This window comes from Cupressus sempervirens, chromosome 4 (genome assembly GCF_028749045.1).
Source record: "Cupressus sempervirens isolate cs-2001-9-10 chromosome 4, ASM2874904v1, whole genome shotgun sequence".
NCBI lineage: Eukaryota > Viridiplantae > Streptophyta > Pinopsida > Cupressales > Cupressaceae > Cupressus > Cupressus sempervirens.
In genome coordinates, this window is record NC_143121.1 from 410,332,603 (window position 1) to 410,404,691 (window position 72,089).

The window sequence follows — 72,089 nt, forward strand, 5'->3', positions numbered from 1 at the left end:
TAGATTTGACTGAGGATTGGGGGTTTGACATCATGTCAAATTTGTTCCCATCCCATAATTTAATTTATACCTACTCCCAAGTCAAGGCAAGTGCTTGGATGATACATACATGTATTTTATATTAGAATGCACTTTATTATTTGGTGGGAACATATATATGTGCTTTTTTTCTAGGTTTTTTTTTTTAAATCTTGACATAAACTAATTATGTTTATATGCATTTATTATTATTATTATTTATGTACTAGGTCCTATCATGATCTAAGGACATCAAATCAAGGCTGACATCATATTAATGGGGAGGTGGTTTTTAAATTATTTATTTCTATCTTATAAATTTTCAAGATATTCTTATATTATTCAAGCCTATTATTCTATTGTTCTGTATTAGCAAGAGACATTATTTCCACTTCCTCTAGACAGTTTCCAGAGAGTAAAATGAGCACCTACAACAAGTTATTTCTTATCTTCTTAACATTCTATATCATTTATTTGATTTCTTCTTCTTCTATAGCCTAGGGTAGTCATAATAGGTTATTGCAATAATACAATAAGGGTTACTAGATATGTTATGATAGTCTATATTAATGAACTTATTAATTTATTTAGAAAATATCTCAATAAAAAAGCACATATAGAAAACATGACAGAAGTCTTATATGAAAAAAATGATTATTCTTATCTTGCAAATAATGAAATTTGGTAAACCATCTGCTCAAGCTCTAACATTGTATTCACATGCAAGGATCCAATTCAATGACGCATATACACTTATTATTCAAGAGAGTTGAAATAATAATATCATTCCATGAAACTAATTCTCCTAATATGGATATTTTTCCATGATCATTAAATTCAATCTTGCAATCTGCATAGAAGTAAAGGAGCTCAATAACTTGAAGAACCAATATAACTTATCTTCCTACACACAATACATGCTTCCTCCAATAATGCTTACAATGCACAAAAGGTGGTGAAATCTTCATAGTATGACAACACAATGGAAATGCTATTCACTAAACATAGATGTTTCACCAAATCTCCTTGTCAATGAGAATCAAAACACTACTCTTACAATATATTTAAATTCCCACTACAAGATGGAGTTTGCTCATAGCCTCAACTCGAATACAACAAAGAATGTCTTCATCTCCTATGCACATGGAAAGATAATAAGAGCTCCAATTTTTCAAGACCATCCAATAAGAACCTAAAAATGAGAGATAAAATGATGAACCATGGAGGCTCAGCTCCCAAACTAGGCCTCAAGGAGACCACCCCCTATGCCAAGGGAAACAAGGCTCAACTAGGATACATTCAAACAACATCACAACAACAAGAACCAACATGAATACCATAGTTTAACAACACATTTACAATCCCCAACCAAGGCTTGCACAATGATTCATATATGGAATCATAAACATTGGATGAATGTGGGCTATTCAAGGAGGAGAATTCCATATCCTTGTGAAACAACAAATCTTGCAATTGTAATATTTCAATAAGGCTTCCAAGAAAAATACCACAACAAGGCTATCAATAACACATGACTCAACAAGGCTATCAACACTTACTCCTCTTCACATATCCTCACTTATACCTTCCATAGAACAATTGAAAGGCACATGGCTTCAATGGAGCCCATACTCCATGAAAGCTATCCCCTCCCCAAGAGAAAAATTTCTCAACTCCAATGTAAAGCCCAACTAATCCATTCACCCCAAGGCTTCTCTTCCCTCCAAAGCATAAGTGAAACCTTCACACTAAACACAACATTCAATCCACAACCACAATCCAAGAAAACAAAACCAAATGCAAATAGATTCAACATGCTCACTCACATACACAATCATTGACAACATGCACCATATGCAAACACATAGATGAGATGAGAAAAGACATGGCATGAAGCACTAACCTCCTTCCAAGCTAATGGTGAGGAATGGTGATGAAAAAATTTCCTTCCTTGGCTTCCAAGATTCTTCCTTCAAACCCTAGGTGTCTCTACAATTAGAGAGTGGGTGAACATCCACTAAGTTTGGCACAACCTCCCTAAAAGATCTCTACTTCCATCCCCACCTACCCTCTTATACCCTTGTATCTTTCTACCACTAGGAACTTATGCAAGTGGAGGGATGAGGATAGAAGTCATGTGACACTATGATTTTCCAATTGGCTTGAAAATGACTAGTTTAGAGGTTCTTCTAAGTCCCCTAGGCCAACTTATGGTTATATCTAGTCCCCCAACCTATACTACTACCATGTGGGTGACTTATTTTCACCAAAATAACACTTGGGAACCACTTTTAGGATCTCTAAGATTCCTATCAAATTTTAATTTGAATTCCATCATGAAGGTGACTCATCCTAACACTCTTCAATGTGAGTTAACTAAATTTCATACTAGGAATTAAATTTAGGTTAAGTGACTTCATGCCCAAAAATCCTATATGACATGTCATTTACACATAGACAACACAAGTGTCAAATGAAACACACACATTAATTACTTTACACATCACGATGACATGTCACTAATTAATCATGATCTTTAAACTTATAACACTCATGCACAATCACTTTATGAAATAAACACAATACAAAAAGGTTTTGAATCTTCCAAAGATTCACCTTGGCTTTACCGTGTTCACATAGGTTTGAACCTTGTTTTCCTAAATAATTTCCATGGTTCAATTTTCTTGCACACTCAACTTAAACATCAGTAGCCAAATGAAATAATATAGAAATACATATAGATAAGTGTAGAGTAATCCAAGATTACGTAATTCGCATTAACATATACAATTAACTTCAATCTAATCATTTCCATAAAATATTCAAAACATTGAAATATCAAATATGTGTATCAACAGTTATCTTTCTTATCATAACCAATTATCATTCTAAATATTATAACAACTCTTTCCAACATAACAATGAAACTCTAAGGTCCTCTTTACTAAATCATGAAAACGTATAAAATGGATCTTAGCATATATGCCCTAAGTGAAAATCACTAATATGCAAACTTGTTAAACAAATATCCTTCCAATCAAGTTAAACATTGTGACATTCCTAGTAATATCCCTTTATCACATTACAAGGTTTTTGCATGTGAATTTCTAGGGTTAATTCCTCAGACTATTAGAATGTTTCCATAATTATGTCATAATAATTTAAAACCAATTTCTGAAAGTAATCATGTGTCTTGTTGTCATTATAACCTACATTTATTGTTGTTCTCACTAGAGTGAATGTTAATTTATCTTTCCTAATTGCCTTGTGGATCATACTTTGAATTTTGTGACTAGGTTCTTAGCTAGAACATATTGAGTCTCATTTTCATGTGGCCTTATCTATTCAACCTAATGCTATTGAATGGGTATTAGACTTATAATAACCAAAATTTGCATCAGTATCTAATAGGATCATATAAATCATTATTAGTAACAAAATTGTCAATCATGACTTAATTAACTCCTAATCACATTCATTCCTTAAGATTTATAATAGGGTATGTGTATGGGCCTTACAATATACCTTTTTAAAGGATTTTACTAATCCACTTGTTAGGATGAAATAGTAGATGATCTCTGATCTACAACTTGGTTTGCTAAATGAGAGTCCTTTGAGTATACAAATCACCTTGTTGTGATTCATAAATCTTTGCTGCTCCTTATACTATTGTAGCCTTTGTAATTTTCTTTACTACTTTCCTCTACTTTTTATATCACATCATACCATCATATTGGATGTGATACAATGCATTACATATATACTAATCTAATTTACAAATTACATAGTCAGACACAATACAAGTTTACACAAAAATCACAAAGTAGTCCCGACTGCAAAAACTTGGGTTCAGAAGAATGACTCAGTGAGGTTCTGATACTTAGCATCCATTATCAATTCTTGGAATCATCATACACTTGGTAGATGTAGAAGCTCATTCCATACTAATTACTTCCAAGTAGTCTTGAACTCGATCTTCATTGGTGACTTGGTGAATACTATGAAATTCAACATATAAACTAAATCACTGGATTCACATTGCATAGCTTGATCAATTCTATCACTATGAGCTTGGTATGAGCCAAGTCACTTGGTTAACTCTAAATAGCTCAGTTAACACTAGACTCACATTAGAGTAACTACAAACTTGGTAAGCACTGCACAACTCAATTTGCACTAATAAATTCAGCATACAGTGTGATGCTCAGTTTAACCTACTGATCAACAACTTTGTAGTAACTACTTGGCACAAACTAAATATTGTCTAAGGGACTCGATAGCAACTAAAATTATTGGTTAACACTGTTAACTATTCAATATGCTTGGTAGATACTTACAATCTAAATAAGTATATGTCACTAATAACAAACATGACTAAAATGTCAACATGTTGTGCATGCTATTTTTAATAGTAGTTTATTTACTAGTAGTTGACACATTTAGAGACAAAGAGTTAAAAATTTACATGAAATATTAAATTTTTGATGATATGCTATATAGATTGAGTGGGTTTCTGAAATTGATTAATCTATTTGAATTTATTAAAAGCTGAATTGGTATGTCTAGACCTAAGAATAATTGATTCACCCCCCCTCCTCAGTTATTCTAAATTATTATAATAATATTTTCTTTAAATATTCCAAGCTTGTCAAACCCTTAATCTTTCTTTGACTTAATATTTTTCTTCATATACCCTTCAATTTCATCTTTGGTGGTCTCATATCCAAGAGGATCTACATAAAACAATATTTTCTCTACTACTTCAATGTATATGAAAAATTTATTAACCATAAAACAAATATCCTTCGTGTGTCTACTCACAACTAATGGTGGAATCCTAATCCTTTGCTTCATTTCATTCTATAATTTCTTAACAATTAGGTCCACACTACTCTCAATTTTTTCTATGGGATATTTGTTGTATAAATTAATTATATTTTCCATTGTACATTTGTCATTGTTAATCAATTTATAAATTGGCATAAATGGAATCTTGTCAACTAGTGGAAGAACATATAGGTAATTAGCAATTAAAACATAAATTGACCCTTTCTCACTTTTTAAAATCCTCTCCAAGTTTTCTACCAACTGCACTGTTAATATATCACATAAAATCACCTTGGATTCTGAACACAAAGTTTGTATGTTGAATGGAAAAAGCCTATTACCATGTCATCTTCCCTGGAACATGAACATATCCTAGTTACCATAATTTTTCTCACATATCTCACATAATCCTATTTTATCTTTCTAATCATAATTACTCTTCCATTATAAATTGACTAGGTGTTTTCAATAACAACCTTCTTCACATTATTTTCATTTAAGGGGATAGGTCCTTCATTTCTCAAAGTAGTAACCTCATATATTATATTAGCCAAAATTTCCACAATATTTTCTCCTATCCAAAACTTATCATCATGAATCCTACTTAGAATAATCTTGGTCCACTCTTCCTTATCAAATTCATAGAATAATAGATAGAGTTCACTATGCTATTATAACCTAGGTATTCAAAACCTACCTTAGATGACATATCCTAGTTGCAAAAGTTTTCAAACTCTTTTGATATATTTTCCTCACCTATTGTTTCTAATTTACATATGGTGTAATTACTAATATCTTCCAAGTACAAGGGTCATCTTCCAAGGGTTCTATGGGGGCTAAATTCAACATAGGTCTAGGTACACCTTCCATATCGTGAATAATACTTATCCATCTTAATTGAATAGAATATTGAACACAATTTCATAAGTTAACCTTTACAAGATCATCAAATAGCTCACATATCATGGAAATAGGATTTTACACTTTAAATTTTCCTTGACATCCTTTGATTCACTCATAATTTGATCCTTAACTTCACACATGATGAAATGGTACTCATAATTTTAATTTTGATTCTTAGATCCTTCGGAATTGATTTCTACATTAGTTACACAAGTATGAAATCAAAAAAAATTGTTCCTTAATTTCTCATAAACTTTTTTCCTTTCACTTTCTTACATATAACCTTAGAAAATTATGTGCACCTAACCATAGCTTCTACTCTATCTCCTATTAACTACACAAACCTTAACTCTTTTCTTAAAGGTGAAATTAACTTTTTGATATTTTTTTCCTAATGAAATAAGTTTTTGAATCTGATAGGGATAGATTAGAAACTATAACTTGCTTCAATATGTTCTTAGGTGCTTCACTTGATTGACTTTCTTACACAACATGTGAATTTTTTGGATCTTTATCTTAAACAAATGATTCATCAAGATTTCCTACAAGAGTTTCCAAATTTTCTCTCTGACCATTATTGTTTTTCTCATTTCTTCTATTGTTGTTCATATTCCTTTAAACTTTGGATTTCTCATATTGTTATAAAATCTTGTTGTACATCCCATGTTGTATAAATTTGACAAACTCTAACATTATTTCCATAGCTAGGTCCTAATTGATTAATCTATGCCATGCAATCTCTAGCAATATTCCCAAAGATTTTCTACTTATAACATAATATTTCATCTCTTATCATGTGTGTTCCAATAGGTCTACTATTCGTAGGGTTAGTACCTCTAAACATTCTATTATTACTATTAAATCTAGGCTTCTTACATTCAATAGTATTATGACCAAAACCATAACAATTATAACAATAACTAGAAATAGTTATAAAATACTTACCTATAGAACCCTTCTTCATGTGACCGAATTCATTGCATGTATCACATCTTCCTCTAAATTAGTTCCTTATTACTTTAGGTGATTCATCTTGTTCAGATTTCTTAGGTACATCTTCATATTGATTTGACTCAACCTTGTTTAGATCTTCTTTTTCATGCTTAGGTTGTTGGATCACAATATCTAATTACTTTGTAACCTCATTTTTCTTAGATGATTCTCAATATCCAAGAAAAGTATTATCACAATATATTTTTTTGCATATAGATCTTCTTGTTATGTTTTTCCCTATTGGAATAAAACTTCTTAGGATGTTTCTTAGACTATGTTAGCTCTCCTTTCACAATTGAATTATATATCTCAAGTTCTACATACTACAACTTTGAAGACTCAAGTTCAAATGTCATATTGACAATTTTTGAGTTCATATATGCATTATTTGATCTCATATATGATTCAATTTCCTTGTAATCATCCTTTAAATAGAACTTTATATTTGTAATCTTCAACTTATGCTTTCTTATCTCATTTTCTTTCCTAATCCTTGAAACTTGATTACGATCCTTGGTCTAATTTTTATACTCTTCCTTAGATCTAATATATTCTATCTTGTCCTTCACCTTCTCAATGTATTCCTTAGCATCTCCATATGTGTCTTTTAAAGTATCTCTTTTTTTTGTAAGTACATCAAGTTGTTCAATATCTTCTTCTAGGCTCTTATTTAACTTATCCTTATCCACAGAGATATTACTCAAGTTCTTGGTTCTTCAAGTAATTGTTCTCTAATACAAATTGTTAGAAATATGAAATATTGAGGGGCGGGGGGGGGGGGGGGGGGGGGGAGGGGGGAGGGTGGGGGGTGCATGTTTTGTGAATCAGTATTTCAAAAACCTTTTCCCCAATATGGATATAATTAACAAGCCCACAAATTGCATAAATGAACAAACTGATTAAGCTGAACAATAAATACAACCATATAGTAATGCAACAAATAACACCATATTTTGTTAACTAGGAAAACCCTATCCAAGAGAAAACCTTGGTGGAGATGGTTCCCACAATCCACTAATCAAAAGTATCATGTGAAATAGATTGACACTATTAGGAGTATATTACATCTTTATAGTGTTTGGTCCTTGTAAGAGGACTACACATTTTTAGAAGCATCAACCCTATTATGAGTTATTATTATAGTTACAAAATGTATGCAAGTTGATCCCACTATCCAAGCATGCAATATACATAGATATACAAAAGAGTAGATAGAACCTGTTTACAATCTATTGATACCTTCAATATCTGATATGATCTCTATAGCTCATTATGCCAACTTTGGATACTCTTTATTTACATTATTTTTATGGTGAGTTTGCATCATAAAATAGTTTTCAAGTTATCACACACTTGTACGTAGTAACTACACAACTTCACATTACAAAAACCTTCCTTTATACACTATATGCTTGCCCAGCTAGCCTTATTTTCTTTACATGTTTTCCAAAATGTAAAACTATAGATTTTCTACTTAGGATTAGCATCTATGATGTCATTCCTAATTAGCAAAGTAATTATTTTGGTAAACAAAACAATTCCTCAACATAAAATGATCAATTCCTTATATTTATCCTATTCAATCAGCTCATTAGTGCAACTGGAAAAACTATAATAACTCTTTTTGTATTGTTTATACCTTCTTATGCACATCACTCTGATATCCTAACATGTTGTACTTGATATAGCTAAGAGAATACCAATATTGCTCATGTGAACTATGAAAATCAAAATTCCAACTATACTACTAGATAAAATTTATGATACTTAAACAATTTTCTAAGTCTAATAGCCAAAACTATATCTCCATACTTTTCTCACTTCATACCAAGTATATGTTGCCATAAATTACAACCTCAAACTATCTAACCTAGCCAAATTTCCAACATGGGACCTATAGATTCCTACCCACCTTGTTTCTACATGAGCATAGATAAAATATTAGAAATATGTCTATTTAATTTTTATACAATATTTAATTTATTTTAATTATAATTTTGAATGCTTGTGATATATTTTTTTATTTTATTTCATATAGGCTGCATTTGCATCTCATGAGGGTGGAGATGTAAAGAGGAACATCCAACCCAATCATCTTTATTCACAAGTAAATGTGTTTGTGCATAAGTTAATAGTTAGAAAGAATCAAGTACATTTAATTTATTGTATATATGCACATGATACATTTGCTTCTTCTATTGCATACAAAGTTCAAGATCTTGTGTCAATCATTCACATCGTGGATTGTGGCAAGGTCCTCTTTGATATTTTTATTTATACATGTCATATACATGACTTTAGATCATATGTTTAACATATTTGATATTGATTTTTCATGAGACCATTTACATTCATACTACTTGTTTTATATATTTCATATATACACATGTTATGTGACCTTTTACATTTATAGTGCACATATTTGACATATTTGATATTTGCATGTGTTATGTGGCCATTTATATTTGTAGTTCACATGTTTGTTATTCATGGGTTATGTAAATGTTTTGTGACTATTTACATATAAAGAACACATATGTTCTAGATATTTACATTTGCATTGCATATGTTTTAGATATTTACATTGTTCAAATATGTTTTTAGATATTTTATATTTAATATGTTATGTTTAAAATATATTAATATTAAAATTTCATTGTCTAGATTTATTGTTTGATGCACATATCAAACATATATGCATACATGTTATTTATTAAGGTCATAAATTTACAATTATATAAGGTCATTAAAACATGATATAAGTTAATTATTGTATTTCTAGAATGTACATATAATTAAGGGGGTAGGGTTGTCTCAAGGGGATTCTTAAGGGAAAATAGTAAATAAAAATATCTATATTATTTTAAGAAACACATGTGCATACATATATTATATTAATGTAAGAAATTATACATAATTAATATAAGAAACACATACATATACATAAATAAAAAATACACTAAAAATGCATAACTTTTTTAGAAGTACGCATAATGTAATCTAAATTAGTTGCATGCATAAAGTAATGAAACATGGATAGATATAACAAATACATACATATATTTAATAAATTAATACAACTATTTAGAAAGTAACATGACATGTGTGTGTGTGTGTGTGTGTGTGTGTGTTTGTAAGAAATACACATATCTAGACATACACATAAAATTTTAATTTAAAGTAATCACATACATATATAAAAGAAATACATAAAGAATGAGATATTAAATTACTAGCAACATCATGTATATTGTTTAAAATCACATACACGTACATATAACAAATTCATGCAGATCAAAGTAATATAGATATATAAGTAATATATTGAAGTAATAAAATATAACTACATGATCTAAACTAAAGCTCTTAATACATATGGTCTAGATTTTCTCTATCTTTAATTTTTTTCAAAAACTTTCAATGCTCTTTAATGATAACCTCCACTTTGGGTTTTCACGTCCACTTTTTGGCATTGTATCAAAGTGAATCTTTGTGGCTATAACTAAATGGTTGTAATCTATAACTTTTTGTCCATGCATGTACTAAATAAATTGAACACCATTGTGGTCAATTTTCATTTGCTAATAATAGGTACCTAAAAAATAATATTTACTTCATTAACTATTATTAATAATCTATATGTATACATATAAATCTACATACATACATGTATAGTTTATACATGAGAAATACACATCTAGACATACAGTTAAAACTAATGTAAAGTAATGGCATACATATATAAAAGAAATACATAACAAATGAGATATAAATTATTGGAAACCTCATATATAATTTTTAAAATCATATACAAGTGTATATAACCAAGTCATGTAGATCAAAGAAATATAGATGTATAAATAATATATCAAAGTAATAAAATATAACTACTTGATATAAACTAAAGCTCCTGATATGTATGGTGTGGATCCTCTCTATCTTTAATTATCCCCAACAACTTTCCATGCTCTTCAATAGATAACCTCCACTTTGGGTTGCCACATCCTCTTTTTGGAAGTGTATCAAATTGAATCTTTGTGGCTATAATCAAGTGGTTGTAATATAGAAAATGTTGGTCATGCATGTATTCAATAAATTGAACACCATTGTGGTCAATTTTTATCTATTGATAATAGGTACCTAAAAAATAATATTTACTCCATTAACTATTCTTAATAAGCGAGATAAGGACTAAAGTTTTACAATTAATGCATGAACCAATTACTTGTGTAGATATTGTGAGGTGATAATTTATACCTTCAATAACAACATAAGCAATTGGATATGAGTGGTTATCATTATCTATAGTTGGTTCAGTCAACTTGAATTTCACTTTTGTACATATTAGTATATAGTAATCTACACCTTCCACATTTTTTGGATTTGGAACCACAACAAAGATGTCACCTATAGATGTATAAAAGAATAGCTTAAAAATGTAAGAAAATATTCTATTTTGTATAGATGCCCATAAGAAGATACCTACCTTTGGTAAACCCATTGGGTCCTAGCAAGGATCTAAAGGAATGGTTATATTTTCCCATCTTTGGAAATTGATTATTATATTGTAACCTTTCTTTACATTGTATATTCCATCTTTTGAAGTTGCCCAGATTAATTTGTCTTCCCTATTATTGTAATTGATTGGGCAGTCTCCTAGAATAGCCTCTAGTTTCACCTTTTCTTTTGGTAAGAGTCCTATAGTGTCTAGAGATTTCCATTTCTAAATTACGTATCCATTAGATAATGTGTCTTAGATGTAATCCACTACCTTAATCCCCCATTTAGAAGTTAGTAAGTTTTTAGTATTTGTAGATAAGTTTAGTTTATCTAGGGGGGGGTATCCATTCCAAGAGTCTTCCCAAAATAAGGCTTCATCTCCTCTTCCTAGATCTGAAGTTATGTAATTAGAGATTAATGGGAAACATTTTTATGCAATTCTAAGCCTTTGTCCCTTTTGGAGGATTATTTGGTCTTAGGAGTGGTGATTCATCTACTACATTCAAGAAAATACTATATAGCATTATAACCCTTTGCTATTTCTTTCTTGATACATCTGCTAGACTTGTTTAGCTCCTAGTGCTTCATTTTTCCAACTGGGTTTCTTGATTCCTAATCCACCAGCTTCTTTTGCCTACAAATATTTTCCCATCAGATTAAAGCTAATTTCTTCTTATCTTTTATTCCTTTCTAGAAGAAGTTCCTAAGCCTTATTTCTATTTTTTTGTTGATATTTTCTAGTATGTGGAGACACAACATTTGATAAGTTGTTATTGTTTAAAGAATTGCTTTGATTTTTGTTTCTCTACCAGCTTTTGTCAGCCATTTTCCTTTCCAAGCTTCTGTATGGTTGTCTATTCTTTCTAATATTTTTTTCCCAACCTTGACTCTTCTTTTCTCCTTTTTATATATAGATTCACAAATACTTTCATGGAAAAATTCCTTAAAAAATTTATAACCTAATTTATTGCAAATGTAGTCTTCCATTTCTAATGCAGTATTGAGGAAGAAGATTTCTATTTTTTCAGCATTTATTTTTTTTCCTGATGCTTTTGTGTAGTTTTTTATAATCTTCTTTATGTTTCCTACTTCTCCTTTGGAACTAATACCTGATAGGATTGTGTTATCTACAAATTGTTGGTGGGTGATGTTTAGGATATTTTATGTGACCATAATTCATTTACTTTTTATTTTAGATTGTGCCATTTTTAAGGTTCTTCCAAAGGTTTTTTCCATAATTATGAAGAGGAAGGGTGATATTGGGTCACCTTGTCTAATTCCTCTAGATATACTAAAAAAACCTTTTGGGCTACCATTGGTAAGAAGTGAGATTTTAGGAGTTGGTATACATTGAAAAATGGTGTTGATCCATTAACAAGAGAATCCAAAAGCTTCTAGAGATTTATATAAGAATCTTCAATCTACCTTACCATATGCTTTATGAATGTCTAATTTCATTAGCATACTTGCCTCCTTATTCCTTGATGTTGAATGAATAGTTTCTTGGAACATTGATATACTATCTAGAATGGATCTACCTAGAACAAACCCTATTTGTTCTTTTGAGATCAATTTGGGAAAAAAACTTTAGGTCAATCTGCTAAAGTTTTTGATAATAGCTTATATATAGTATTACATAGTGCTATTGGTCTAAAGTCTTCTAGTTCATTGGCATCATTTTTTCTGGTAGAAGGGTTAAGAAAGTATGATTAATTTCTATTAATAGTGAGCTTCTATTTCTTGATGCTTCTGTTGCTTTCCATTAATCAACCCCTATAATCTCCCAACATTTTTGAAAGAAGAAAGCTTGGAATCCATCTAGTCCTAGTGATTTATCAAAATTGATATTAAAAGGTGTTGCCTTAATTTCTACTAGTGAAAAATGTTTATTAAGAGACTTTTTATCCTCTTCTAAAATAATTTTTGGAATTTCATTTCAACATCTTATCATAAGATACTAGGTTTGAGGATTCAAAATTTTTAAGGATATTCTTAAAATAATCTACAAATACCTCATATATTTTGGTCACATATTCCTACATATTACCCTTGTTATTTTTAACTTTCATGATTTTGTTTTTTTGGTGTAAATAAGTATTCACTTATTACACTTTACTTAAGTTTACTTAGGTCAATGCATTATTTTATTGTTTATTAGTTTGACACCTAGGAGTTTGCATACTCTTATGAGTTGTCATGTTGACAACACAGGAATGAGCAACTCTAATTCAGCACATGGTGTCTACAACACTAGAGTTTGCTTAATTAATTGAGTTGTCATATTGATAACATAGTTATTCACACTCTTAATTAAGCACATGTTGTCTACAACATAATTTTATGTCCTACACCTTTGTTGGCTTATCTTCTCATCATTGCACTTACTCCTATGCTTAATGGAGGATAATCCACTTCTAGTGGACATGTGCCTTGTTGTAAGGCTTATCAATATGTTGATTCCTAGGCATTCTAGAAGCATTCTAGAGGCCTTTCTATACCTGCACTCCTAGTGTGTATGTATATCAATAGAACATTGAATGATAATAAATCAATTTTGGATATTGTTATTTTGATCATACCTTGTTGGTCTACTGTTGTACTTGTGCTTGAGGTCCTTGATCTTGGATAATTTTTCCCTAAGGAAAATTATTATTTGGTATCATAGTTATACCAAATTCTTATATGGTATCAAAGCCATAGGAGTGTCCTTTCATAGCCACTGAAGACTAATCTTGCTTCATCTAGGTTGTAGCTATTGGGAGCATCTAGAGCCAAAGTAGACCTCATCATTACATTCAGAATTTTGATTCAGTGAAATTTGACTATAAATTTGATGTAGGAGCATCCTAGGTTTCCTTGTAATCCTACACTTTTTTCTCTTCTTTCCAGTGACTATTGAGTTCTTAGTTTCTACTGAGTTCCTTTGGTTGCTGAGTGAACTATTTAGGTGACAAGTTCTTAGTTGCTATCAAGTTCCTTTGGTTGTCGAGTGAACTCTTTGGACGCTGAGTTATTCTTGGTTGTTGTCAAGTTCCTTTGGTTGCCAAGTGAATTCTATGGATGTTGAGTGCCAATTTTCATTTGCTGAGTTATTTGTGTTAGATTGTGGTGACTGATCAGGAAAGTACTGTACATACTTCATAAATAGTGGGGTTCGGGGAATCGCCCTGAAAAAAAAAAAATTTGGAAGTAGCCGACATGGTAGCCGACATGGTAGCCAACATATTATGGCCGACATATGGCCGACATGTTATAACCCTAAAGCGGTTTAATACTTGTATAAAAAGGGCTTAGGGTTGGGTATTTTTTATGTGTGGTGATACGAAATTGGTTCTTATGGCGGTATTGAGCTGTAAGGGATTACGGATTGTAATCAGGTTGTAATCACTGGATTGTAATAAGATCAGACTTGCTGTTTGGTGGACGTAGCCCAGGGATTGGGTGAACCACATTAAATCTTGGTTCCTTGTGTTCATTTCTGTGTGTTCTATTATTTTTGTTATTGGTTATATTTGCATGTAGTTTTTTATTTCTGTCTGTGGTTTATCCTAACAAGTGGTATCAGAGCCTAGTTGTTTCTCAGTTATCCTCTACAGGAAAGTCTCACAGTTAAGTGGGAGTCTCACAGTTGAGTGGGAGCAATGGCAGATGATGGTAAGCTGAGGGTTGATAGGTTTAATGGGTAGAACTTCTAGTTATGGAAGATGCAAATGGAAGACTATTTATATCAGAAGGATTTATGGAAGCCGTTGGAAGGAAAAGCCAAGAATCAGGGAACTATGTTAGAGGTTGAATGGGATCTTTTGGACAGAAAGGCACTCAGAAGCATTCAATTATGCTTGGCACCATCGATGGCATTTAATATTACAAAAGCAAAGACGACAAAAGATTTGATGAAAACCCTAGCGACACTGTATGAAAAGCCCTCCGCTTCAAATAAGGTATTTCTCATGAAGCGTTTATTTAATATGAAAATGGTAGAAGGTGGATCTGTTACAGATCATTTAAATGAGTTTAATACTATTACTAGTCAATTATCTTCTGTGGGTATCAATTTTGATGAAGAAATTAGGGCTCTCTTGATTTTGTGTTCTTTGCTTGAAAGCTGGAATGGCTTGGTAATGGCAGTGAGTAATTTTGTTCCTAGATCAAGTACCCTAAAATATGATGATGTGATCGATGTTATTTTAAGTGAGGAAACTCGTAGAAAATCCTCAGGTGGATCTACATTAGGAAGTGCTTTAAATGCACAAAGTAGGGGCAGAACGACTGAAAGAGGAAGTAACTCTAGAAATCGTGGGAAATCAAGAGGAAAGTCAAAGGGGAGGAGGTCTCAATCGAGAGGACCAAATGATTGCTGGTACTATGGGAAACCAAGGCACAAAAAGAAAGATTGTTGGACTCGAAAGAAAAATGAAGGAGATAAATCAGATGGAGACAAAGAGGCAAATGTGGTAAGTAATAAATCCGAAGAGGATGCTTTGCTTCTGTCTTTAGAGAGTGTTGATGATTCATGGGTTTTAGATTCTGGTGCTTCTTTTCATGCTACACCTCATAGAGGTTATTTCATTGATTATGTCCAAGGGGATTTTGGGCTTGTTTATTTGGGGGATAATGAACCCTGTCAGATTGTTGGAAAGGGAAAAATTAAGATTAAGTTGCAAAATGGGAATCATTGGCTACTACATGAGGTAAGACATGTTCCAAAGCTGAGTAGGAATTTAATTTCAGCAGGGAAACTCGGTGATGAGGGTTGTGTAATTACTTTTAATGATAAAAATTGGAAGGTTTCAAAAGGTTCCCTTGTATTAGCAAAAGCTATGAAAGTAGGCACCTTATATCTTTGTACAGGTCATATTGTTCCTTCTACTTTGATTGTTTCAGAGAAAAATGAATATTCAGGAACAATTACTGCAGTTGAGCAGGGAGAACAAATAGCTGCTGTAGATTTTGATACAGCGCTGTGGCACAATAGACTTGGGCACATGAGTGAGAAAGGTATGAAATTACTTCATTCAAGGAAAGTTTTACCAGGTCTAAAATGTGTGAATATGGATTTCTGTGAAAGTTGTGTGTATGGAAAACAAAAGAGAGTGAGTTTTGTAAAGATAGGGAAGGAAAACAAAAAGGAGAAATTAGAGCTTGTGCATACAGATGTATGGGGACCGGCTCAGGTATCTTCCCTTGGTGGCTCTCATTATTATGTTACATTTATTGATGACACAACTAGAAAAGTATGGGTTTATTTCCTTAGATAGAAATCTGATGTATTTCAAACTTTTAAGAAATGGAAATGCTTGGTTGAAAATGAGACTGGTAAGAAATTAAAATGTCTCAGATCTGATAATGGTGGTGAGTATTGCAGTCATGAATTTGAAGATTATTGCTCCACTAATGGTATTCGTAGATAAAAAACTATTCCAAGGACTCCACAGGAAAATGGAGTGGCTGAACGCATGAACAGGACTATAATGGAGCGCGCAAGGAGCATGAGGTTGCATGCTGGGTTGCCCTTACACATGTGGGCGGAGGCTGTCAATACTGCAGTATATTTGATTAATAGAGGTCCCTCTACTCCTTTGGGCTGTGGTATTCCAGAAGAAGCATGGACTGGTAAGAAGGTGAGTTATTCTTTTCTCAAGACCTTCGGTTGTGAAGCTTTTGCTCATATAGACTCTGAAAATAGAACCAAGCTAGAAGCAAAATCAAAGAAATGTGTCTTTGTTGGATATGGCATTAATGAATTTGGCTATAGGCTTTGGGATTTTGAAAATCATAAAATTATAAGAAGTCGGGATGTCATATTCAATGAAAAAGTGTTGTACAAAGATATGTTGCAGCAACATGAGAAGAAAGAATATGATTATGTAGTGCTGGATGATACTCCAAAAGCTGATGTTCCAGCCATTCCTCATGATGTGCAACAACTGCAACAACAAATACCACACACACCAGTGAATGTTAGACGATCAACAAGGCCAATTAGACCTCCACAAAGGTTTTCTCCCTCTTTGTATTCTATTTTACTTACTGATGCTGGTGAACCTGAAAGTTATGATGAAGCTGTGCAGGTGGATACTAAGATTCAGTGGGAGTCGTTAGCAGGTATATGAGTCATCCAGGTTTTGAGCATTGGAATGCTGTCAAGTGGATTCTCAGATATTTGAGAGGAACATCCAATAAGTGTTTACACTTTGGGGGCTCTACTACTAATTTACAGGGCTATGTTGACTCAGATTTGGCTGAGGATATTGATACCAGGCGGAGTACTACAAGTTATGTCTTTACTGTTGGTGGGGCAGCCGTGAGCTGGGTTTCTAGGCTACAGAAGATTAATGCTCTCTCCACTACAGAGGCAGAGTATGTTGCTACTACAGAGGCAGCCAAAGAGATGATATGGCTTCAGTTCTTCTTGGAAGAATTGGGCCATCCTCAGAAGGATAATTATTTGTTCACAGATAGTCAGAGTGCCATTCATCTTGCTAAGAATTCAGCTCTGCATTCTAAGACCAAACACATACAGTTGCGGTACCATTTCATTTGGTCAGTTTTGGAGGATGGACAGTTAAAGCTGGAGAAGATACATACCAATGAAAATCCAAAAAATATGTTGACAAAGGTTGTCACAAGGGAGAAGTTGAACTCCTCTTCAGCTTCAGTTGGTCTTTTAGACTAAATGTGAATAAAAGAACAGCAGAGTCCAGGGTGGTTTGATCCAGTGGGAGCCCCATGCGGTAGTTGTATTGCTACAGGATCAGTCTCCAAGTGGGAGATTGTTGTTTAGTGTGGAGCCTGATCAGTCCCCAAGTGGGAGATTGTTAGATTGTGGTGACTGATCAGGAAAGTACTGTACATACTTCATAAATAGTGGGGTTCGAGGCATCGCCCCGAAAAAAAATAAATTTTGGAAGTAGCCGACATGGTAGCCGACATATTATGGCCGACATATGGCTGACATGTTATAACCCTAAATAGGTTTAATACTTGTATAAAAAGGGCTTAGGGTTGGGTATTTTTTATGTGTGGTGATAAGAAATTGGTTCTTGCGGCGGTATTGAGCTGTAAGGGATTACGGATTGTAATCAGGTTGTAATCACTGGATTGTAATAAGATCAAACTTGTTGTTTGGTGGACATAGCCCAGGGATTGGGTGAACCACGTTAAATCTTGGTGCCTTGTGTTCATTTCTGTGTGTTCTATTATTTTTGTTATTGGTTATATTTGCATGTAGTTTTTTATTTCTGTCTGTGGTTTATCCTAACAATTTGTGTCTAGTTCTATTTTGGGCTAACTCTGGTTGCATTTAATTTCTATTAGGTAGCTAATATTTGTAAAGAGTTGACTTGTAGCCTTTCTATATTCTAGAATCTTTTGTAAGCCATTTTGGGAAGTATTTAAGGAAGTCTAATGTTAGGTTTTAGGAAGAGTGAGAGTGAGAGAGGGATAGGTAGATAGAAGCTAGAGTTGAGATTGTGAATAGAATATATACACTTGGAAGTGAGAATTTGAAGATTGTAATTTGTTTCGGTTGTAGCCTAGAAGGCCTTACAATTGGGCATGTATTTTGTTTACTTGAAGAATCAATAAAGATATATATTTTTCTCTTCTTGGTGTTGTATTTGTGTTGTGTTTTTCATTGTGTTAACTCTCCCAAGGTGGATTTGGATAGCTGGGTGTGCCCTAGGCCTAAGTTGTTCTTTTTCTCCCTGCATCAAATTTTACCTACCCTAGACCATAGTCAAATTTGACAAAAAAATTTTTGTAAATCAGCACCCAAAAGCCTAATTTGTAGAATTGGTATGATCATTTCGGATCTCTAAATTTAATATTTAGATCTACATATTTTATTATTTCAATCTCTATAATTTCCCTACATTATTTTTTGGATTTGCATATTTTGTTCAATTTTTTTTTGGCAATTAGGTCAGTAGGAGAGATTTTTTACAGGTGAAGATTGGAGCTTGCTAGTGCCAATCAAATTTTGGCATCATATTTAGAAGGTGAAAAAAAACCCATATCAACTTTTGTTTCACCAAAATCAAACATCTAAGGTGAAATCTAGAGTCAATTGATTTTTGGAGGTGTGATGGTGGCAATTCAGGAAAAATAATTGTAGAGGTGATTTTCAAACAATGATATCTCCCTCATACAAACTCCTTTTTTTGAGAAACCTTATTAGTTTTGGGGTAGAATTTTGTGATCCACACATTGGTGCATGATGTTTTATACCTCTATTCATGAATTTTTGTATAAGTTGCAAATCTCAATTTTCACAACCTCAAATGCATAGTACGGGCTCATCTGGACACATAATCAGGTTCTTTTTTTTTTTGAAAGTGAATTTTTTTAATCTATTTTCTAGATCTACAATCAGATTATAAGCTTGTGTGGATAGAAATATCACTTTTAGAAATAGGTCATTCTGTTTCATTGTATTGCTTCAAAATTATTGTACATTATAAAGTTCCAAATTTGAACTATAAAAGGAGGTTGTAAACAACAAAATAAAAAGTCCACTAAGGCCTACATTGGCAAGTGGCCTATTGGAGACAAACTACCTATAAAGTACCAAATCATACATTAGGGGGGTTGATTGATCTTTTTGTATTTTAGGGGGTTCATTAATTGATCTCATGGATTCTTGTCACACATGTCAGTTTGGTGTTAGACCAAAGTTGACAACTTGAAAATATTACAAATGGAGTGCATTGATACTTGATCATCTAAGAGAACATCAAGAATTCCTTCCTTATCTCTATTCAAAGATGTTGCCACCAAATCCTAATTGGACATATATTACTAAACTTCATCACCTTTTGTATAATAATATGAGTAAGGAATGTCTTGCTCCTCTTCAAATGGCAAGTTTTCCTCATGATATTTAGATGGCTCTTTGGGAAGCATATGGAGATCCACATGTTCCTCTATTTCTAGAGGACATTCAACAACTAGTCACTCCAATTATGATACCTACACCTCCAGATGAGATCACACCTCCTGATGCTCCTATTGATACTATTGATCTAGTTCTAGCCACAGATGCTTTTGATTTAGGGCAGCAAAAATTAACATGTCTTCCTACTTTAGCTTCATGGGAAAAATTCCTTCCAGATGTGGCAAAGCTATTTGTGGAGTCTCACATTGAAGATGTGGGAGACATTATCAATGATATTCATCTTCTCTTTGTTGAGGTGAATACTTCATCCATTGCCATAGTGATAGGTCTTGCATAGTAAGGTACACCTAGTGTTCCAGTTCTAGCATTAGTGGATGATTTCTTGACAGATATTTTAAGTTTGTTCATGGAGTCACACATAGTAGATTTGGGAGACATCTTTGATAATCTACATCTTCTCTTTGATGAAGAAGAATCTTCTTCAGTTGTCATGAGGGCTCACTTTGACCCTCCTATCCATTCTCTACATGATCAGTCTTCATAGGTTGTTATGATTGTGGATCCATATGTACAAAAATTGCAAGAGGTCTCTTTATCATTTTAGGAGACATTTTGTTCTTTGGTACATGTTCTACATTCATCCTTGCTAGATCTACAAATGTACTTTCTAGTAGTGTTGGAAGGAGTGACCATCAACATTGACATGGGGATAGTTGAGCAGGTTTTTGAGACACAATTCATCATCAAGATTCTTTCTACACATAGGTAAAGCATCTCACCTCTACCTCTTCCATTATTTTTTCCAAAGGGGAGGAATATTATTCAGTAGTCATGGATCAACTTCTACATTTGGAGCAGCTCTCACTGATCATCACTCTACATTTTGGGGGGGTGGGGGGGGTGGGGGTAGGGGGCATGAACTCTACCTTGTCTCCTTATTCTTCTCTTTTATGGGGGGCACTTTTTACTCTTATGGGGTTTTTTCCTTCTCATTCTTCTCTTTTGTATATACTTGATGTATGTCATAATGGGGGGGTCTTGATTACTCCATCCATCCATGCATCTTGTTTCTCCATCTTTTTTTTCTGGAGAGGGTTTTTCACATGAGTTTTTCCCTCTTTCTCCACTTTATGAGAGATCGCATTTTATTTTGTACATGGGTACCTAACATGGCCTAATAGTCAAGACCCATCATGCATTTTCATCCTAGCTTTTGTAAGCTTAAGTGCATTCCCCTAAGTTGAACTTATGGGTGGTGTTGGTGTAAATAAGTATTCATGTATTACACTTTACTTAAGTTTACTTAGGTAAATGTATTATTTTATTATTTATTAGTTTGACACCTAGGAGTTTGCATACTCTTATGAGTTGTCATGTTGACAACACAAGAGTAAGCAACTCTAATTCAGCACATGGTGTCTACAACACTATCCTTGAGTTTTCTTAATTAACTAAGTTGTTATATTAAAAACACAATTATTCGCCTTCTTAATTTAGCACATGGTGTCTACAACATAATTTTACATGCTACATCTTTGTAGTCTTATCCTCTCATAATAACACTTACTCCTATGCTTAATGGAGGATAATCTTCTTTTGGTGGACATGTGCCTTTTTGTAAAACTTATCAATATGTTGATTCTTAGGCATTCTAGAAGCATTCTAGAGAAAATTCCAAGCTCATATGAAAAACTTACTAAAAATAGCAAGTTTGCATAAATAGTAACCACCCTATCTAGTAGTCCTTATTAAAATAGAAAATATTGAAAATAAAATATTTTTGGGTGATGCAAGATATCCCTTATACTCAAGATGCTCCTGCATTAAAGTATAAGGTCAAGTTGATAATTGAATGTAAGTAAGAATGTGTGGAAGATAAGAAGATTCTTAGAAGAAGTGAATTCGAAGGATGAGTAGAATATCCTTGAGGAGTTGCAAAGATACATCTAATCAAAAAAGATCAATTACTAAAGCTAGAATTGAGATCTAAAATTAGAAAAGATAAGTTTGCATCAAAAATCAAGTCATATGACTCTCTAATCATTGTCTCCATAAATCAAATTTCCTAATAGAGTTGACTTAATCTTTATCTATAAATGTTCTAACAAGGTGGCATTTCTAGATTGAAGTGTCTAAAAACCTCTAACAAAGCCACTCCTAATAGGGTGATTAAATTATCTACTAGGATCACACCTAACAATGTGTTTTTTAACCTTTAACAAGGTTGGCTCCTAATAGGGCTCACTTCAAAAGAGTGAAAAATAGTAGCTAGTTACAATTTCTAGTTTTTCCCAAATTGGGTTTCCACATTAAATCTTGGTATCATTTATGTTCATGCTATTTATTTTGTGTATGAAAGTAAGTTAATTAAGGTTAGTTACACATAATATCTTAAGATTTTCATGGTCAATATTTTCTAAGTAATAGTTATAGAGCTTGTTGAGTTACAATGCATATTGATAGTGTTAATTGAGTTCCTATGTATTAACCGAGTAACAATAGTTTCAGCAGAGTTTATGTTTTGTACTGACATTTAAATGATGTGGTATTTATTTTTGTAGTAATTGATTCACCCCTCCCCTCTTAGTTACTCCTCTTATATTTCCAAAAATTGGTATCAGAGCTCTTTTGGTGCTTGTAGAGAAGGTTTTGAGGACCTAAGTGAAAGATCAAGATGTCTTACAAAAGAGAAATTCCCAAGTTGAATAGAGATAACTTTGAGGCAGAGCACGAACTTATGAAGTTTTGCTTGGTAACTATTAGTGATTCAAGTCTAAAATATTTGATCAACCCTTAGAAGGCTCCTACTGGGACATTGATTGTGGAAGAAATTGTTCAAAAGAAAAATCATAACATTATGATGATTGACATTGCATCTATTCTTAATTATGTTGAATTTGATGAAGTCAAAGGTTGTACCATGGCTCATGAGATGTGGACCAAGCTAAAAGATATCTATGGAGGTGATGATAATGTGGGAAGAGCCAAGGTAGAAAGCTTAAAAGGTTAGTTTGATATGATGAAGATAAGAGAAGATGAAAACAAGAGAATCAAAGCTAGTGTAAGTGCAATCAAAGCCTCTAGAGGAAAAATTGATGACGCAATAGTTGTAAGCAAGGTACTTAGTACCCTTCCTCCTATCTATGTAATTAGTGCTAGAGTAAACAATTAATTCATTATTATTTATTTATTCTTTTATTTAATTTTACTTAGGTTAATGCATTTAGCTAATAGTTGTAGTTGATGAGTTGTTGACAACACAGGAGTTTGTTCCTATCTAGTCATACTTATCCTCTCACCTTGATTGAAGATATTCCACCTTTTGTGGACATATGCTTAGTTTTCAACCTTATCTTCTAGCACTTTCCAACTTTTTCTACAAGCTTCCTTGAGGCCTTTATATTTGCGCACTCTCATTGTAACTCATAACTCATTTTTAATAGCAATACTTTTTTCTCAGTTTGCAATATCTTCTCTCTTAGTCCGTTTAGTATTTTCTCAAGCTCCATCTATTCCTTTTTGGTTTCCTTTCAACATTTTATTTAGATGTAGGTGATCTTCATGCACTATGAAGTTAGATTTCATCAACTTCTACATGGTATCAAATCCTTCTTGTTGTTTCTTGGCTAAAGGATTTTTCAAGCTGTAATTTGGGGAAACAAACTCTAGTTTGTTTGTGATTTTTTCTTCAATCTAGAGGAAGAGAATTTTTTTGGAGCAGTTTGGGCCTAAATAGATGCTACCATTGAGTTCAGAAGGCTTGTTATAATCAAGATTCAAACAAAATTTGTCAATTTTGGTGATAGGAGCTCTGAGAGGCAATTTTTTTTTTGCTTGATAGGTCATACAGACAGAAAAATGTATTTGTTATATATTTTTTAAAAATCTGTATGTAGATCCATGCCACTGTGGCCATGCCTGCATGTAGATTAGGTATCTCCGCTATTGGCAACACAACCATGGGGTAGCTGCTTCACATCCCCCACTGCTCGATTGACCCATCGCCCTCCTAGCAATGCCCCCAATTTCCTCCCCTCATCCACCGCCCACTTATAGCCTCACCCACTGTCTACCCTAAAGAATTTTTTCAAAAAATTTGGCACAATCTGTGGGTGACATGTGGCATAGGTGCCATGTTGGTATCTACCAAATGGCCCCTGCCACATTACTTTCCTACCATGTGGCACTACCATGTATCACACCATGTGGCTCTTTTTTTGCTGTGACAATTGCAAAGTCATCAATTTTGACCTTGTAGAAGGCTAATGTTAGCATGAAGTCAACTTGCATTAGCACCCCTACCAGCACTTTAGGTCCCTTTTTGACCTACTCACCATTTTTTGGCCATAACTTGAACATACGAAGGTGTTTTTCTGATCTGAAAGAAGCACCAAAATGGTTCTAAGATAGAGACATTGGTGTAGGTATTCTTTAGTTTTGTAGCTTGTTTTTATAGTCAAAGTCCAAAGTTTTATTTTTTACTCCAATAAGCATATCTTTTGCATCCCATATTCATTTTTTGAAAACATTATATTTTAGAAAGTTGGTTTTGTCATATTTTTATAAATGTTGTCATTTCCTTTAGATTCTACCCCATGCTCTTTGTATCATGTTTTTGGCATTTTTGCTCTATGGTGGATATCTTGGGTGTTGTAGGTCTAAGGATCATTTTCATGGCATGGGATCTTTTGTTTTGGTTTGTACTATCTTTTGTATTAGTCTTTTTCCTTTTCTGGTCATTGTAGCTATCATTTATAAGTGTCTTTATGCAAATGCACTGAGATAAAGTGTCGCTCTTGCATTTTAGATTCATGATTGTTGTTTTTAGACAGTTGTACTTGTACTATTTTATAAAGCACCATGGGGGGGTATTTATTTTCTGCTTTTGTTCCCTCCTCCTTTTTTGCCCCATGTAGAGTTGGTGATTGTATCTTTATAGGTGTTTGTACCTCTTCAACTCTCTCATCATTCTTCATTCTTTCTGTAGGAGGATTTTGGCCCACTTTCTTAGTTTCTTGTCATCTCACCCCATCTGCATTAAGGGGGGGTTATTTTATTGTTCTAATGCTTCCTTGGTTTGATGGTTTGATAGTGCGAACTATGTATTTAGTGGTTGATTCTATATACTAGGTGGTTGTAGTGGTTGACTACCTATGCATTTCAGTGAGATGGATCATCTACCATATAGACATGCTTGGTTTGTGCCTTCTTCTTCCATGGAGGTTCTTTAGATCAATTTTCTTTCTAATGATAGAATTTGTGACTTCTTCATGCTTCAATGATGCTCTTCATGATCTTCTCTTTGTTCCTATTTTCTAGGATATTCCACTAGTTGGAGGCTTCTTTAGTCCTTCATTAGGTTTTCTGACCTCTTTTTGGGGGAGAGCTTTTCTCATGTGGTTTTCTCTCTTTCCTCATTTTTAGAGGTTGTATTTCTTTGCATTGCACATAGGTACCTAGCATGGCCTTGTTGTCAAGACTCATTTTACATTTCATCTTAGCTGTTGTGAGCTTAAGTGCATTCCCCTAAGTTGTACTTAAGGGGGGTGTTAGAGTAAATAATTATTTATTAATTAATTAATTATTATTTTACTTAAGTTTACTTAGGTTAATGCATTTAGTTAATAGTTGTATTTGATGAATTTTTGACAACACAAGAGTTTGTTCCTATCTAGTCATACTTATCCTCTCACCTTGATCAAGGATATTCCACCTTTTGTGGATGTATTCTTAGTTGTCAACCTTATCTTCTACCACTTCCAACTTGTTCTACAAGCTTCCTTGAGGCCTTTATATTCATGCTCTCTCATTGTAACTCATATCTCATTTTTAGTAGCAATACTTTTTTCTTAGTGTGCAATATCTTCTCTCTTAGTATGTTTAGTGTTTTTCCAAGCTCCACCTCTTCCTTCTTTGGTTTCCCTTCGATGGGTTATTTGCATGCAGGTGATCTTGGCACACTGTGAAGTTGGATTTCATCAACTTCTACAATTAGAGTGTCATCTATTTAAGAGATGAGATGTGATTCCAATAATAAGATAGATTTGGATACTCTAGTGGGAAGATTGATTGCATTTGAGCTAGATAACTATGATAATTATGTTCCTAGTTCTAGTGATCTTGAGTTTGCATTTTTTCACTCAAGAAGAAAGATGCAAAGTATAAACAAAAATAATTTGAAAGGGAAGAGGAAGAAAATTCTAATAGTGATCTTTTATTCATTGAATCCCTACTTGCAAGAAGATATCCCAAAGGCAAAGGAAAGTAAAAAGATAAAATTCTGCCAATCTATTTTTCTTATTAAGAAATTGGTCACATTGTTTCAAGGTGTCCAAAAAAAGAAGATGTTGTCACAAAAGTTTTCACCCTTGCATAAAACTTTTACCTAAAGGAAACCTTGTGAAACATGGAAATAATCTCCAAGTTATGGGACTTGAACAATGAGACTGAGTCTTTAGAGAAGGTCATCTTCCTTTCTATCAAGGTGCACCTAACTACTTCTTGAGAGGAAAAGGGAGAAGGAATGCATGAAATAAAAATACCTAATCTAATCTAGAGGGGTTGATACACCAAAATAGTTTTTTCAATCTTATATCTTCCTAACAATGCACTATTCATCAATATAATCCCAAAATACATTGATTCAACCCTTGTTTCAATACAAAAACCACATGAAGATTAGGACCCAAATGAGATGTTACAAGGAAGGAACTTCACTTTACAGCATTCAAGCCAAAGTAGATACTATCATGCAAATTTTAAGAATCGAAGAAAATATCAACAAGGAAAGAAGGTTTTGTAGTTATAGTGACGGAAGAATGAAGTACAATAGAGAATTACATTCATTCACATTCAAAAGGAAATTATTGTAGAAAAATATAGAATAAAATGCTATATAATTAGAGAGAAGATTGACCCTAAGAAGCATTAAAAAACATACTTTTATATTTCAAGCATAACTGAGATAACTTTAACTAGAAGCCAAAGTTCAACTATTACCATAAAAGTTGAAAAGGAAAGTCACTACAATTCTGGGGAAGATTTGACCTTGGTACACCTTTAGATCCAAGAAATTATATCTTTCATACCAAATAGAGCCTTGAGAAGATAAAAATGGTCATCATTATCATTTTGACTAGGTAGATAAATTGATATTGTAGTAGAGGAAAGAAATATGTATTAAATAGGAATGGAGAACACTAAAGAGTAGTTGTAGATGACCAAAAAGATGGATTTGTCATGAAAGAGCTATTTACTTTGTTCTCAGCATGCCAAGTTAGAAAAATCAGCAAGTCAACTAAATTCAACCATCTAACTTGCCACATGGACCAATTTCTTTGAAATATTTTCCACCTCACCTAATATCCATATGTTTGTTGACCTATTGACTGCCCAATGTCATGGCTTCACAACTAATCTCTTGTATTAGCCATTTGATCTTGTGAAACCATGAAGCCTTATATTCATTCCTATCATTGCATTGTAGCTTGCTTCTTCTTTATTTCTTTAACTATTGACATTCTACACCCAAAGTGTGATTGGTTTCTTGCATTTGTGTCATGGTTTAGATCTAGTAATCTTCTAATTATGAAATGGTGTGAAGATAGTCATATCATATTTTTCACCCCCTTGCAACCAAAACTAAACAAGGGCCTTCACTCTATTACCATCCTAATCATGGATTAACCTTAACTCCAAGAAACATTGTGAACCAAAGGAAATGTCAGTTCATAAATCTGACCCACAGTAACCCTTAATCCTCTATGATGATGTGAAACACTAAAATTGACTATAGCATATTTGACTTTTGCAACAACACAACTTGAAGCCTTGAATCTCATTGATTGAAGGTATTATTTGAGATTAGCAATCCCCATTCAATAAAAATAATTTGCACTTGTGACGATGTAACCAGGAACTAGAACATTAGGCCCACCTAGACACATGTCTGATTCTTGTACCCCCACAATGCCTACATAACATTCTTCTTCAAAATCTAATTATATGCCAGTTATTGATCTAATGGTCAAGAAGATGTGGGCCCTCTAAGATGTCCCTCATATAAACTTGACCATACAAACATGTGACTAAGGATAAATCATGACCTCTCCACCTAGAAATAGATGCTAGCATAAAATGCTATGAAGTTGCACTAACTATGAATTTAACAACTTTGTTTCTTTGCAACTTCCTTGATGGTTAAGGCATGACATGTTGCAACTGTGTGATGAAAGGTGGTCACATGGTTGCAAATTGAATCTTAAAAGGATATAAAATGAAGTGTGGAAGACTCAAGACCTAGGGATAAAATGGTAAAGCTAAAGTTTTAATGTACACATATTATGCATTCAAGATTTGAACATTCAAATATTGACCCTTAGACATGCTTGTCAGACCTAAACTCAATTTTTTTGGCAAGAGGGTGAGAATGGCTAAAAACTTTGGTGACTTAGAGGGGATATTATCCTAATAACTATAGACTAGTGGAATTAAGCATCAATTGGGCTATAGATCCATAAAACAACATGGATCCTACTCCTCTATAACTACAAAATTTCAAAATTTTGGCTATCCTTAAAAGAAATAACCTGTGCTCATGCACTTCTTAGAAAATTAGAAACTACTATAATATGTACCAAAAACCCTAACCCTCTCTAGAAGTAGGGTTGAAGGTAAATCCCATTGATAGGAATTTGTAGAGTATCACCATTAGGCCTAGATAGCTAGAAAGCATTGGCCTACTCACAACTAGTGATAACATAAGGTCCACTCCACATGGCATAAAACTTGGAGTGCTTGACTAGTTTAGCTCTTTCTCCATCCCACTTGAGAATAGGATCTCCTTCTTTCAAAACCCTAGCTTTGGTCTTCTTATCAAAGCTTCTTTTGACCTCTACTAATGAGTCTCAAGTGTCTGCATAGCCTGGTGTCTCATTTCTTCTAATTCAACCAATTCTACCAACATGATAGTCATGGGATCATTCTCTTTTAGCTTCAATTAATGAGCTAGATCAAGAGAGGGGATCTCCAATGAAATATGAAGTCTAGCCTCCCTTCCATATACCAGCATGAAAGGTGAATTCCATACTACTCTCTTGGGTGTAATTTTCTCAACCCAAAGAGCAATCTTTAGCTTGGCATGCCAAATCCTCTGATTATCTTGAATTATCCTTTTCATGATTTTTATGGAGTTCTTATTGGAGGATTTGGCCAAGCCATTCCCTTGGGGATAATAATTTGAGGAAATGCTCAAATATATCCCATGTTCTAGAGCATAAGAGAATGTATGAGCTCCAATAAAATATTTTTTCATTATCAGACATGATAGTTGATGCAACACCAAACCTGGTGACAATTCCATCCAAGAGTTCAAGTACTAAAGTCTTTGTCACATCCTTCAAAGCCATTGTCTTTGTCCATCTTGTAAAGTAACCTATTATAGCTAAGATCCACTTGTTACTAGAGCTAGGAGGTGCATGTTTTGGGCCTATAAAATCTAAACCCCATTGAGTAAAGGGTTGGTCAACTTGGATAGGATGGAGAGGAAAAGTTGCTAGCCTTTTCTTTCCTATAAAGAAGGTACACTTCTCACATTTCCTCACATGTTTATAATTGTGTTGGAAGAGAGTTGGCCAATAATAATTGACTCTTGTGACCTTGATGTTTGTTTCTCTAGTTGAGAAGTGGCCATCATAAGGGCCATCATAAAACTCTTTTATCATTATATCAGTTTGATTAGGGTTAGTGCATCCCAACAAGGCTCCATTGAAATCTATTTTGAAATGAATCCCATCCGCTAGGAAAAAAGGAATAGATTGTAATCTAAATTACCTTCTTCTAATTCTACTTGATCTTTGTGGATATCCTCCTCCTAACAAGAAGTTTTCCATGTTATGCATCCAATTATTTAGATTTCCATCCCCTACTAGTTTTGCATCCTCTATAACTAGAGAAACCTCCTCTGTTGTCTCTTGGGATGAAATCATTTGTTCACATAGTCCTTCACCTCTGACCAGTTTGGTGATCTTGATATCTATGTTATACTCCATGACCTTATTGATCCATCCATCTCTCTTTTTATTAACATCCTTGTTCAATAAGAACTCCTTTACACTTACATGTAGGACAAGGAGTTGGAACTTATGTGATAATAAGTGTCTTAATTTCTTTAAGGATATTATGATCAAGAGGACTTGTTTCTCCATATAACTATACTTATCTTCATAATTATTTATCCCTTCACTAAAGAAGCCTATAGGTTGTCCTTGATTTGCATCATTAAGCTATGTCAATATAGCTAATATACTTTACTCACCTCCAAGGCTATAGAGAATGAAATCCTTATCAAAATTGAAATTGATAAGGGTAGGAGTTGATGCTATTGCTGCCTTGATCTCTTCAAAATTGGATCTCCCTTCCTTTGTCCAGGTATAAACCATATTTTTCTTTAGCATGGTCATAAGAGGCTTAACCACAGTAGCAATATTAAGGATAAATATCATTACAAAATTAATTCTAGAAAGGAAGCTTTGCAACCCTTTCTTATGAGTAGGAATTCGAAGAGAAAGGATTTCCTTTTTTATTTCTTGATCAATAATCAAACCTTCCTTAGACACAATATGTCTAAGTAACTTTCCTTGACTAGTGGTAAACACATTCTTGTTTGGATTCAATGACACACCATATTCTCTACATTTGATGAATACCTTCCCTAGATGACCAACATGATTTGCCACATCCTTGGAGTAGACTTTTATATCAGCAAGGTAGACTAGCACAAAATTCTCAATCATGCTCTTGAAAGCCATCTCCATTTCCTTTTGAAAGGTAGCACTTGCATTGATTAGTCCAAAAGGGATTTTTCTATAGACACAATTCCCCCATTTAATAGTATAGACAGTCTTGTATCTATTATATTCTTAGACTAACACTTGATCATACCCTAAAAAACCATCTAAGAAGGATAATCTTTCAGAACCACTAACCTTGGACAAGATATGTTCCATGGGAAGGGAGTGGATGGTGATCTTTAAGAGAAGCCCTATTTAGGTCTCTAAGATCTACACACAATCTAATTTTTCTATTCTTCTTCCTAATAGGAACAAGGTTGCCTACCCAAGAAGAGTTCTTGATAGGGAAGATAATGTTAGCCTCTATTAGTTTGGATAACTCTTTTCTCATCATAGGCCCAATCTTAGGGTTGAGTAGTCATTTCTTTTTCCTAACAGGCTTTGCATCATTATTTAAATCTATGGTATGTTGAAAAAAAATTGGGTCAAAACCCTTTAAATTATTATATGTCTATGCAAAAACATCACTAAATTCTTGACATAAACAGCCAAAAATTTCTTGTGCAACTTAAGAGCATACCTTTCCCAAATTGAGAACTCTTCCATTGGCAATGGCAACTGGTATGTGATTATCTTTACTTGCAACCAAGTTTGGGCCTCTTCCCCTCACTTGATCATCAAGTTTGAAGATACTCTCCAAAGTAATTAGACCCTTACTTAAGTTTTTGGAATTGAGATTCATGATTTGGTCACCATATTTTCCCTATAGCTTGGTTTGGTTCCTCTTAGAGAATTCTGCATCATTTTGTAGAGAGTTGACAATTTGCACATTAGAATTAAATACTTGCCAATTTTTTCAATTGTCTGGGACTGTAGGCCTTACAACCATTTTGATTTGTTGTTCCCTATTATCCCCAACATGCTCTGGTACATCATAAAGAGAACCTATTCCTGCAAGCCTTAGCATAATTTTTTTCTCTTCTAGGAATACTTTGGATATTGAAAGCTTGAAAGCACTTCAATTGATCCCAAATCTTGTGTTTGTATGATTTGGAAAGATTGTTCTTTGTGATATATGGACTCCTAATCTAATTTACAACAAACTCACTATCCCCATATACCCTCAAGAGCATAATGCCTCTCCTTTTTGCAAGTTGGAAACCTTGGATTAGGACTTCATACTCTACCACATTATTGGTACAGTTGAATTGGAGTCTATAAGAAAATAAGAATTTATCCAATTCAGGGGAAATGAGAATGACGCCAGCACCTAAACCATTTTGATTTCTTGGGTTATCAAAGAACATGCTCCACAATCCCCTTATAGTTTTATTTCTCTTTCATGATATTGGGAATCAGAACATTCTCCTCAAATATTTAATAGGTTCCAAGACTTGTCTCCCTAGCTTCTTGTATTGTATAAAATTGATAAGCAATGGCCCACTCATCCAAGAGATAATAAGGCACCCCTACCAAAGAAGTAGCAAGCTCATGTGCTATGTCTTGATCATCTACCTCATGAATTGTATAGTTCATATTTATAGGACTAGGAGTGTATATCTCTATACGATTAAGGGCTAGAGGCTCTAACCTTATGGAAGATTTTGTCCCATACCTTGTTCTAAAAAATATGTAGGACTAGTCAGATCTAATATAGCCACCTATTTGTGTAGTGAAATCCCTAGAGAGGCAGATAGATAAATATGGCTTGACCTCAGCTACTAATATATCTTGTGTGAGAGTACAACCAGGACATGCATGTAATGTCATTTCCACATTCTTTAGGATTCCTACAATTTTGATAGAGATACCATCTAATATATTTGATGCCAAGGAGGTTAGCTACACACCTAGGCATTACAGAGATACTAGCCCTAGAATTGATTGACAATTGGCTATCAGTGATATACAGTTATTGTCATTTATGACAACACATGATGTACATGTTTATGGGAAACCTCAAAAATAAATATACTTAGTGTTTAGTTATCAAAAAATTGTCTAGGTATAGAATTTGGTTATAGCAATGTATTTTTTTGTTTATAACATGTTGCAAATGTCATATTATGAAAAGTGAAGTTACATGGAGATAGTATACATTTTGGAGATGACACGTATAACCTCAAAAAAATTTATAGACTGTATAGAATAGAGTTAATCATGTTTTGATGATGCAAGACAACAGAATTGAAGGAAAGAATTATTTTTTTAAAAAAATAATTACTTGTCCAATTAGGGTCAACATCCAAGATGTTTACTCTAACTTGGAAAAGTGAATTATGGTCATAGCCAACCTAGTAGTATTTTATGTAAAGGCATAGTATATGTGCAAAGGACTTCTTGTGATACAAAGTGTGCTTGTGAGATTGTAAAAGAATATGAATTGAAAATTGTAATGAGAATTTTTTTTTGAAAGTGATATATGCAAAGTTTTGTATGAACTATATGGTGATCCAAGATCAAGCTAAAGATTAGAGATCAGACAAGGAAAATAATAATAGTAGATTACTTGTTTGAGCAATGAGCTTTTCTTTTTGTTAAAATTGCATGTTTGGCCACAGGGCTCTTCTCACATACATTATACTAGAACTCCTAACAGGGATTCAAAGTCTCCTAATAGGGACTTCTTATACTGAATTTTCTCATTGACTCCTAAAAGGATCCATCCTATAACAAGGAACATATATAATAGTATATTATCTAGTGGGTATCATCCCCACTAGGGTTTTCCCTTAGCCAAAGTTTCCCTAGTTAGAAAAATATGGTGTTATGAGTTATCTTTGTGCATTTTTATTATTATTGTTCAAAATTACTTTGTTTCTTTATTATGCATGGTTTAAAGTAAGTAATAATATCCAATTGGCAGCTACAGTTTGTAGATTACTAATTCACCCTCCAGTAATTCCTATTTCTAAAAATTGGTATCAAATCATAGTTACTTTGAAGAGGCTTTAAAACTTAAGTAGGATCCCTATGGATATGGAATAGTTGATGAAGAACCTTGAAGAATCTCTTGAAAAAATTGATCTCCTTACTAAAGAAAGAGATAAGCTAAAGGACAAATATGAAGACTCCAAAGTATACATTGGTTAATTGAAGGAAATGATTGAACATCTAAAATCAAAGCCTAAATCTACTATTCTTGTACTAATAATGATGACTATTTAAAGTTGAAGATAAAGTACAAGATCTTGAAGCATGAGTTGAAGATTACAAATCTAAAGTTGACTTTGAGGAATGATCCTTGCAAAGTTGAATCTAATTTGAAGATTGAAATTATAGATCTAAGAGAATGTTTGGAAAAGAAAACATCTGAGTTTGAAACATTGAAAGAAGATCATGAAGAACTCCTTAAGTACAATAGTATTTTGAAAAGTGAATTGAGATAGTGGAAACAATAGCTTGAGAAAATTTATTCTAGTAGAGAAAAGCTTGATGATTTTATATCTATATAGAGACCTTCTTATGACAAGACTAGTCTTAGTTATCTAATTCACATTTCTGCAAAGAAACCCGAGATTAGATCAAATTTGACAGAAAAAGAAAAATCTGATGATAAGATTGAATCCAATCAATCTTCTAAGAAACCTAAAGAAGTTGAGCAAAACAAAGAAGTTGAAATCTTGGATAAACCAAACAAAGTGGAACTCCTAAGGAAACCAATAATCAATTTAGAGGTAAGTTTTTTTTATGTAATGAAATAGGTCATATGAAAAGAGATTGTACTAATAAGTCATTTAATCATTTTAAGGACTTTTACTATCATAATTGTCATGGTATCAGCCATAATACAATTGACTGTAGGAAACTTAAGTATGATAAGGATGGTAGAAATAGTAGAATGTTTAGAAATACTAACCCTGCAGATAGAAGAAGATATAATGAAAAAAAATCAAGAGAAAGAAGATCTTATGAAGAAATAAGATAGATCATGTGTTATAAGTGTAACAACTTAGGACACATTGCTCAGAATTGGCATGCACCTAATGATCAGTAGAATCTAGAAGTAGAGCACCTATATGATAGTTATGCAACAACTTTGGACACATAACAAAGTATATAGAATGGACAAAATCTTTAAAGATAGAAGGAATAATGGAAGAAACTTTGGAAACATAAGTAATGATAGAAGGAACTAGGAAAGGAACTCCGGAACTAGTAGAAACAATGAAGAACAAAGAAACACTGTGAGTGAACTTCAAGAAAAAATTAATGAAGCATTCATGAAAGAAATTTATATCTCAAAATAAAAGTTAAATGATGATGAGATAGAAAGAATGAAGTTATTTGTTGAGTTTGATTCAATCAAGTTGAATTAAGCATGTTCACAGCATCAGTATTTGAGAAATTCATTTAGAGACCAAATCAAAGGTAGAAAAGTTGGGAAAAGGTGTATTCAAATGTGTTTAGATGGTACTTTAGTATGCTTGTGATATAAAGCTCATCTAAACAAATTATGATGAAATTTAGAGTTATTGGTATTACAGTAAAGACTAATTCTATAACATGAGATGAAAATAAGTTTTTGTAGAGAATTTTGTGATGTGAAGTCTTGAGGATAATTGTCATGTTAGAAGGATGCTACAGTAACCCTTGGGTGAAATTTGAAGATCAGATAGATGAGTCTGAGTAGTTATGTGATTACAAAATGTAATTGACAATTTTTTCATATTTTGTGAAGTATGTAAATAATGCAAGTTTCAAGTTTATGCATAAATGGAGTATAGAATTTATTTTACTTCATTGTGAACAAAGTCTAAGCAAAGAGCATTTAGAAGCAACTTGTCAGAGTGATTTAAAAGCAAACCCTATTTTCAGAAAGAGGTATATAATCATTTTTTTTTGCAAATTTTCTTAGTAAAAGTTCATATTGATAAGAATTATGGATATCTAAATGGTACAAAGTGTTGAAAATGATGATAGACCTAAGTTTAATATAGCTTTTGTAAAACCTAGTGATGGAAACCCTAACTTTGCATTGTCTATGACTCTAAACAACATAGTTTACCTTGACGATGTAGAAAATTATTTGAATTGTAAGTTTCAGTCAATTGGAAATGAATATATGAATAAAGATATGGAACTAGTCTTTAACCATGGCATCACTATGAATCCTAGATTTTATCACTTAAAGGAATTTGATTTATTTAAGTATCCTTTCTACCGTGAGCTAGATACAAATGAATGGACTCAAATCAAATTGAGTAGGGCACATGATGGAAAATTATGGAAGCAACATAATGTAGTAGACATTTCAGCCAACCTTATTCATGAGGTAACTGGTATTAGCAAACAAGGTAGTGTACCTATAGGTGAAAATATGGTTAAGAAGAAAGTGGAAAGTTACACTAAGGAAGTATACAATGGGAAATCTATGGTAATCAGCTCCATCAAGCAAGTTGATGTGAGATTTCTTAGTAGAATTATTGCTTATTTAGTTTGTGCAATTCTAAGATAGATGAACTTTCGATAGGATTTATTTACGTAGCTTATAAGATATGTGTTGAGAAAGAGAAAATTAATTTGAGTGAAATACTAAGAATGCAACTCTTGGAAAACCTTGAAAATATTAAAAGGACAAAGAATGGTGTGTTTAGATTCCAATCATTGATAAATCACATATTTTTTCATGTGTTGAAGAGATTCCTTTAGTTATCAGTAACAAAGATAATCAGTAGTAACAAATGCACTATGGAGAAGATTATAGAGGTATGCAAAAGGCACCCTTCAGACAAGATACTAGACAGTGGAAACTTAATAATGAAAACATTAAATGAGATAAAATAGAGATTTAGGATTTCACCAATGATTGTGGATAGATTCAAGGAGGATATATGTATTCTAGTTGATTCAAGAAATGGAACCTCAAGAGACATTTCTTGATCCCTTGAGCTATGAGTTGAGTGATGATGTTGTAGTTGGTTACATTGATTTATTGTTAAATTTTGATAGAGATAAAGAAAAGTATAGATTTGGCATGTATTATGAGATTACATACCATATTCATTAAGAAGCCTTGGAGAAGGCATCTCACAAGAAGGTTGATTCAATCATGAAGAAGGCACTATCTGAGGCTAGAATGATAGAGAGTGAATCTAAGGCTGTGAGATAGATAATGAAACAAGGTGTACTAAACATACAACCCTTATCAATTTTAGTTTCTAAGACATCTTTGAAATAGAGCATTTCATATGTGGTAGTGTCTGATGTTCATCCCAATTAACATAAGAGAAAATTAGAAAGATTAGTTGAAACAGTGACTACAAAGGCAAAGAGAGTCAAATAGATGGCCACGAGACCGAGAAAGCGATCTAAAACATTGTTTACAATTGAATCTAGTGATGATGAAGAGGTTGAGAAATAGGAAACCAAGCAAGTAGAAATGGTGATTCCACCTAAGCAAGCAGCAAGCAAAGCTTGACAAACTTGGAAGTTGAAGATTGAGAAGATTAACACAACTATTGCAAATGAGGGAAAATTTGTTCAAATTAACAAGTTTTATGATCTTTATAATAACTTTGAAAAAGATTAGATTGGTATATCTACTATAAGAAATATCATTGTAAATGATCTTAGTATGAAGGACATCAAAGGAGTAGTGAACCAAAAAGTCTATGAGAGACTCATAGAGAAGAAGACTCGTACAAGGGAAGAAGACCTTGAACTTTGAAAGTCTATGTTAAGGACCATTTGCAAGACTGATGATAAAAGATTTTTGAATAACCTTGTTCCATACTTGAGCAATAAGTTGAGGCCATTCTTATTTATGGCTGGTGAGAAGGATAATTTGAGAAAGGAAACAAAAGCAACTATTAGTTAGATGTTGTCAAAGTCATAGGTAGCATCTCCTCTAGTTCCTAGAATGTTAGAAATGTCAATAAGTGGTGACACTATGAAGATTGATCAAACCAATGTTACAATTAACATTGAATGATACTAATCCATTTTGGTGGTTCTAAACCAAATGTATCTGATATTGAAGATTTTGAGGAAAATTTGAAACAAAACAAGGAAGAGAAGAGGCTAATAGAAGTTGAAAAGAAGATAGAGGAAGCCAAGCAGCAATTGCTTGAGGAAGATAGAAAAAGAAAGGAAGATGAAGATAATAGAAGAATTGCAAAAGAAGGAAGGAAAAGAAAAACCAAGGAAGAAGAAAAGAAAGGATCAAAAGAGAAAAGAGAAAGAGATGAAAAGGAAAAGAAAGAAGAGGAAGAAAGAAGGACTAAGGATGTAGTAAAGAAATAGAGGGAGGATGAGACTACACCATCTAGTTCATCTACTCTACTCTATCTTGTAAGTTTGGCTTTTGGTGATGATGATCAAACTAATCTAATTTTATCCTTGTCTAAACTTTTATAGAAGAATGAAAAAGTGAAGATTTTACAAAGGAAACTAATGGAAATGACTAATAGATTGCATAGTATGTTGTCATTACAACATACTTAGTCAGATACTAAATAAAGAGAACAAGCAATGCTAAAGTCTTTTGATGAAGAGTTTACAAACTTGTTGAATGTTGTAGAGGTGAAGGCAATCTACCAGAACATCAAGAGCAACTTAGTCAATCTTGATACATACATAAAAGAACTTTGGAAATGTTAGCAAGAAGGGAAAACTTTGTATGTTAAGCGTACCTTATCATACAAACTAACTAAAGACTTGGCTCGTTAGATAGAGGCAAAGATGAATAAGCTAGAAGCTTTATCTAGCCTAATCTAGTGAACATCTAGAAAACTAGATGATATTGAGAGTCAAGTTGCCACTGTTCATAGTAACATCAAGAAACTAGAACTTTGGAAAGATCAGATATTGAAGAGAAAATATAATTTTAGAGAATCCATTTCTTTTAAGTTATCATTTGCTGAGAAGCAGCTAGAAGAATGTGTCAAGGCCAAGGACACATATACAAACTTTTTGTATTCAGATATCAATGTAGTTGAGATTGCATCATATGCATTATGTGCAGTTCTCACATTGGCAGAGTCTACCAAGGAGACACGGGACAAAGGTATGGACAGTTTGAAGGCTATTTTTGATGATTGTATGAAGTTTATTTTAGTATAAGGAAAGATAGTAGTTTTTGGATAGTTTTTGGAAATCTTGACAGTTTGACCTTTGTCATTGATGTCAAAGGGGAGAGATGTGAAAATTGTATTGTATATATGATAAAAGGAGAGATTGTAAAAGTATGAAGTATATTGTAAGGGGGAGCATATATGTAAAGTTGAACAAGTTGTAATAGATGTAATGTTTATATGTTATTTATGTTTGTTTTTGTCACTAAGCCAATTTTCCCTATTGTGTTTCCATCAATGTCAAAGGGGGAGATTATTGACAATTGGCTATCAATAATATGTATTTTTTTTCATTTGGAACACATGATGTACATGTTGACAAGAAACCTCAGAAATAAAGATACTTAGTGTTTGGTTATCAAAAAATTGTCTAAGTATAGAATTTGGTTTATATTAGTGTATTGTTTTGTTTATAACATGTTGCAGACATTATATTATGACAAGTAGAGTTATATAGAGATAGTATACATGTTGATGATAATGTGTATAACCTCAAAAGTTTGTATGGACTATATGAAATAGATTTAATCATGATTTGATGATGCAAGATAGTGGAATTGAAGGAAAGAATTGTTTTATTTACAAAACAATTACTTGTCCAATCAGAGCCAACATCCTAGATGTTTTCTCTAACTTGGAAAAGTGAACTGTGATCTTAGCTAACCCAGTAGTATTTTATGTAAAGGCATGGTATTTTTACAAATGATTTCTAGTGATAAGAAGTGTGCTTATGAGATTGTAAAAGAATATGAATTGTAAATTGTGATGAGAAAACTTTTGTGAAAGTGATATATGTGAATTTTTGTATGAAATATTTGGTGATATGAGATTGAGCTAAAGATTAGAGATCAAACAAGGAAGGAAATAGCATTAGATTACTTGTTTGAGTAATGAGCTCTTCTTGTAGTTGAAATTGCATGTTTGGGTAGTGTGCTCTTCTTGCATACATTATATTACAACTCCTAATAGGGTTGGAATATCCTAAAAGGGATTCAAATTTTCCTAATAGGGACTTCTTATACTGAATTTTCTCTTGACTCCTAACAGGGTCTATAATATCCCAAAATTGGCACATTGCCATGATTACCAATTCTGGTCTATTTTGGTTAGCCTTAAAGTCCTGTTTCATTAGGCAAATTCTCATTCTAATTGTCCTTACTTGACTTAAATGTCAAATGAAAAAAACTCTAAACTGCATTCATCATACTCTTTATTTAATTCCTAAAGTATTGACTCATATTAGTCACATTAAACATTGTGATATTGCTATAAAGATTTAACTATGTGATTTTTGAGTCAAACTCATTGACACATGTTTAATGAGTAGTGATTCAACATGAATCCATCTCTCATGAGAATAAATGGAATACTTAACACTCATTGGATCTAGGTGATGCTCACAAGGGTGAAGCACCAAGACTTCTCGGGAGGTCACCCATCCCAGTACTACTCTAGACTGAGCGCACTTAACTACAAAGTTTCCTCCATGTTTAAACCCAAAGCTTTCAACCCCATTTGCAAAACCTTTACCAAGTGTTGTGCCTTATGAGCCATTCATTAGAAAGCCCCTTAAGTTCATCAATTGATAATTAGGAGATAATTTCCACAGCAAGTCAAATTGTGATATTGCTATCAAGATTTAACTATGTGATTTTTGAGTCAAACTCATTGACCCATGTTACATGAGTAGTGATTCAACATGAATCCATCTCTTATGAGAATAAATGGAACACTTAACACTCATTGGATCTAGGTGATGCTCATAAGGTTGAAGCACCAGGACTTCCTGGGAGGTCACCCATCCTAGTACTACTCCAGCCTGAGCGCGCTTAACTACAGAGTTTCCTCCATGGTTAAACCAAAAGCTTGCAACACTATTTGCAAAAACTTCACCAAGTGTTGTTCCTTATGAACCATTCATTAGAAATCCCCTTAAGCTCATAAATTGATAAGTAGGAGATAATTTCCACAGCAAGTCAAATTGTGATATTACTATCAGGATTTAACTGTGTGATTTTTGAGTCAAACTCATTGACCCATGTTTCATGAGTAGTGATTCAACATGAACCCATCTCTCATTAGAATAAATGGAACACTTAACACTCATTGAATCTAGGTGATGCTCACAAGAGTGGAGCACCGGGACTTCCTAGGAGGTCACCCATCCCAGTACTACTCCAGCTTGAGTGTGCTTAACTACAGAGTTTCCTCCATGGTTAAACCAAAATTTTGCAACCCCATTTGCAAAACCTTCACCAATTGTTGTGCACTCAGGCTGGAGTAGTACTGGGATGGATGACATCCCGGGAAGTCTTGGTGCTTCACCCTTGTGAGCATCACCTAGATCCAATGAGTGTTAAGCATTGCATTTATTATCATGAGAGATGGATTAATGTTGAATCACTACTCATGAAACATTGGTCAATGAGTTTGACTCAAAAATCACATAGTTAAATCCTGATAGCAATATCACAATTTGACTTGCTATGGAAATTATCTCCTACTTATCAATTGATGAGCTTAAGGGGCTTTCTAATGAATGGTTCATAAGGCACAACACTTGGTTAAGGTTTTTCAAATGGGGTTGCAAGCTTTGGGTTTCACCATGGAGGAAACCCTGTAGTTAAGTAGGCTCAAGCTGGAGTAGTACTAGGATGGGTGACCTCTCGGGAAGTCTCAGTGCTTCACCCTTGTGAGTATCACCTAGATCCAATGAGTGTTAAGTGTTCAATTTATTCTCATGAGAGATGGATTCATGTTGAATCACTACTCATGAAACATGGGTCAATGAGTTTGACTCAAAAGTCACACAATTAAATCCTAAGAGCAATATCACAATTTGACTTGCTATGGAAATTATCTCCTACCTATGAATTGATGAACTTAAGGGGCTTTCTAATGAATGGTTCATACGGCACAACACTTGGTGAAGATTTTGAAAATGGGGTTGCAAGCTTTGGGTTTAACATGGAAGAAACTCTGTAGTTAAGTGCACTCAGGCTGGAGTAGTACTGGGATGGGTGACCTCTTGGGAAGTCCCGGTGCTTCACCCTTGTGAGCATCACCTAGATCCAATGAGTGTTAAGTGTTCCATTTATTCTCATGAGAGATGGATTCATGTTGAATCACTACTCATGAAACATGGGTCAATGATGTTGACTCAAAAATTACATAGTTAAATCCTGATAGCAATATCACAATTTGACTTGCTATGAAAATTATCTCCTACTTATCAATTGATGAGCTTAAGGGGATTTCTATTGAATGGTTCATAATGCACAACACTTGGTGAAGGCTTTGCAAATGGGGTTTCAATCTTTGGGTTTAACCATGGAGGAAACTCTGTAGTTAAGTGCGCTCAAGGTGGAGTAGTACTGGGATGGGTGACCTCCTGAGAAGTCCTAGTGCTTCACCCTTGTGAGTATCACTTAGATCCAATGAGTTTTAAGTGATCCATTTATTCTCATGAGATATGGATTCATGTTGAATCACTACTCATGAAACATGGGTCAATGAGTTTGACTCAAAATCACATAGTTAACTCCTGATAGCAATATCACAATTTGACTTGCTATGGAAGTTATCTCCTACTTATCAATTAATGAGCTTAAGGGGATTTCTAATGAATGGTTCATAAGGCAAAACACTTGGTGAAGGTTTTTCAAATGGGGTTTCAAGCTTTGGGTTTAACCATGGAGGAAACCCTATAGTTAAGCACACTTAGGATGGAGTAGTACTGGGATGGGTGACCTCCCAGAAAGTCTCGATGCTTCACCCTTTTGAGCATCGCCTAGATCTAATGAGTGTTAAGTGTTCCATTTATTCTCATGAGATATGGATTCATGTTGAATCACTACTCATGAAACATGGGTCAATGAGTTTGACTCAAAAATCACACAGTTAAATCCTAGTAGCAATATCACAATTTCACTTGCTGTGAAAATTATCTCCTAAGTCCTGGTGCTTCACCCTTGTGAGCATCACCTAGATCCAATGATTTTTTAGTGTTCCATTTATTCTCATGAGAGATGGATTCATGTTGAATCACTATGCATGAAGCATGAGTCAATGATTTTGTCTCAAAAATCACACAGTTAAATCCTGATAGCAATATCACAATTTGAGTTGCTGTGAAAATTATCTCCTGCTTATCAATTGATGAGCTTAAGGATCTTTCTAATGAATGGTTCATAAGGCACAACACTTGTTGAAGGTTTTGAAAATTGGGTTGCAAGCATTGGGTTTAACCATGGAGGAAACTTTGTAGTTAAGCGCGCTCAGGCTGGAGTAGTACTGGGATGGGTGACCTCCTGAGAAGTCCTAGTGCTTCACCCTTGTGAGTATTACCTATATCCAATGAGTGTTGAGTGTTCAGTTTATTCTCATGAGAGATGGATTCATGTTGAATCACTACTCATGAAACATGGGTCAATGAGTTTGACTCAAAAATCACACAGTTAAATCCTGATAGCAGTATCACAATTTGATTTGCTATGGAAATTATCTCCTACTTATCAATTGATAAGCTTAAGGGGCTTTCTAATGAATGGTTCATAAGGCACAACACTTGGTGAAGGTTTTTGAAATGGGGTTGCAAGCTTTGGGTTTAACCATGGAGGAAACTCTATAGTTAAGTGTGCTCAGGATGGAGTAGTATTGGGATGGGTGACCTCCCAAGAAGTCCCAGTGCTTCACCCTTGTGGGTATCACCTAGATCCAATGAGTGTTAATTTTTCCATTTATTCTCATGAGAGATCGATTCATGTTGAATCACTACTCATGAAACATGGGTCAATGAGTTTGACTCAAAAATCACATAGTTAAATCTTGATAGCAATATCACAATTTGACTTGCTGTGGAAATTATCTCCTACTTATCACATTAAACATACTTATTAAGATTTAACTTAATTTAATGTATTTATACTTTAATTAAATTAAATTATCACCTAAGGCTAATGTACTAAGGAATTAAATTTATTTAATTTAATATTGTTCTCATTTTAATTAATTGAATGTAATTATTCAATTAAATAGAAAAGGCATTTATGAGGTCATATCTCATTTTTTAAAATTGTATATCTTTCCCAAATTCTATCTCTTAGTTCAAAATGGAAATTCTTAGTTAACTACTCAAATTAGAAATGACTTAAATCACTTACTTTCACACTAAAGTGAAACTGAGTTAACTATTTCTTGTACTCAAGATCTGAGTCAGTTAACTACATTTATATTGGGTATCTTCCATTCTAACTGAATCTTGGCTTCAATCCTGGCTGTCGATCTAAATTGATCCCAACCGTTGATGGATTCTAGGAATTCTATTTAAGAGACTTCTAATTCCTCATTATAGAGGTTGAATTGAATTTGTATCGAATCTTTGTTGAATTGTGCACTCACTCACTCATTATTAGCATAAGATTTCCATTTCTTAGATTTAAATATCATATAGTTTCAATATGTAGACATATAGTTTAATTTGTTTTATAGGTTATTAGATTAATTGCATCTTTCATATAGAGTAATTTCATATCACATAGACTTAATTGCACTCAAAATCCTTTGTTCTAAAATGGTCTTCATCATCCTCTTTATTTAATTCCTAAAGTATTGACTCATATTAGTCACATTAAACATACTTATTAAGATTTAATTTAACTTAAAGTATTTATATTTTAATTAAATTAAATTATCACCTAAGGCTAATGTACTAAGGAAATAAATTTATTTAATTTAATAATGCTCTCATTTTATTAAATTGAATATCTTTCCCAAATTTTATCTCTCAGTTCAAAATGGAAATTCTTAGTTAACTACTTCTCGAATAAGAAATGACTTAAATCACTTACTCTCAAACTAAAGTGAATCTGAGTTAACTATTTCTTGCACTCATGATCTAACTTAGTTAACTGCATCTATATTGGGAATCTTCCACTTTGACTAAATCTTGGCTTTAATCCTAATCATTGATTTGAGTTGATCTCAACTGTTGATGGATTCCAAGAATTATATTTAAGAGACTCCTAATTCCTCATTACAGAGGTTGAATTGAATTGATATCGAATCTCTATTGACTTGTACACTCACTCATTTGTTATTAGCATAAGCTTTCCATTTCTTAGATTTAAATATCATATAGTTTTAATATGCATACATATAGTCTAATTTTTGTTACAAGTTATTAGATTATTTGCATCTTTCATATAGAATACTTGCATATCATATAGACTTAATTGCATTCAAAACCCTTCATTCTAGAATGATCTATTTTCCTGCATCTGAACTCTAAGAGCATAAATAGGAAAAATACTTCTAGATAGAAGGCAAAAGGTCACACTATCAAACATCTTGGATGAACTATCTCATGTTCATTCCAAGATGAATCCATAGGTCAAGACCACGTTGAAGTGTGTGTGAAGTCTAAGGCCACATTCCACATATACATTTCTAGCACCCACTGTGGGGCTAAGAAAAATAATTTTCCAGCCTCATTTATTTTATTTTCTATCATTTTTATTATTCTATTTGTATTTTTCCATATAGATTCCCAAATTTTTGAGTGAGAAATTTCATTTTTGCTTGAAGATTTGAAGGGTTATGCACGTTTCTATAAGCTTTCTCACACGAAAAAGTGCCCAATTGTGCAAGTCTTTGCGTGGTACCTCATTTTCTCATGCAGGTTGGTGAAAGATCTCACATAGTCCTACACAAGATTTTGTGCAAAATTCTGAAATAGCAAGGTTCATTTTGTTATTTTTCAACATGTTGCTTGTTATCTTTTACTGGCATGTTTTTCTCTAAAGCATTACTACTCTATTTTTCTGGTCTTTTGTAGCTTAGCAGTTATCTGCAAGATTTTTGACAAAGACTCCTTTACATAAACCATTCAAACATGAATTGACTATTTGTTAGCAGGATGATCGTCAAAGTTACATTTGTCAAAGATCAAACCCATAGAACAATGTGTTTTCTTTCCTACTTTCAAAACATAGTATAATTAGGGCTTGTGAACTTCCTAGGGTGCAAGACAAAATAATAGGGGATTATGCTCTTCACCACTTGGAGGTCATGACCAAGGGTGAATAAAAAACCTAAACACTTCTAAAAGATTACATTCTAAATAAGGCAAGTAGTTTAGTGGTTCTCTAGTACTAATCTTTTTCTATGATGAGATGATGGTATCTTTTCAAAGTGATCAAAATCTTTAGGAAGGATGAGTCTAGATTGATTAAGCTAAGTCGATAATTAACATGTTCTATGTGTTTGGGTGAGAAAAAAAGGTAGAGGAGTATGCTCTTTCCCCTTGAGGGAAATTAGAAACTTTGACCCTTGCATTTGAACCACTAGTCCAAGTTAATCCTTTACAGGGCCTACTGGAGAGATCCAACCTCCAGGAATGACCCAAGTGAGCACACTGTTTTAGCCAAAGATTCAAACTCACTATAATCAATATGATTTATAGAGTGAAAGACTCCAAAGCTGGATTAATTTCTTTCCCTTGATTCTTGATATCACTTGTCAAGGGGAAGTTATGTCTATTGCACTGGCTGGCACTAGCCCTAGTCTTTCTAAGCAAGTGTGTGCACTCTTAGATGCTAGTGTGGGTTGCTAGTCTCAACTCTGCTTATGGAGCCACTAAGAATTAATATGAATGAAAGCCAAGTAAAATCCTATAGTTAGAAGCTACTCAGTTCACCTCTGAAAGGAGGCATAATCTTTGTGCAAGGAGGGGGAAGAATCTCTCCTGTAGAACTCACCATAGACATGCTACTAGATGCTGGAAGGTTGTATACATGCTTGTCCCTTGCCACAATGGTGCTCATTTAGTGTATACTATTGAGTCCTTTGAATACACCAAAAACATAGGCACCCTCTAGGGGGTGACATGATTGTGTGAGGTGCACACATGCACATAAGCTGTGGGACAAAGGTTTTTCCTTCTCTACCATTTTTATTTCTAGGGTAAAGCATGTTTGTTATCGAGTCCTAAACATGTCCAAACCTATTAAACCAAAATGAAAGTAGAGACTCCCTTGTCCCTTTGAGTTGCTTTATCCTTAGTTGGATTGTATTTGACTACTACTTGCTTCCTATGTCCTATTGAAAACACTCTATCTTGTTTGAAACTTAACATCACTTCTGCAAGTCTCAAAATCAACCCAGCAATCTAACTATTATCTATCAAACAAACCTAAAATCTATCTAAAAATGTCCAAAACTGTTGAAAGTCTTTTCAAAATCCAACTTTGTTATCAGTCTGGTCCTAAATTTTGTGCATAGTCTTGCATTTCTTTATGCGAGAACTCCCCTTTTCGTGTGAGCCAGTCCAGCTCTTCATGCAGGAACATGAATATTCTTGTGTGAGATCTTGCTAAGTGTCTTTGTTGAACTTGTCACTTCTTCACATGACCTAGAGTACATCCTTATGCAAGTTCAAATTGTTGTTCTAAGATTTCACGTCGTCTAGTGTACTTTCTTGTGTGCCTCATAGAGTATCTTCACGTGAGACCTTGTTTTAAAAATGTCAAATCATCTTGTTTGAGCAATCTATGATACATGTCTAGTCTATTTACTACATCAAGTTGTCCCTTCTCTATCTATAAATAGTCCCAAATAGTGGCATTTAGATTAACTAAAGATTTGTGATCCATACTTTGACTAGTCTTGTCTTTTAGTCATCTTGATTCTCATTCCTTAGTTCTTGTCATACTCCACATTATGTTAGTCATAATCTTTGGCTATCCTAGCCTTCAAATTAGACTACTTGTTCCTTACCATAAAGCACTCTTATCTTGTCCTATTAAGACTAAGTTCTAGTGTAGTCCTTGTCTAGGTTCTTACTTCTTGTCCTTGTCTATGACTATCGCAACAAGGAGCAGCAATGTGTTTTATCCTCTTAGACTTAGGTGAGGTCATGCTAGGAGTCATAATTGTAGTAGAGGTTAGCCTCCTTTTGTTACATGGTCTACATCCAATTTGTCTAGTGAGGCATCTTCACAATCTCCCTCACCTATTAGGTCACCTCAAATCCAGTGAACATTCTCCATAAGCTTGTGACAAACCAAGAACCTTCTATATCAAGTGGATCCTGAGACTAGTAAATGTCCCATACCTCTAAATTAAATGTTGGACTTCCTTTTCAAAGGACTTTTTGAATCATAATGTACTAAAATTGAACACGTTCCTACAATGACTAATCGTGAACCTAAACGTGGTAGTCATAGCATACATCAAGAACCACTTAGGAATGATAGAGAGAAAGACCATGACATCGATGAGGAATAGGAAGAGGTGGAAATACTTCCTAAACACATACCAAAATGTCAAAGAGATAAGAACTTTCAAAAGGTCATGGGAATTCTATTCAACGAAGAGATAGAAAAGTACTTTCTCAAACTTGCCCAAGAGGGAGCTAAGCTACCCTCTCATTTCAATGTAGAAACCATTGTCACACCTAAAGAGGAAAAAGAGACTTCCAAACTCCAAAAGTAACTAAAAATTATGCAAGACCAACTAGCTCAGATGATGCAAGAGAAGGAAAAACCTACTAAAACATACACCTTAGATGCTCTTTGTCCATTTCTATTTGACAAGAGCATAGACATGTCTTCTTTCCCAAGAGGAGTCAAACTACCTAAATATGAAAAATACTTTGGAACCACTGATCCTCAAGATCACTTGCAGGAATTTGGTGCATTATCTATGGAATTTAAGCATAACCAAACATATCTCATGCATTTATTCCTTAGAAGTCTAGGTGGTCAAGTTTTGGAGTGGTTCGCACACTTGCCTCCCAGTATCAAGATGTTTGACGAAATTGCTAACTTGTTTGTCTAGTAGTATTCTCATAACATTCAACACCTTGTCAATATTTGAGATCTATGTAACCTTAAGTAAAAAGTTGGGGAAACTTTCCTTATATTCCTCCAAAAATGAAAAACCTTGACATCTTCATTGATAATCTCTTACCTAATTTTAGGTATATAGTCCAAGTTCAAGGTCCACATACCTTTGAAGACATGGTCACATAGGCCATTTGCATAGAGGAATTTATGGTCAAGAAGGGTGAACTCACTCTTTAGAAGGACACAAAGCAAGGCTCTATCTCCAATAAGGATAAAACTAAGTATGTAAAAAAGAACCAAGAAATTGTGCATGATGGGGTCATTGACATTGTCACTCCTAAACCTACTAAGGTAGCCTTTAATCTCATGGATGGCCTCAATGTGGCCAAAAATGTTGAGAAACCTATGCTTGACAACAAGACATCTATAAAAAAATTGAGAAACTCATGGGTCACATGCCATAAGTGAGAGTATACACCCCTAGGTGAACCTTTGGATGTGGTTTATTAAACATTGTTACAAAACAAGCATATTTCACTACTGGACAACTTTTTCCCTTATGATCTATAACCACGTTCACCATGGTGGAGTGAAACTGCATTCTACAAGTACCACTAGAATAAAGGGCACAAAACTAATAATTACATAAACTTATGCCACAAATTCCAAGACATGATTGATGCCAGTGACATTGTGGTAGATGGATAGAACAAGAAATCAAACCACAAGGCATTCAAAGAGCCCTTCTTGGCCTATGAATAGGGGGAAGTTCAAAACCAAAACCTAATAATAAGGTCAACTATGCATACTCTAATGATGAAAATGTGGTAAACATGGTTGAACCTATGGAATTTGAACACTGCATCATCATTACCATCAAGCGCAAGAAAGATAACGATAAACCTAAGACACCATTTGTCTTAAGGGGCCCTACTTCCGGCATAATAGACAACACACCTTCACAACACTATGCTAACACTATCATGTGCTCTCACACCAAGTTGGTTCTTAAAGGCCCTACACCTTCTACTATTGATCCTAAACAACATAAAGACAAAACCCTTATTGGTCCATCTAGAAAAGGTATAAAACTTGCAACTAATTCAATAGCAATTAGCTCTAGTGTTCTAAATTAGTTGAAACAAACTAATGCTCAAATCTCCATCTTTGACCTGCTTAAAATCTTGCCTGCTCATAGGTAGATTCTAAACAAACCCCTCACTAAGGAAAATGTTCCCCAAGATCTTGATCTTGAGTGATTTCAAGCCATGATAGGTCACCTGACATCACCTTATTTTATTTCCTTCTCTGCGAAGGATGATAACTCATTGAGTCACCCACACAATCAACCTCTACACATTGAGGTCATGATACATTAGACATGTGTTCATTGGTTACTCATCAATAACAATGCTAGCCTAAACATTGTCTCTACTTCTTTGCTTAGACAATTGAATTATTCTAAGGACTCTATTGATCCCTAATGCAAGATCACTATCAAAGCATATGATGAAGTTGAATGAAAATCTCTAAGTCTTTTGGTCTAACCTATTCACATTGGTCTTGTAGAAAGGAATGTCACTTGTCAAGTACTCAACATTCCCTTAGCTTATAACATTCTGCTAGGATGACCATGGATACATGAGATGCATGCTATGCCATCCACATACCACCAATGCATCAAATTCCCATTTTATGGCTTTGAGGTCACTATTCCTACCACTACTAGATATACTTGCAATGTGCTTAAAGCTACAAAAAAATTCATCCCTACTAATAGGGAATCCATTGATTATCATGACAACAAGCTAAAACAAATCAAGTAATCATTCAAACTAAAATAAACTAGCATGGAAGAGTACCATATTGAACCAGTATTGTCATTAACATCTCTTCCATAGTCTCCTCATCATTATGGGAAGCCCTCAGAGGAAACGAAGTTATTTGTGCTAACACCTCAAACCAAGTACAATGGCACTTATTTCAAGGCTATAGTTCCCCAGAGGATGAAAGTGAAAATTGAGCCATTTTTGCATGGCTTTATAGAGAAGAGACTCTAGCAGACTTAAAAGAGCAAGCTCGAGAGATCACTCCTGACAAATATGGGCTTGGTCTTAGACTCATGAAGTGTTTTAGCTACAAGGGAACTGGCCCTGTTGGGTGCAATAACAATGGCCTAATTGATCCTATCAAGGAAATATCTCAAAGAAACAATGATACAACTGGTCTAGGCTTTAAGAAGTTCCCCTTCCATTTGGGGGCTAACAAATTCATATCAGAACCTAAGAATTCATCTTGAAATGAGTCACAAGTTGAGTCAGATATCCAAGATGAACAAATTTTACAATGAGGATCCTTATTGTCATCCTATTCCTCATGATCTAGCTAAATTTTTTGCTTAGCTAGATGAATTTGGGCCAAGTGTCAGCACTATGGATGATACTAGTAATTCTTCTGAGGATAATATTGATCAACCTAAAGCTCATTTAGAAAAGGGAGAGTCTAGTAAGTCATTACGTATCAAGTACTATGTAAGAACCCAGATGATGAAGGTGAGTATGTCCATATCATTTTTGGGGAGTTCTATAGTCTCTCACCATGTAGCACTAATTCTAAGAAATATGAGTTTGACACTCTTTCAAAAGGAACTATTGATAAAGACATTAACCAAGTTCATGTCTATAAAAACCAACTCAAAGCGGGTGAAACATCTAGGGTTAGGTTGGATGGGTCTGATCCAACTAGTGTCCTAGAGTCATCAATTCCTAATGTTAGTACTCAAAGGCATTCAAACACACCTATGGACGAAGTCATAGAAGGTCTTGAATTTCTGGTCCAAGTTTTTAATGACTATACCATGAATGCAATCAAACCCATCACTACTCTTTCACTCACACATTCCAAGCTTATAGGCTGGAGCCCTAATGTATCTAGTGAAGTCCCCATGTTCCAGAATGACTATGCTCTTGCCTACTACCTGAATTTTGTTGAACCTATAACATCTTCCACTAGTGAATAGAGCATCAACATGACTAAAGCTAACATCAAATATTGCAATCATACAATTAAAAAGAAAAAATGCAAAAGGTCCAATGGTGAAAACCACATTGTGGCACTGTTAGAACCCAAACAAGTAAAAACAAAAGATATATCCAAGGGTGAAAACCTCTCTCAGGCGCTCATGGATGAGATATTTGATGCACTTTTGAGTCACTTCCAAGAGAGATCATCACTTTTGATAGAGCTAACACAGATGATCAAGTTAGGCATAGAAGAACATTCTCATATGAAACATTTTGCATAGTCACTGTCTGTTGGTGTTTGAAAATGTTACCCATTTCCAATTACCCTGATGAGAACAAGATGCATCTAGGGGCAGCTAACTCCCATTATCAACATATCCATTCAAACACCAGGCCAACTATAAGGCCATACTCCTTCTGCACTTCAGGCTCTGCAAAACCTAGGCCGGTGAACCTCTTTAGAACTGACTATGTGACCAGTGCAATAAGCATATTCAGGATCTATAAAAGCAGATGAAACCCCTAATCCTTCTATGCTTAACCAGGAGATCACAAGCATGAAATAGCTAAGGACATGACTCATGAAACTGGAAAGCTAAGTGTGGGTTAACATTGAATAGCTTTCAACATAAAAGGGAAAAGTGATTTAATATGTTGATATCAGCAAGACCCAAGTATGAGCAACAGAACTTAATGATCCTATCTCTGACCAGTGCCTTATCTATTGGGCAATTAAATGAATCATAACCATACATCTCCTGGAAACCTCAAACGTATCTCTACATTAAGATCCCTGATCTATCTTTCACCTTGTGAATAGACATCTGCTACAGAATGAATCTCATACTCAGAAAATCCTATCATGAAATCTGCAAACCCTGTGACAAATATCAAGCAATTACATGGTTCTTTGTTCCATAAGCAAGACATTTTAACCACATACATTTCAAAATTTAATGCAACCTAATTCATGCTCTTTGATCACAAATTGGAAGAAATAACAGAGCCATAATTAGGAGACAAGATTCAACTAAACTTCAAACTTTTGCTACATTTTATTTGTTTTCCTTGAAATCAAATACATGAAATGTACAGAATATAACTCATAGATCACCTAACAGAAAAGAACTATCTGCATAAAACTTAAAAATGTTGTTCAATACAAGAAGAAATGCTGAAGAATGGTTTCTTAGTGCAAAAATTGGAACCCCTACAAATGAAGAAAGAAAGAAAGATATAGCAAGAAATGAATTCCCGGATCTGATATGCAATTGTCAAGTGTCCACTTGAAATCCAATCCTCTGTAACTGAAAAACCTCTTTCTTCTTTCATCCCTTCTGATATGATTTTGTTTCATCATTAATCTGTAACAAACTTGCAAAATATCCTTGCCTAATGATGAAAACCCTTGCCAAAATATCTGATTGCCCCATGAAAAAGCCAGTCAAAATGAGTTTTTACTGAGTAAATCAAAACAAATTCGACCCTAACTACATTTCCATTGCCTTCTGCTGATATCCAAGTCATTATCTTGACAAAAAACAAATCTGAACTTCTTGGTATGAATATGGTGGCACTTTAGGTACTGATAGAAAACCTCATGTAGCTCAAACTGACTGATACCTGTGCAAAAACTGACTCCATAATTGGAAAGTTCGTCTTCTCCCGATTCCGACAATATATAACACTTCATATTTTGGTTACCGAAAGCGCCTGAAATTGCCATTTGAAAAATGACTCCCCTGCTACGAGTGTTCAAGTTTGTAACTTTGATTTGTTATAAAATTTTAAAAATTCTAAAGTATAAACTTTAGAAAATGTTTCTCTTTGCAAATTTTGAACGTGACCCACTGCCCAGAAAAGATAAAAAATTACTTTTTATTTTCTACAAATTTTTCCTTGCCCTTTGAATCCAGGGTCAAACTGACTTTGACCAGCTGCCACGTGTCATCTTTTTAACTAGTTCGAGCTTTGCACAGCTGGGTGCCACATCATCATCTTGCTTGCTGCCACATCATCTCCACCTCACCCCTGCCATATCAACCTCGCTATCTTGCTATAGTTAACTGGCGAGCATTTTCGCATGGCGAGGTAACGATGGCCGTACGATCAAGACACATGTCACAATCTCCTTTCCCGAATCCACCTCAGCGCACATGCGTCTTTCCTCAAAATTCAACCTTTGTCATTTAGGGTCGGATTGGATGGTGAGCCCTACCACACGGGCTTGGCTTTCCAAAAGCCTTTTATCTTAAGACATTATGTTTATTGTTTAAAATTGTATTTAAACCATTTTGGAAGGCACCACATCCCCAATGTGGGATTAATCATGTTTTATCCGTATTCTATGCTGCTGCGTCTCCTTTATATCACGGCAGCCAGTGGCTTAAGAAGGAGTTCCGGTGCCAATTTCATACCCGGGTAAAGTATCTCGTCCAGAGATAGAATCGGTACAGCGCATCATCTTTGGCGAATTTCTGCTTTCAGACCTTGCACCGGACCTACCCTACTACTGATGAATTTCTTTAATTTCCTGGGGTAGAGAAGAGTCAAAATTTCTTGTTTCATCCCCTATTTGGCCCAGTGGGTTAAGAAGAGACTGCTTGATAACTTTCAAAAACAAAGATGTCCCTTGATCGACATTGAAAATGGATTACCTTGATTCCAGAGCTCTTGTTAAAATAATGGCTCCACTCAACGTTTTTCTTTTTGATTTCAATTATGCTCTCCTACCTCGAGAGTCCTTTGGTCTTTCTTCAAATGGTTGGCACTTTTTCATGCGTAATCTTCTTCATGCATGTGTTGTTTGCTCTTCATGAAAACGTGGCTTGCTCTGTTTTAATGGTGTGAAAGAGAGCATATTTTTCAACATTGCCCCTGCTTTAGCCGCCCACTTACCTTCTTGGTCTTGCTCTCTTGTTTGCATCTTGTGCTGGGTGAAAATCCTCAGTCGGATACTCCTTTTAGCTGCCTGCATGGATTTCTTTGTTATAAGACATTGGCATATTCAAGTGAAGATTCAATGTCCACTGCATGCTTCAAGCAATCGGCTGCTGCGAGAAACAATGATATTTCCAAACCTTGTGCTAAGGCAATCCTTCTAATAGGATGATGAAATTTGTTCATCACATAGGAATGAAACTACTCTACCATCTTCACAACTTCACCCAAAAATTTCATAGCATTGCATAGTTGTAATATCTCTGGCTTTGTTCTCAAATGAATATTTTGATGCGGGAAAACTAACATACAGCCATCCCCACTTTCACGAGCTGTGAAACTTGTCATAGTTTTCAAACAAGTGTGCCACACCCCATCTAAGCATCTGTTGGAAAAGAGTGGTATTAAAGTTCTCCAAATTGGTGTCATATTCAATGTCTAGTTTGGCAGCAATTAGAGATCTCTCCTCCACTTTGTAAGGGGAATAAAATCGAAAACTTTAAGGAACTCAACTTTTGTATCAATGTGTGTTCTCTGTAAAGCCCACAGATCATTCAGTGGCATCCAATCACTATCAAATATCATAACAATTTTCCAAACAAGGGCCCCCTGGTTCTAAGCCAATATCTATGCAATCAGGCGAACTTAGTCGGGTCCCAAAGCGGGTCCGACTAGAAATTTTTTTTTATGTTCAAACAACTGATATTCTCAAACCGATCTGTTGACCTTTTAATATCCACTAGAATTGATTTCGATCGTCAATTGATCATTAAAATCTTATTTTATCATTTTTTGCTGACTGTCAACTTTTGCGCCAAGAGGTCCGTTAACTGGCTTTGAAAACTGACCAAATCAACTGATCGAGCTCTGAAAACTAGCACACTGAATCTCTGTTCCACACACTCTCAGCCTGTCGAATCTCATCTCATGACGAATTCAGGGTCAAAAGATATTCGTTGTCAAAGTTGCCTTCTCAGATTTACCTGCAAGAAAACATGTCAGAAAAACAACAAACAAGGTTCGGATTTGGCTTGGAAAACTGGGCAAATGAGCACATGGGGAGATGAAAACTGGGGCGCTAAAGCTCTGTCATGAGGTGAGTATGACTATGCAATTTTGGCTCATGATGAATAACCAGGGTGCAAATGGCGATCAGTCAAAATGGGCTACTCAAAATTTTGCAAACTGGACATGCTGACAGAAAGCATTTTTGCGAATGGAAATGACTTGGAAAAGTGTGCAAATGGATTCGTCATGACTTGCAAACAGAAACACCTGGAGTATTTTCAGAGGACAACACAGTGGTAGAATCCATTTGATCTGAACAATCATGGATTAGGAGTTACAATCCCACGAACAGGGGTACTGATACATCTGCAAATGCTGACACTAGTAAAAAGTCAAAAATTCCCTTTGGAATCGCGTTTGAAAACTGATCAAATGGATTTTTCAAGGGCTGAAACTTGAAACATGACAATTCTTTGACATCTACAATGCAATGCAAAAGGAATTTCAAAATTTGGGTCAACTGGTCAAAAGTTAGAACATGTCAAACAGGGCTTCCCAGAATTATGTGTAAAGTGCATCAGCATGAAAACAGTAACTAACCAACTTTGAGGGATTCAAAACCTAGTCAAGCGGACTTGAAATGATTCAAAATCTGAAACATAGGTTTTTGGATATGGATATTAGGTACTCTCAAAGTGGCGAGTTATGATACAATTTTGGACAAAAGATATTCGGGTTCAAACACAGCCTCCTGTCATTGTTTGACACTAGGGCAGAATTGCAAATTTGACAAATGCTTGAAACAGGACTTCGTCAAATGACTCAGAAACTCAATTTAACTGCACGAAACACTTAGGCATGTTGAATGAAAAGTGCTAGGAGCATAAAACACCTCATAGGGTTCAAAGGTACAGCCGGGTACAATCTCATTTAAAAGTATTTATAGGGCTAATTTTTCTCAACAGGGCTCAAAATTGACCATGCTATTTTTAGCGCCAACAATGGCTCTGTCTGGGGATGCATGTCCCTTGTGGGCATGGCAAGGATTCAGATCTCTAGAGGAAGCAGACCATTCCCGAAAACTTCAAAACTCTTCTTGAACAGCTTATTGAAAGCAAGGAAACAACTACAACTACCAAGACTATGTACACACGATGGCCCCGGGCCACCGAACTTCAGCAAAATTGTTTACCTCTGTCATAAACATGGTTCTCATCTGAACTTTCATGATGTAAACTAAAAATTCTTCTCCTATCAGTCTCACCAATCAGATTCTCATTCTGAATCAACTCATTTAGCAAAACTGAATCTAAACCTTGACTTTCACAATGAAAATAAAAACTATATTCATCTTCAACCGTTAGCTCATTATGAAAGTTCTGATCAGCATGCTCAAAAATATCAGGCTGAAACTGAAAACCTTCTCTAACAAATGACTCATGCATGCTATCATTTTCGAATATGAAGGCTTCATATTCAACTTGGGGAAAGGGATCACACATACCTTGAAAATGTGTTTCCTTATGCATAAATGGATGATATTCAAATGAACATTCTGACTTGTACTCACATATATCATCAATGTCAAAATCTGAGACTAATCTATAATCTTCAAATGGTTCTTCACAATTAGCAAACAAATTAGTCTTCACATCGGAGAGTTCATCATGAATCTCACTGCAAGGTATAGGTAGATTTTCAATAACCGTCTTATTAAACACCTTGTTATCATAATCAGATGCAACATCATGATCATATTCACTGTCATATTTGGAAGAAGAACAGTTTGACCTCTTACAGCAGTAAGACAAAGTATCATCATTAAACTTATTCTCTTCTAAATCTAAACTGTCCATGTGTTCTTCAAAAAGAGGATTGATAACTCCATGCAAAGCGCCTTTATAGACATTAGGACAAGTGATGTGCTGATCAACATCAAGCTCCTCACCATATAACGGATTAGTGAAAACTTTAAAATCATTTCTAACATCATTATCATGGACACTTTCAACATATGAAGAAAAATTAGAACTACATGAAGAATCAACATCCACTCCGTCAACGAAGCATGTAGAAAATAGATCAAAGTTACTTTCATTGTCTCCATATAGGTGATTCAAATGTCTTGTAAGAAAATCATCATTTATCTTACCAAAAGGTGCTGATGCATTAATCTCAGAGTCAATCACGTACTGATCATCATTACACTCATCCTCAAGACACTCTTCTACACAATTAGGTAATACATCTTTATGGATAACCTCTTTGTCTTCATATTGTGTAGACACATTTTCTTCATAACTTTCAATCTCAAACTGGTTTACACAATTCTGATATGGAAACTCACTTTTAGATTTAGAAATAGTATTCGTACCTTTACTAGCAAGAGAACACTCACTTCCATCATTGCTCTCTTCTTCCCAATCAGCATCTGATTCACATGAAGACGGACACACACTAGCACTATCCTCTTCTTGACTTGAGTGATAACTCTCATCATCAGCTTCATATGACACCTCTTGATAATATATTGGATCAGCAACATAATTATCACTTGGAAAATGACTCTCAGCTTTATCATACTCACATTGATATGATTGTCTTTCAACTTCAGATTTAATAACGTTCTCAACATGATGCAATCTCTCAATGAGATAATTCATTTCTTGCCTATCCTGTTGGTCAAGAGAATGCATCTCTACTGCTGAAATATTATCAACATATGAGCTTAGTACTTCTAACTGTGACTAAGATACATATGATTTACATTCGTTATATTGTGTCATCTTTCCATGACATGTCGGATCAGAAATTTCACCTTTATCACTTGATAGATCACTTCTGGTTTCTTCCTCCTCATACTAAGATGAATACCTTTCCTCTTCCTGATTTATTATGTTTTCAACATAATGCAAATTATCAATGGGAAAATGAATGGCCCGATTTATATCTTGCATGGATGACTCATCAAGTGAATCAATTCTATCATTCGCTATTGTAATACCATAAACGTGTGCATTCACTTCAGCATAAATGGCACATGTTTTTATTTCTGAGGCTTCAACAAAATTATTTATAACAGCAGGAGTGCTTATTTGCTGATTTGAAATCAAACACTCCTTATGACATTGGCTTGTGCTTTGCACCTCATATTGCCAGCCAATATTTCTAGAGAAGTGACTTCGAGTTAAGCCATATTTTATGTTATTCTCAATCTCTATAGCTGTCATGAATGCCTGATGTAAAGTCTTGGGTCTTTTATCTCTCAACAAATAGTTCATCTTCCTATCAAATGCACCGAGATAAACCACTAAACACATTTGATCATTCGGCTTGTAACTTTCGAGAAATTCACTCAAAATCTTTGCAAATCTGATATTAAATTTAGGAACTAACTCACCATTCCTGATTTCAATTTTCAAAAACTTATCAAAATATTCAGAGATGCTTACTCTTTCCCCGAACTGCATCATGAAGGCTGATAGTAATTCATCCCAGGATGAAATTGAACATGCTGGTAAAAATGAAAACCAGTCCCTAGCATCATCCTCTAAAGTCTGAACAAACAATTTCATCTGAATGTCTTCATGAGCAATTTCAAAATCACCAACCAAGTCACTAAACAACTGAACATGATGACTGGCTGAATTTTCATGGTTTCCACCAAACTTAGGCAAATATTGTCTAAGGTTACAAGGCATAGTATTTGGGAAACCATGGATATCATTAAAATTCAATGGCATATACCTCCTGGTAGAGATGGATCTAGGAACTTCACTAAAAGGTTGCATACTAGATGAGATGAAACTCGACATTCTTCAACTCAAGACTCATTCACCATTAAACACTTTCAGAATTCATAACTTGCAGCAGATTCTTCACAACCCTCTACCAAATGAATGTTTCAAATACACTTCACAACTTTAAAACAACAATTGAAACCAAATCCAATGAAATGTATAAAACACAAAACTAATCTCCTCTTCTTAGTGCTCGAACTTCACTTGATGGAGAATACATATGTAGAACTAACTTTCATGGGAAAGAAAATTGCATGAAAGTATAAAATACCTCAAATGTTGCTGTATGAAACCATTGATCTACTGATTGGCCTGGTGCTAACATGAATTCCTCACACCACTGATCATAACTTTATAGAGTTGCCATCTCCTTGAAGAGAGAAATGAAATCATGGCTGTGATTCATCTTTATCATTACAAATTCCTACGACAACAGATCACACAACACTTGCAGACTTATTTGTTAGAAACTTATAATAGGTTTATCTTCTTACTTGCAAATTCATCTAACTTTTAGATCTACTTGATTCCACTGAAAACTCTTGAAAACAATTTATACATCACTGATCTACAATGATTTAGAGATCCTTTAAATAGAGTCGCCACTCACTATTGTGAGAAATATTTTAAACATGATTCATAACACTACAGATTTGAACTGACAATTCAACTTGAAAATTTTGAAAGTCACCAGACACCTTGAAGAGAGACAAACTTTTGATCACAATTCTGACTCTGAAATTACAACAGCAGTTTGAAAATAAGATCCGGTTGAATTGATTGAAAATAAAACTTGAGGAGAGCACAATCTAAACTCAACCAATAAGTCACTGTTGCAAGTGGATAAAACATACTGGGGTGCATGATTTGGAGTAAGAAAACTGGAAAGAACATCAGAGAACTTACTGCTGAAAATTTTTAATGCACTTCTCCTGCTGTATTGAATCTCTTCTTTTCAAATTCTCAAGGTTTGTCTTGAATCTGATTCAATACAGTCCCCAACAGAGTCGCCATTTTGTTGGTGTTTGAAAATGTTACCCATTTCCAATTACCCTGATGAGAACAAGATGCATCTAGGGGCAGCTAACTCCCATTATCAACACATCCATTCAGACACTAGGACAACTATAAGGCCGTACTCCTTCTGCACTTCAGGCTCTGCAAAACCTAGGCGGGTGAACCTCTTTAGAACTGACTATGTGACCAGTGCAATAAGCATATTCAGGATCTATAAAAGTAGATGAAACCCCTAATCCTTCTATGCTTAACCAGGAGATCACAAGCATGAAATAGCTAAGGACATGACTCATGAAACTGGAAAGCTAAGTGTGGGTTAACATTGAATAGCTTTCAACATAAAAGGGAAAAGTGATTTAATATGTTGATATCAGCAAGACCCAAGTATGAGCAACAGAACTTAATGATCCTATCTCTGACCATTGCCTTATCTATTGGGCAATTAAATGAATCATAACCATACATCTTCTGGAAACCTCAAACGTATCTCTACATTAAGATCCCTGATCTATCTTTCACCTTGTGAATAGACATCTGCTACAGAATGAATCTCATACTCAAAAAATCCTATCATGAAATCTACAAACCCTGTGACAAATATCAAGCAATTACATGGTTCTTTGTTCCATAAGCAAGAAATTTTAACCACATACATTTCAAAATGTAATGCAACCTAATTCATGCTCTTTGATCACAAATTAGAAGAAATAACAGAGCCATAATCAGGAGACAAGATTCAAACTAAACTTCAAACTTTTGCTACATTTTATTTGTTTTCCTTGAAATCAAATACATGAAATGTATAGAAAATAACTCATAGATCACCTCACAGAAAAGAACTATCTGCATAAAACTTAAAAATGTTGTTCAATACAAGAAGAAATGCTGAAGAATGGTTTCTCAGTGCAAAAACTGGAACCCCTACAAATGAAGAAAGAAAGAAAGATATAGCAAGAAATGAATTCCCGGATCTGATATGCAATTGTCAGGTGTCCACTTGAAATCCAATCCTCTGTAACTGAAAAACCTCTTTCTTCTTTCATCCCTTCTGATATGATTTTGTTTCATCATTAATCTGTAACAAACTTGCAAAATAACCTTTGCCTAATGATGAAAACCCTTTACTTGCCAAAATATCTGATTGCCCCATGAAAAAGCCAGTCAAAATGAGTTTTTACTGAGTAAATCAAAACAAATTCGACCCTAACTACATTTCCATTGCCTTCTGCTGATATCCAAGTCATTATCTTGACAAAAAATAAATCTGAACTTCCTGGTATGAATATGGTGGCACTTTAGGTACTGATAGAAAACCTCATGTAGCTCAAACTGACTGATACCTGTGCAAAAACTGACTCCATAATTGGAAAGTTCGTCTTCTCCCGATTCCGGCGATATATAACACTTCATATTTTGGTTACCGAAAGCGCCTGAAATTGCCATTTGAAAAATGACTCCCCTGCTAAGAGTGTTCAGGTCTGTAACTTTGATTTGTTATAAAATTTTAAAAATTCTAAAGTATAAACTTTAGAAAATGTTTCTCTTTGCAAATTTTGAACGTGACCCACTGCCCAGAAAAGATAAAAAATTACTTTTTATTTTCTACAAATTTTTCCTTGCCCTTTGAATCCAGGGTCAAACTGACTTTGACCAGCTGCCACGTGTCATCTTTTAACTAGTTCGAGCTTTGCACAGCTGGGTACCACATCATCATCTTGCTTGCTGCCACATCATCTCCACCTCACCCCTGCCATATCAACCTCGCTATCTCACTACAGTTAACTGGCGAACATTTTCGTATGGCGAGGTAACGATGGTCGTACGATCAAGACACGTGTCACAATCTCCTTTCCTAAATCCACCTCAGCGCACATGCATCTTTCCTCAAAATTCAACCTTTGTCATTTAGGGTCGGATTGGATGGTGAGCCCTACCACACGGGCTTGGCTTTCCAAAAGCCTTTTATCTTAAGACATTATGTTTATTGTTTAAAATTGTATTTAAACCATTTTGGAAGGCACCACATCCCCAATGTGGGATTAATCATGTTTTATCTGTATTCTATGCTACTGCGTCTCCTTTATATCACTGCAGCCAGTGGCTTAAGAAGGAGTTCCGGTGCCAATTTCATACTCGGGTAAAGTATCTCGTCCAGAGATAGAATCGGTACAGCGCGTCATCTTTGGCAAATTTTTGCTTTCAGACCTTGCACCGGACCTACCCTGCTACTGATGAATTTCTTTAATTTCCTGGGGTAGAGAAGAGTCAAAATTGCTTGTTTCATCCCCTATTCGGCCCAGTGGGTTAAGAAGAGACTGCTTGATAACTTTCAAAAACAAAGATGTCCCCTGATCGACATTGAAAATGGATTACCTTGATTCCAGAGCTCCTGTTAAAATAATGGCTCCACTCAACATTTTTCTTTTTGATTTCAATTATGCTCTCCTACGTGAGAGTGCTTTGGTCTTTCTTCAAATGGTTGGCACTTTTTCATGCGTAATCTTCTTCATGCGTGTGTTGTTTGCTCTTCATGAAAACGTGGCTTGCTCTGTTTTAATGGCGTGAAAGAGAGCATCTTTTTCAACATTGCCCCTGCTTTAGCCGCCCACTTACCTTCTTGGTCTTGCTCTCTTGTTTGCATCTTGTGCTGGGTGAAAATCCTCAGTCAGATACTGCTTTTAGCTGCCTGCATGGATTTCTTTGTTATAAGACATTGGCATATTCAAGTGAAGATTCAATGTCCACTGCATGCTTCAAGCAATCGGCTGCTGCGAGAAACAATGATATTTCCAAACCTTGTGCTAAGGCAATCCTTCTAATAGGATGATGAAATTTTTTCATCACATAGGAATGAAACTACTCTACCATCTTCACAACTTCACCCGAAAATTTCATAGCATTGCATAGTTGTAATATCTCTGGCTTTGTTCTCAAATGAATATTTTGATGCGGGAAAGCTAACATACAACCATCCCCACTTTCACGAGCTGTGAAACTTGTCATAGTTTTCAAACAAGTGTGCCACACCCCATCTAAGCATCTGTTGGCAAATAGTGGTATTAAAGTTCTCCAAATTGGTGTCATATTCAATGTCTAGTTTGGCAGCATATAGAGATCTCTCCTCCACTGTGTAAGGGGAATAAAATCGGAAACTTTAAGGAACTCAACTTTTGTATCAATGTGTGTTCTCTGTAAAGCCCGCAGATCATTCAGTGGCATCCAATCACTATCAAATATCATAACAATTTTCCAAACAAGGGCCCCCTGGTTCTAAGCCAATATCTATGCAATCAGGCGAACTTAGTCGGGTCCCAAAGCGGGTCCGACTAGAAAAAAAAATTTATGTTCAAACAACTGATATTCTCAAACCGATCTGTTGACCTTTTAATATCCACTAGAATTGATTTCGATCATCAATTGATCATTAAAATCTTATTTTATCATTTTCTGCTGACTGTCAACTTTTGCGCCAAGAGTTCCGTTAGCTGGCTTTGAAAACTGACCAAATCAACTAATCGGGCTCTGAAAACTAGCACACTGAATCTCTATTCCACACACTCTCAGCCTGTCGAATCTCATCTCATGACGAATTCAGGGTCAAAAGATATTCGTTGTCAAAGTTGCCTTCTCAGATTTACCTGCAAGAAAACATGTCAGAAAAACAACAAACAAGGTTCAGATTTGGCTTGGAAAACTGGGCAAATGAGCACATGGGGAGATGAAAACTGGGGCGCTAAAGCTCTGTCATGAGGTGAGTATGACTATGAAATTTTGGCTCATGACGAATAACTAGGGTGCAAATGGCGATCAGTCAAAATGGGCTACTCAGAATTTTGCAAACTGGACATGCTGACAGAAAGCATTTTTGCGAATGGAAATGACTTGGAAAAGTGTGCAAATGGATTCGTCATGACTTGCAAACAGACACACCTGGAGTATTTTCGGAGGACAACACAGTGGTAGAATCCATTTGATCTCACCAATCATGGATTAGGATTTACAATCCCACGAACAGGGGTACTGATACATCTGCAAATGCTGACACTAGTAAAAAGTCAGAAATTCCATTTGGAATCGCATTTGAAAACTGATCAAATGGATTCTTCAAGGGCTGAAACTTGAAACATGACAAGTCTTTGACATCTACAATGCAACGCAAAAGGAATTTCAAAATTTGGGTCAACTGGTCAAAAGTTACAACATGTCAAACAGGGCTTCCCAGAATTGTGTAAAGTGCATCAGCATGAAAATAGTAACTGACCAACTTTGAGGGATTCAAAACCTAGTCAAACGGACTTGAAATGACTCAAAATCTGAAACATAGGTTTTTGGATGTGGATATTAGGTACTCTCAAAGTGGTGAGTTATGATACAATTTTGGACAAAGATATTCGGGTTCAAACACAGCCTCCTGTCGCTGTTTGACACTAGGGCAGAATTGCAAATTTGACAAATGCTTGAAACAGGACTTCGTCAAATGACTCAAAAACTCAATTTAACTGCACGAAACACTTAGGCATGTTGAATGAAAAGTGCTAGGAGCATAAAACACCTCATAGGGTTCAAAGGTACAGCCGGGTACAATCTCATTTAAAAGTATTTATAGGGCTAATTTTTCTCAACAGGGCTCAAAATTGACCATGCTATTTTTAGCGCCAACACTGTCTCTTGAAGCAAGGGAGGAATTCATTGCCTTCTTCTGAGAAAAGAAGATAGTTTTTTCTTGGATATATTTTGACATGCTAGGACTAGATCTTGATCTTATTATGCATCATTTGTCCATTGCACCAAGCATCAAACTAGTTAAATAGAAACTTCAAAAAATGCATCCTCTTGTTGCATTGCTCATCAAAGCAGAACTAGAGAAACTTTTGAAAGTAGGATTCATCTGTATAATTGATTATGCTGAATGGATATCCAACATTGTCCCAGTCTCCAAGCATGATAAATCTATTAGAGTTTGTACTAACTTCTGTGATCTCAACTTTGCATGTCCTAAGGATGATTTTCCACTTCCCAACATTGATATGATAGTGGACATGATGATAGGCTATGAGATGTACTCACTCATGGATGGGTTTTCTTTTTATAATCAGATAAAAATTGTGCCAGAAGATTAGGAGAAAACTATGTTTACATGTGCATGGGGAGCTTTCTGTTGGAATGTAATGCCATTTGGCTTGAAAAATGTTGGTGTGACCTATCAAAGAGTAGTAACTAAAATTTTCCATGACATGATGCATAAGACCATAGAGGACTACATGGATGATACCTTGGTCAAAAGTGCAAAATGCAATACTCATCTACAAGATTTAGGACCCATCCTAGATTGCAAGGAAAAATTTAGTCTTCAACTCAATCCTAAGAAATGTGCATTTGGCATCACATCAGGAAAGTTACTAGGATACATCATGTTTGCAAAAGGAATTGAGGTGGATCTAGAGAAAGTTTGAGCAATTGTGGATATGCCTCCACCTCAAAACATCAACTAGATGAGAGGTGTACAAGGAAGACTCCAATCTATTCATAGATTTATCTCATAGTTGGTAGATAGATCACAACCTTTCACAAACACTTTACATAAGGGTGTCAAATTCAACTAGAGTTAGGATTGTGAGTAAAGCTTAATGCAGATCAAATAATATCTTTCCAATCCACCAATCCTAATGCTTCCTATCTATGCGAAGCCCTTGATTTTGTACATTTTAGCAACTGAAACATCTCTAGGGATCTTACTAGCTCAATAGGACAATGACAACAAGGAGAGAGCTATTTACTACTTAAGTCATAAACTAATCTCTTATGAGAGGAACTATGGAATCATTGAGAAAGCTTGCTTGGTAGATGTCTTTACTTCCCAAAAATTGAGACACTACATGCTTGCTAAAACTACACAGCTAGTAGCTAAAAAATAAATCCACTAAAGTACTTGCTCATTAAGGTAGCTCTTATAGGAAGATTGGCTAAGTGGGTTATGATACTTAGTGAATTTGACATTCAATATGTTAAACACAAAGCTATCAAGGGATAGGAAATTGTAGATCAGTAAGTAGATGCACCTATGCAAAGTCTCCTACCAATGAACATTGATTCCCCTGATGAGTCAATTTTGACACTCACACACCAAATGTTGGTCATGTTCTTCGATGGGTCTTTCACACAACAAGGATCTAGTGTTGTATTACTCTTCATAACACCATAGAGGTATTCATTGCCTAAAGCATATAAGATTATGTTAGATATCTTTGGAGAATCTCAACTTATAATCAACTACGTTAATGATGTGTATCAAACAAAGGATAAGAAATTAATTCCTTACAAATACATGGTTGATGATCTAAAGAAGTATTTTGTGCACATCACCTTCTAGCAAATCCCTCAAGCAGATAAAAAAGTGACTGATGCTATGGATACTTTGGCCTCCTTTCTATAGGATGCCTAAAAATGATCTTTGACATGAGTTCTTGGTGGAAGCATTACACTACCAATCCTATGACACCCCTAATTCTAGGATGATCTATTCTATTGTAGGAAAAGACTCATCCCACTACAATCACATCAATTCCTATCTCCATAATCATACCATTCTGAAAGGTCTGACCTAGAATGAGAAATGTTAACTTATCTATAATGCTTTGTAGTATGTTATTAAATCTATTTAGGAGAGGTCTCAATGGAACACTCCTTAGGTGTTTATAACTTGAAGAGTCCAAACATGCATTAATTTACATTCACGAGGGTATTTACAGATCCCACTCAAATGGTTACTATTGGCCTAAAATGGAGCAAGAAGCTATGAAGTATGCTAAGTCCTGCAAGCAGTCTTAGCTTCAGGAGAATCTAATCTACGCTCTGGCTAGGGAGCTAATTCCATCTACTACAATGTGGCCATTTCAACAATAGGCCTTCGACTTGGTGGGTTAGATTCATCCAACCTCTTCTAAAGAACATAAGTTCATTATCATAGCTACAAACTACTTCACCAAGTGAGTAGAGGCTTTACCTCTCACAATAGAAAATGGAAAAATGATAACTCTTTTTATCACAAACTACTTCATCTGTAGGTACGGTGTACCATCCTCAATCATTACTAACAATGGAGCATAGTTCAAAAATAAAGACCTCAAGAAATTATGCAAGAGATTCAAAATCACTCAAATTAGTTTTCCATCTATTACCCCTAAAGTAATGACCAGGATGAGGCATCCAATAATGTGATACTCAAGATCCTTCATTGCACAGTTAGAAAATTTGAGAGAAACTGACACCTCTAGATTAATCTAGCCTTGTGGGCATACAGAACAAGCATCAAAACTCCAATGGGTACAATGCCCTTCACTTTGGTTTATGGAGTAGATGTTGTTCTTCCAATAGAGGTTGAGATTCCTACTCTAAGAATCTCTATGAAGGGCCTTATAACTAATGAAGATTACAAAATAGCTCAGCTTCAAGAACTAGTACTACTAGATGAACGTCAACAAGTGGTGTGTGATCATCTACGAGCTTATTAATAGCAAATATCAAGAAGCTACAATCAGAAAGTTAGGTCATGTAACTTCCAACTAGGTGATCTTGTCCTAAGAGAGAACCCTAAGAATCAACAACAATAAGTCCAAAAAGGGAAGCTTGAACCAAACTAGCTTGGTCCTTACATCAATATTGTAGTGTATGGATCTAGTGCTTACCAGCTTTCTATAGCCAAGGGTGAAGTGCTCAAGGAGCCTATAAACACTCTCCACCTAAAGTCATTTTACAGCTAATCTGATTATAGAAGCTCTTTTGTACATACCTAAATATCCTTAAAAAATCATAAAAATTAGAAAACGTCTTGAAAAAATTGTTACCCTAGTAAAAACCTAGCAATAGGTGCCTTGGTAACACCAAAAAAATTGCAAAATCCAAAAATACAAAAAAAAAGAGAAAAATAAAAAATACAAAAAAAAGAGAAAAATACAAAAATACAAAAAAATTGAAAAAAAAAAGTAGCATTGGTGAAAACTTGGAAACAGGCATCATGGTAGCAAAAAAAATGAAAGCTCTGCCAAGAAGGTGAAAACTGGTAAATAGGCACCTCTTGTTCCTAATGCACCATCTTGCAGTGCACCTTCTAGCTATCTATATAGTTGCTTTACTACTTTTCCTTCTTTTTGCTCATGTATCCATGGATTGATCTTGTCACAACTATCTCTTTCACAATAGTCCCCAGTGGTCCTCACTACATCTTCCTACTATCACTAGTGTCACTCTTTTCAAAATTCTCCTCACAAAATCTCTTGTGTGATAGTCACTAGCGGTCCTCACTACACCTGCCTACTATCACTAGTGTCACCTTTTTTCTCAAGATTCTCCTCATAGAATCTCTTTTGCAATAGTCACTAGTTGTTTCAACTATGTCTATCTACTATTGCTCGGGTTACATTTTGAGATTCCTTTATGGAAGATCTCTTTGTGTCAACCACTAGTCATTTTGGTTGTGTCTTTCTACTATCGCTCGGTTCTCTTTAAGTTCTTCATCTTGAAGATTCCTCCTTGACCTTAGTCACTAGTCATTCTGATTGTGTTTGTCTATTGTTGTCACCCTACCGAAGAGATTTATTTCATCTATATTCTAGATATTGACACTTGACATCAATCCTATGAAAAAACATTGAACTCAAAATGACATACTTGTTTGGATATGCTAAGCATTTTTTTTGTTTGTTTCATTTTCATTTTATCATGTCTCCTCAAGCAACTTAATGATGTCATTTCAAACTAGAGAAGTAATGACTAGGGGCATGATCTTTTCTTTTCTTTCTATCTATAGTTTAGTTCCAATTAGTTGACATATTCCTATAAGAGGGGTGTCCACTACAAGAGCCTCCATCTCATATTGGATGGTCAAGTGTACCTCAACTCCTTTTATACGAATACATCAATAACATTGGTTCTTCTCCTTGTTTGTTGGAGTGAACTCTTCAGGCTATGGTAAATACTAATACTTGTCCTACTAAGTGAACATATGGGTCACTATGAGTGTACCTAGCACACTTCTATCTTAGGTTAAAAATGCAAGGGTCATTGTAGACAAAATACTTATTGAATACTTAGCATAAGAAGGATATTTTGTGTTTTTGGTGTGTCTACCACATAAGCAACATTCTGGTCATCCTAGCATTTATGCTCTGATGCTTATGTTAACTTGCTACAATAAAAGGGACAAATGTTTTGGTCATTCTAGCTTCTTGTCCCTTAAATGCTTACATTTAATCCTAAAAAACTTGTAACATATGTCCTATTCATATTCCCATGATTGCAATGTCAGTGGGAATTTTATGACATTTATGATTTTTCCCTATGCTCAGTGATTATAAATTGTCGAAGCTTGATAAATAGACCTAGGGTTGCATTTAACATAAGTCTTGCATTACATACTTCACTTGCATAAGTACGCAATTCAACTACAACTTTATTTCCATCCTTTGTGATGGGGGATTGTGGATCTCTTCAAATGTATCAGGATTCTCCATAGTTGTACAAGCATTCGGTTCTTTGGTTTGTATTCATGTGCTCCTCGAGGGGATACCTATCACTATCAGGAAAAAACATACAAAACTTCATGAGATGTCAGTTCATTTTCATACGCATTACATCCATACACTCATGTCATTTACATTACATAATCAAATCACATCACATCAAACGTGCATCCATTACATCACATTTTTCATCCCATAATCATCATATAAATATTGCATGTACATCAAAAGTAAACACAAAGACAATGACAATGTCATGAACACAATGCTACTTACCTCAAAATCTCATATATATCTTGAAGAATGTGTCAATACAAAAAATGAGAGCTACTCGAGCACTATCAATAAAAAATGATACAAAATGGTGTTGGCACACCAATCGATACATAGCTAGAATAAAAAATTAAAGGTAAGAGTATCATATGTCTAGCTTTGACCCACACCATCATCTCCTAGTGGAGGAGGAGGAGGAGGTGGCATGTTTGGTCTCACTAGAGAGCATGCACCTCCAGAGTCTCATGCATACTATGAGAAGCGAGGCACCTAGTGAGCCTCATCAGGCACAACTATAGAGTAAGCTACAAAGTAATAGGCCACTCAAGCCATCTACAATCTCACCTCATCCTGGAGCATCTCTACCCTCTACTCGCCTACTTGAACCTTCTCTTGCAATCTCTAGATCTCTTGATCCCACTCAGCGATCCATGCATCTCTCACTGCCACCTATATCTGCAGCTCTCTAATCTATCAAGAGTCCTGACGGATCCACTCTGTGTCACCATAGTGCATCTTGAGGTCCTATAATAGGCTGCTCTTGCATTTCCTCATCTAGCATCTTAGATGCCTACTCTATAGGTGCTTGCTCCTCCATCCTCGGCCTCTGTCACCGGCTCTGCTCCCCACCACTGCCTCTTACACCTAAGTCTAACCCCATCTACTGTGGGGGAATCTGGACTTGTCACACCCTCTATCTCACCTATGGTAGTGGACCCTATGGCTGCTACTACTAATATGCTAGCTTCTATATCAATCCCTATACTAGTGCCTATTGGGGAGCCTATGCTACCCCCCCCAGGGGATCTGTAAAGCATGGGAAGGGGTGACTGATAAGATATGCTTGATATGTCAGTGTCACCCCTACATTTGATACCTCTAGAAGGTAATCCCATTATGCTACAACTAGGTTGTGCACATCAATCATAGATTGCCCAACATCTAACGTCACTAGCCATCCTTGCATCAAGTGTTGGGCTACCCTCGCATGGGCACAATACTCTTGCGAGACACCATGTGGCTACCCATACTACCTCCACACCTGTGTAATAGAAAATCTCTCAATATTATATGTGGTCCTACCACCTATGGCCTTGAGAAAAAAATCCAACCTATCTCTCTCAAATTGTTGTCCCAATCCTTTATCTCTCTCCAAGGTCGCCATACGATGGAGACCAGGTCATCGAGATGGGTCCTCCAATGATCTGTCTTACCCAGGCTAGCCTGGGTAATCTACCCCCTATATCTACATATGAATGGATCCATAGGCTCACAAGCATCCTAAAAAATAGGCCTCATCATGGGTAGATGCTCCCATGCCCAAATCTATAAAGTATAAACTCTGGTGGCTATGCTCTTTCGCTCATGATACATAATCTCATGCATCTTGTAGAAAATATGTTCTAGCTTGCACTGGCCCCATCTAAATCACTAAGGAGAATCAAGCATATGTTGTAGCATTAACCCCCATCCACACTCTAACTCATTTTATCCTTTGTATGGTAATAGGAAGCAGCTGATAAATATAGCCAAAACTGAAGGCAACTTGTGTGTCTGGCAGTATGTATGAATGAGCTCATCCCGAGTGATGGCTCGTCCTATCACTGGCTATCTCTGGAAGATGGCACACAACGCCTCTATAGCTACCTGGGGCACTGTGTCA